Genomic DNA, 54,960 nt, shown 5'->3' with positions numbered 1-54,960 from the left:
GCAGTGAGAACCACTGATACCCAGTGAATATTCTCTGGCTACCTGCTGGAAGAAAATGTGAGTTTACTCTGTCGACACCAAGCATATGCCACCCTGAGAAGCGACAGCAGGCAGGGACGCCCTAAAGGCAACATTCAGCTCCTTCTCACCAAATTCTTTAACTCAAGGAAACCAGAAAGAAGAAACATCTGTTAGAAGCCAGGCACATGAATTGAAAGTAAGAAAATGACATTAGAGTCCTCTTCTGCACAGAACAGGTTATGCATCTTCCCTATAGTTAAAGGAGAATAAAGTATATGCTGATCCTAAACTTCTGCTAGAGGGCGAGTGGATCCTAGTTTCAGTTGGGTCAGCTGGCTGTCAGGATGGTCTGTCTGCTCGGAGAAGACGAGCTTTGGTCCTTGTGACAACTTGCTTAAGTGACAAATCAGAAATACTGACTTAAAAGAGAAGCCCAGATTCTGGTTAACGTCAGCTTCATGTAAATTAAGTGCTCAGTCAATTCAGTTGATGAGATCTGCTGGTTGGGCTTGGGACGTAATGGATTTCCCACTTCTAACTGGTTTCCAGGATTTTGGACTTGTTTATCGTATTCAGAGGACTTGACTCTGCCCACTTCTGTGTTTGGTGCTTTGTGGAGAACCTCAGTGACCTGGGTCACAGTCTGCATCACAAGATGTTCAGCACCCAACGGATGGAAGGGGAAATATAGAGGTGAAGGTCTGCTTCATCAGTCCTTCTGAAAATTCACCTATTGGTCTAAATATTCGGAATTTTACTTATCATAAGACAGGTGGACCAATGGAATAGAATAAAAGTTCAGAAATAGAATCAAATACATATGGAGAATTGGCACATGGTAAAGGGGAGAAGATGGACTTTTGATAAAAATATTCCAGGACAATTGGGTAGCCATTTGTGAAATGAAATGGAATCCTTAGCTCATCTTCTACACCAGAATAACCCCCAAAGGACCAGAGAGCTAAATATAAAAAAAAAGAAACGTAGGTTCTAGAGGAAAACATGGCGAAGCCTTGGATATCCTGGGAGAGAGAAAAGCCCTTTTACTGCAATTTACAATTCAGAAGAACAAATAAAGATCATCAAATTCAACCATTTAAAATGAAATATAGGATTGGCCCAGTGACATAGTGGTTAAGTTCACGTGCTCCACTTTGGTGACCTGGGGTTCATGGGTTCGGATTGCGGGCATAGACCTAGGCATTGCTCATCACGCCATGCTACGGCAGCATCCCACATACAAAATAGAGGAAGATTGGGACAGATGTTAGCTCAGGGCTGATCTTCCTCACCAAAAAATAAAATAAAATAAAATGAAATGAAATATACCCAATCAAAATCCCAGCAAGTTATTTTGTGGGTTTCAACAAACTGATCGTAAAGTTCATAAAGAGAGACAAAAGACCCAGAATTACCAACTCAATATTGAAGGAGAAGAACCAAGTCAGAGGGCTGACACTACCTGACTTCAAGACTTACTATAAACCTACAGTAATCAGGACGGTGTGGGATTGGTGAAAGAACAGACAAATAGATCAATGGAACAGAATAGAAAGCCCAGAAATAGATCCATACAAATATAGCCAAGTAGTCTTTGACAGAGGAGCAAAGACAACACAATGAAGCGAAAATAGTCTCTCCAACAAATGATGCTGGAACAACTGAACATCCACGTGCAAAAAATTGAGTCCAGACACAGACCTTATATCCTTTACTATCCTTTACAAAAAGTTAACTCAAAATGAATCATAGGCCTAAGTGTAAAACACAAAACTATAAAACTCCAAGAAGATAACATAGGAGAAAATCTAGATGACTTTGGATATGGTGATGACTTTTTATTTATTTATATTTTTTTGAGGAAGATTGGCCCTGAGCTAACATCCATGCCCATCTTCCTCTACGTTATACGGGACACTGCCACAGCATGGCTTGACAAGCGGTGCATCAGTGTATGCCCAGGATCCGAACCTGTGAACCCTGGGCCGCCAAAGTGGAGCGCACGCACTTAACCACTTGCGCCACCAGGCCAGCCCCGATGATGACTTTTTATATACAACACCGTAGACATGACCCATGAAAGAAATAACAGATAAGCTAGACTTCATTAAAATTAACAACTTCTGCTCTAGAAAAGACAGTGTCAAGAAAATGAGAAGACAAGCTACAGACTCAGATAAAATATTTGCAAAAGACATATCTGATAAAACTGTTATCCAAAATATACAAAAGAACTCTTTACACTCAACAATAAGAAAATGAACAACCCAAATAAAAAATGGACCAAATGTAGCGGTTAAGTGCACGTGCTCCGCTGCTGGCGGCCCGGGTTCAGATCCCAGGCGCGCACCGAGGCACCGCTTGTCAGGCCATGCTGTGGCGGCGTCCCATATAAAGTGGAGGAAGATGGGAACAGATGTTAGCCCAGGGCCAGTCTTCTTCAGCAAAAAGAAGAGGATTAGCATGGATGTTAGCTCAGGGCTGATCTTCCTCACCAAAGAAAAAGGACCAAAGATCTTAACAGATACCTCACCAAAGAAGATATACAGATGGGAAATAGCATGTGAAAAGATGCTCCACGTCATATGTTATCAGAGAAATGCAAGTTAAACCAACAATAAGATGCCACTACACACTTATTAGAATGGCCAAAATCTAGAACACTGACATCACCAAATGCTGATGAGGATGTGGAGCAACAGGAACTCTCATTCGTTGCTGGTGGGAATGCAAAATGGTGCAGCCACTTTGGAAGACAGCTTGGCAGTTTCTTACAAAACTAAATATACTCTTACCCTGTGATCCAGCAATCGCACTCCTTGGTATTTACCCAAATGATCTGAAAACTTATGTCCTCACAAAAACCTGCATACAAATGTTTACAGCAGCTTTATTCATAATGGCCAAAACTTGGAAGCACCAAGATGTCCTTCAGTAGGTGAATGGATAAATAAACTGGGGTCCATCCAGACAATGGAGTATGATTCAGGGTAAAAGGAAATGAGCTATCAAGTCACCAAAAGACATGAAGGAACCTTAAATGTGTATTACTCAGTGAAAGAAGCCAATCTGAAAAGGCTACATACTGTATGATTCCAACTCTGTGACATTCTGGAAAAGGCAAAACTATGGAGACAGTAAAAGGATCAGTGGTTGCCAGGGGTTGGGGGGAGGTGGGATGAATAAGTGGAGTGCAGAGGATTTTTAGGGAGTGAAACTATTCTGAATGATACTATAATGGTGGATACATGTCATTATACATTTGTTCAAACCCACAGAATGTACAACACCAAGATTGAACCCAATGTAAACTGTGGACTCTGGGTGATTATGGCGTGTCAGTGTGGGTTCATCAGTTGTAATGTACTATCTGGTGGGGATGTTGATAATGAGGGAGGCTGTGCATGTGTGGGGGCAGGGAGTTTATGGGAATTCTCAGTACCTTCTGCTCAGTTTTGCTGTGAAACTAAAACTGCTATAAAAATTAAAGTCTATTAAAAATGAAATATAAATATTTGCATGAATAAAACACCATGAACAAAATCAAAGACAAATAGCACAGTAGGGCAAGTGTTTACACCTATACCCCAAAGGGCTGGCCCCTATAGATTATGATGAGCATCTAGCAATCACAGTGAGAAAGCCCAACTATCTATGGAAAAAATGTGCAACCATCGGGGACAGTTCACAAGAACAGAAGGTCCACGGCTCTTACCATGTGCGAGGACGCCCAGCCTCACTTATGAGAGAAGAAGTGGGATCTGAGCTCCACCACGCATGGTTCCCACATCTAGGGTCAGCAGAGATCCAGAACTTTGCCAACACACCCTGAGGCATCTTGTTGTTTGTCTGTTTTTTAATTATTTTAATTTTTTATGGAGGTCACATTGGTTTATAACATTATGTAAATTTCAGGTGTACATTATTATTTATCAGTTTCTCTATAGACTGCGTCGTGTTCACCACCAGCAGTCTAGTTTCCATCCATCTCCATACATCTGTGTCCCTTACCCCTTTTGCTCTCCCCACCACTCCCTTCTCCTGTGGTAACCCATCTGTTCTTCATATCTACGTGTTTGTTTATCTTCCACATGAGTGAAATCATACCTTAATTGTCTTTCTCCATCTGACTTATTTTGCTTAGCATAGTACCCTCAAGGTCCATCCATGTTGTTGCAAATGGCACGATGTCATCTTTTTTATGGCTGAGTAGTATTCCGTGGTGTATATATACCACATCTTTATCCATTCATTCATTGATGGGCACTTGGGTTGCTTCCAAGTATTGTAAGGAAACAGGCGGGTCATGTGAAATGCTGCCGCCCCGGGAGGTGACAGTGACTGCAGCCACAAAAACGTGTCCATGCTTACCTAGGGAGATGGCAGAGCTGGGAGTCTGTCTTGGAGACTGAAAAACATCCAAGGCGCATGCTCCAGGTTATTCCCTGTGGTGTTATTTGTAGTGACAGAAGATTGGAAACGGCCCAAATGTCACGGTGCGGGAGACTCACTGAGTCAACTGAGACGTGCAAGATGCAGCTGTGAAAGAGAATACAAGAGTTCTCTCGTGCCGCTACACAGCTCTATCCCAGAGGCGTTGCTAAGGGAAGAGGGAAAAGGACGGCAGCATCTGAGCGTCGACCCAGCAGTGGGAATGCCGCTGCAGGGGAGGTCGCAGAGAGTCTAATCCACCGGTCCTCTAGAGGGCAAGGAGGCGGGGGGAAAGACGGCTCTGGTGAGCCCTGCTTTGTCTTCCCCATTAGGGTGGGAAGGCTTCCATGTATGCAGAATAACAGAATTACACCAGAAAAAAGAAACAGGCCAAGGCCAACACAGCTCTTGTCTGAGCGTCATCCTGGGGCTGCCCAGAGAATGCACAAACGGGGGCTGAGAACAACAGATGTATTCTCTCAAGTTCTGGAAGCCAGAAGTCAATGAGGATACCGCTAATGTGTGGAGGGGCGGGTTCCTTTGGAGGCTCTGAGGGAGAATGTTCCAGGCCTCTCTCCAGCTCTGGTGGCCCCGGCAATCCTGGGCGTCACTTGGTCGTGGCTGCATCACTCTAGACTTGGCCTGTGTCTTCACGTATCCTCTTCCTCTGCGTCTCTCCGCTTCTCACAAGGATGCTGGGTGTTGGATTCAGGGCCCAGCCCACTCCAGTGTGACCTCTTCTGCACCAGTTATGTCTGCAAAGGCCTTATTTCCATATAAGCCCACATGCTGATGTTCTGGGTGGACAGGCATTTGGGGGACACTATTTAGTGCAATACAGCTGTATGTGAAATCGTCAGGGACAGCCACACAAATGGGAGGATTATTGTGAGTGGCTGAACACAACACTCACACTGTGTAGCCTTAGTGGGATGTACTCAAAGGACACAAGAACATCTTTTGTTTTAATGTTTTTATGTTCTAACTTTTAATTTTGAAATGATTTCAGACTTATTAAAAAAAGCTGTAACCATGGGCCCTCTAGGACCAGTTCAACTGACCCCCATCTTATCAACAGAGTAACTAAGAGCTCTCTTTCAGGAACTGAGAGTCCCTCCTTGTCCAGTTCAGGCTGGTTGGACCACCAATCCATCAACTGGGCCTGTGCACATGCCTTATAAGTGGCCTTTTTGACGTCAAGGGGCTGACGACTCCACCCTCGGATCATGCTAACACCACCGTTTTGTGAACATGCGTCCTATGAAGAGGATGAAGCGTGACCACGCTTACGCAGATCATCCATTACCTCACCTCTCCTCACCTCCAATCGTCTATCCCCACACTTCAGACCACCCTGCCCTCATCCCATAAATTGTGCCCCAAGCCCTGGACTGGGGAGACAGATCTGAGGGCATATGCCTCTGTCTCCTTGCAGGTCGATCTCACAATAAAGCTGTTTTCTTTTCCCAAAAGCTGATGCTGTAATTATTGGCTTTTTTTAATGCACATCAGGTAGGAGAACTCCAATTTTGTGTGGTGACAAAGTTACAAAAATCATACAGAGAATCCCAGCCCACCCTGCAGCCAGCTTCCCCCAAAGCTAGGGTCTCCAGTACCATAGTGCCGTGTTCACACCAGGAAATCAACACCAATACAGCACTGTTAACTATCTGCAGCCTTATCTACACGTCTCCTTCTGGGCTGGGACCCAACTGAGGACACACACTGCATCTAGTTGTCACGTCTCCTGGGTCTCCTCCAATGGGACGCTTCCTCATGTTTGACATTCTTAGCCATTGCTAAGCCCCCACTCTTCAGCTTGGGCTTGTCTGCTGTTTCCTCATGGCAGCATTTAGGGTGTGCCCTTGGGCAGGATCCCCCAGAAGTGATGCTGGGCCCTTCTCGGGGCCCCTCATCGGGACGCGTGTTGTTGGCATGTCCACTATCTGTTGTATTATCCTAGATTGCCTGGGGGTGGGGTGTCGGCCAGGCTTCTCTGTTCTAAAGTTACTGCTTCTCCTTTTAAGTATCTTGTGGGGAGACGAAGCAAATATCCCACTTCTCGCCATAATTTGGCCTAATTTTAACATCCCTTCATCATTCTTACCTGAAACAGCGATTACTGTGGTGTTTGCCAAACGGCCATTCTGCTTCCATCATTCCGTCTGCATTTATTAACCAGAATTCTACTGAAAGGGTGAGAGTTCAGCTTTTCCTCCTGCTGATCTATCTATTTATGACTCGGGGGCGTTTGTTTTCTTAGGTAGCCCTGTGGACTGAATGTTTGTGTCCCCACAAATTCATAGGTTGAAGCCCTAACCCCCAGTGGGACGTATTAGGAAGTGGGGCCTCTGGGAGGTGAGTAGGTTTAGATGAGGTCATGTGGATGGGGCCCTGGAGGGGGTTAATGTCTCCCTCTCCCCCACGTGAGCTCACAGTGAGAAGGTCCATCTACAACCGGGAAGAGGGCTCTCACCAGAACCCGACCAGGCTGCCCCTGATCTCAGAGTCCCAGCTTCTAGAATGGAGAGAAATGTCTGTTGTGAAAGCCCCCAGTCTGTGGTGTTCTGCTGTGGCGCCTGGTGGATTATGATGACCCACTACAGTCAATATTTCATTACTCGGATTGTCCCAGATTTGGCATTTGGGAGCCCTTCAGGTAGGCTTGTGTCTTTCCCGCATGCTCCATCCTTCAGAACACATCCTCGCTTTGTGGCCCCACAAGATGCTCCAGGTTCACCCAGAGCTTCTCAGCCTCAGCTCTGGAATCAGCGGTTTCTCCAAGCAGCCGCGATGCCTCTGGCTGGAGAAGGACATTAGAAACCTTGATCTGGGCTCTGGGTGTGCTCATCGCCCACTGGGGTGTCACTGCATCTAGCTGTCTCAGCAAACAGAGCTAAGAACATATGCTGTGTGCACAGACATCCTGTCCAGTCCTATGCCCACCCGTCCAGCCACCTGCGTGCCTATGCACATGTTTACATTGGAACCACGAGTTCACGCTGACCCTCCATGCCGTCCACCATCCCCTCTGGCTTCTCTCTCTCCTTAGTGTTGCTCCTTTCTCCAGCAGTGAGACTCGCATTATCCAGAGGGCCTCATGCTCAGAAGGGCTTGGTTTAATGCTCTGTCATCCCTATCCTGAAATTCTTAACGCGTTTTGAACAACGGCCCTGCTTGCTCATTTTGCATAAGGCCCACAAATTATGCAGCTGGTTCTGATTATCTACATGTTTGCTTGCTTGCTCAATTCTAGAATAAATACGAAGTAATTTCAGGATTGCTATCTCGTATCTCTGCACAAAACAAATTTCCTAAGTAGGACACAGTCTCTTCACACAGTTCTGTTTGTCTTATAGCTCACAGTCAAAACACTGTCTTCCAGAGACCTGGGTTGGGCTGAGGTTGGGTGTCCCTCTGTCTCACCCTACCTGGGCTGACACAGCCTTGGCCCAGTGGACGGTCCGCCAGCCCGGCAGGGAGGGGCTGACGTTAGAGGGGGAGTGCAGGGCAGGAGAGGGAGGGGCTCGGTGGGGGCTCAGGCCAGGGGTCAGTAGCCCAGGGGCCAAGGAGATGGGAGTGCTGGCCTCCTTCTGGCTAGATGGGAACAGGAGCTGGGCTCCAGACAGGTGGCTGGGCCTGGTGTGTGTGCTGTATTTTATCTGCACCTGGTCATCCAGGGCATTCAGTTTTAATTAAACTAACCTCATGAAAGAGGCAGCAGCCTAGCATCTTTCCTGGGAAGAAACCAGATGGAAGGAACTGGATAGTGGGAGCACAGGCTGCCCCCAGCCCCCAGGGCAGAGTGGCCCCTCCCTGCCTGTGAGGAGCCCGTCAGCAGCCTCATCAGGGCTCAAAAGCAACCATCTGAATGGCCAGACACAGCCACCAGCCCTCGAGGGGCAGCTTCCTAGAGGCCCTCGTCTCCTGTGGCTAACGCAGCTCACCAGGGGCTCGACGCGGAACAGCAGCCTGTGAGGACACACACCGTCACCGTTGGCAGGGTCGGTAAAACCTTCATGGTCCTTTATTTCACTGTTAGCTCATTCTTTAAAAACTTACGTGTTAGGTGGTTTTGTCGTATCCTGGCACACCACAGTGGTGTAGTGCACACCTGCACTCTGTACACAGAGGACCCTTCCTCCAGGGCGGTGCTCAACGTTCCTCCAAATGGGGCACAGGACGCAGGTCGCAGGACGCAGGTTGGGGAGCCCCGCCAGGGAGGAGGTTGCTTGGGGGCTCGCTCTTGGTGGGAAGGGAGGCGCAGAGCACTGAGCCCAGACGCGGCCTCCGAGGGGGTGAGCGCCAGCTGTCACTGAGGTCTTGGCTCTCTGGCTGGGGTTCAGTGCCGGCCGGGTGGGAGGCCCCCGGTGGGAGCACACGGCCAGCACGTGCTGGGGCAGTGCTGAGGCTGCGTGTTTCCCTTGGTGCTTGAGCACAGCTCCCTGCGCCAGCTTCCCGGCCGCTCCACGGGCCCTGCACCCCTAATTGCTATGTGCTCTGGCTGAGTGATCACACTGGTTTCACCTTTGATGGACTCCTGTCTTCCTCCAGATTTCACCGCTGAGTGGTGGTTGTGCTTCCTTGTGTGTCCCCTTCTCTGGCTCGTTTTTATTCTCCATCCACTTGTGGGAAGGAGAAAGGGCCTCTGAGAAGGAGTTCCAGGCACTTTTCGGGCACCGCAAGGTGCACGTGAGCATGTGCATGCACACACCCTGCACACGGGCACACACACACACGTGCGCACACACCCATACACATGTGCGCACACACACATGCACTGGAACACGCACACCTAACCCACTCACCTAATGTGTAACAGGGCTTCCCAAGCATGACACTACTGACACTGGTGGGTAAGCCTCTTTACAGGGGCTGTCCTGTGCACTCCCGGATGTAAGAGCCGGGGGTGGTGGGCCAGCCCTCGGGTTCCGCGGAGGATCGGCTGTGGAATGCTGGCGCAGGTGCCCACACGGTAAGCACTCCTCAGTGTGGGAGGGTTTGGGATTCAGGCCCCACAGCGTTCTGACGTGCGGCGACTGCTCAGGAGGAGATGACAGACGTTGGCTTCAGATGCCTGGACGCGGCTGCTGGTGAGAGACATTGGGGCTGTGGAGAGGCCCAGGCGCAGCCCTTGTCCTGGGAGGGACATCAACGGTGCGGATCAAACGTATTGATCTGGTTCCTGGGGAGGCACTTGGTTCCCTTCATCTGACTCGCAGCCTCAGGCAGGAAACACAGTTCACTTCTCAGCCTGGGGCGAACGTAACTTGCATACATGTAACTGAAACGACTCTCACCCTTGTTACATGCAACACACAGTGGCGTTTTCTAGTTTATTTAAAAAAAAAGAGTCACTACCCACTGTGTTGATTTTTTTTTTCTTCTTTTGCTTGAGGAAGAACAGCCCTCAGCTAACATCTGTGCCAGTCTTCCTCTGTTTTGTATGTGGGACGCTGCCACAGCATGGATTGACGAGTGGTGTAGGTCCGTGCCTGGGAACTGAGCCTGTGAACCCTGGGCTGCTGAAGCAGAGCTCAAGAACTTAACCACTACACCACTGGGCCGGCCCTGTGTTGATCATTTCTTGATCCACTAATGGTCATGCCCTGCAGTTGGGAAACACTGCCCTCGACCCCTCCTGGTTGGAGGGAGGATGTGGTTGGTGTGTTTCAGGCAGGGGTCTGAGAGCAGGCAGGGAGGTTCTACTTCTGCATGCTGGCCACACCTCCCCATTTCAGTCCGCTGCTGCAGGGCCTTGGCACGTGCCAGCCCACTTCCTCTTCTCTCCCATTCCCCATGACCTCCTCACATCGTTGTGTTCACAGCTGAAGCATCTCTTCTGCATCCCAATGGCTTGGGTGAGGATCTGGGGCCCCTCGGCAAGGCGGCACCTGTGCATGTGCTGGTGTGGTCATTCGAGTCGAGTCGCCCTTGGGGGGCTGTGAACTCCTGGGCCGTGGCCAGGTCTGCCTGGGCTGTGTCTCTGCAGCGCCTCACAGGTGGGGCACTTGGTAGAGGTTGTGTGTTCACTGAAGGGGGGTGGTGTGTGAGTGTCCCGGGGCTGCCGTGACCACAGTTCTGGAGGCAGAAGTCTGAGATCAGCGTGGGCAGGGCTGGCTCCTCCTGAGGCTCTGGGAGAAGCCCCTCTCCAGCTCCTGTAGTCTGCTGGCGTCCTTGGCATCCTCGGCTTGTGGAAGCCTCACCCATATCTGCCTTTTTGTTCCCAGGGTGTTTCTCCATGAGTGTGTCTGTGTCCAAATTTCTCATTTGTATAAGGACACCAGTCCTACTGGATCAGGCCACCTCCTCCAGCATGACCTCATTTTACTAATCACATCTGCCAAGACCCCATTTCCAAATAAGTGCATGGTCACAGGTGCTGGGGGTTAGGACTTCAGCATACGAATGCAGGGGGGCGGAGGCGAGCAGACGCAGCCCTAACGGGAGTGAAGGAGAGCAGGTAGAGCCGAGGAACCCTGAGTACCCGTGTCCAGGCGGCCCGCCCTTCCTCTCCCTCTGGGCCTCCTGGCCGTGCCATCTTTCTTCAATCCCAACTCATCACACCCACGATGAGTCCTCCCCAGCCAAGGGCTCACGTGCACGTGGGGCCCAGCTGGCTCCCGAAACTGAACACAGGAAGGGCAGCGGGCCACCAGAGGGTCCCCTGGAGTGCACGGGCCCTCCTGCCACGGGGCCTCTCCTCTGAGGGACCTGGAGGCCTCCTGGTCTACCCTGAGCTGCGGGGGCTGTAAGCACCATTCCTGCCCTTGCGTCCCGGCCTGCTCAGCGGCTAGTCTCCCAGCCTGTCCACTGCTGCTGCTATGGTCATTGGAACCCATAATGCACTGCAACCTGTTGGGAAGGCTGGGGGACGAGGGCCCAGCCTGAAGCCCGAGTGTGACCCTCAGTTGGGCCTTCTAAGCTGGGGAGGGCTGGGGGGCATTGTGACTCCAGTCAGAAGCAGCCAGAAGGAAGCCAGTCCACACTGGAACTGAGTGTTGGGTCGGGGGCTCAGGGCACACAGTGGGCCCCCGGAGCCCTCCCTTCAGCAGGCGCCTCCCACGTTCCCATCCCAGAGAGTGCCCACATTTGGGAAGGCCATTTCCCTCCAGTAGAAGGAGTCCTGGCCGCTGCTGTGGACTATCTCACGAAAGGGGCAGAACTCTCCCGGCAGAGGCACATGCCCACCTCCCCAAAGCCCCGGCCTATGGTATCTCAGTGCCCAAGGATGCCTGCGGGGACTCGGGTGCCTCTGCCAAGCGAGCAGTGAGCGTGTCGGAGGGATCGTCATCCTGGGACACTGTCCCCAAAGTAACGGTGCTGTGGTTAGAAAGGGAAAGAATGGATCAGCGCGTCGTTCAGGTCCATGTGCATTTCCAACCAGAAAATCAGATAGAAGCCCAAAGAAACTGTTAATTGGATTAAAAAACAAGGTTTCTCTATGCTGGCAATAATCGGTAAGTGTAATAGAAAATGTTACCTCGTTACCTGGAATACCGTAAAGAGCCGATGGGAACGACATCACACCCACAGCCTCGTCACTGGGACCTCTTGGCACCTGACACTTCTATCACTTTCCGTATTTTAACTCGTTTAATCAGCTCCACAACCTCCGACCCAGGCGCAGTGAGCACCCTATTTACGGATGAGTAAACTGAGGCACGGGCAGTTTGGAACCTCACCCAGGAAGTGGCAAAGCCGGAATTATTGACACAGGCAGTGGGGCCCCAGCCCCGCCTCCTCCTCAAACCACGGATCTCTCCACCCCAGGAAGGGATACAGGGCACAGCAGGGCCTCCCAGCATTGGCACGATGAGATGAGCCCCAAAACCGCACAGAACATGTTTGCATGGCCGACATTTAATCTGCTGCCTCGAGGAGGGCTACAGGGCACTTTTTCCTTCTAAGCTTTTAAAATGATCATTTTGCAGTAGAACAGAACGTTTTAGAATTTTAGATTTAGTTTTTCTGTGTGAAAAAGGCTTAAAGGATACCAGAGCATTTAATAGCTGATGGGTTGTAATACTGTCTTTGAATACGTTTATTGAAAAGCCACTCCAGACATGAACCTCTGATCCAGACCCAGAATGAGCTCTTGGTGAGGCTAGACCAAGGGCTCTGCCGGCTGGAATGGGAGGCTGCGGTTGAGTGCGGTTTAAAACGGGACACTGTGTAAATATGTACACAATTCAAGTTTTAACCCAATAAAATGTTCTGTCTGATGGAACCCTTCATCTACACAACCCACAACTTTAAGGAAAGAGGAACATAGCTCCTGGAATAAGTAAAGTTATTTAAATTCTAGATAAATACGTTCAGTACATGAGTCAATACTGGCTTACTGTGTAAAGTTCAGTTCTATAAACATAGGCTTTTTGCATTCAATTTGGGAGAACGAGTTTTCCAAGCAAATAGCGTTTTCAGTATTTTCTTCATGCCATCTATTCACTTGGTGGGTGAAATCGGAGGACACTTGGGGCTGGAGTCCCTGAAGGACAGCCCGCCCCCCTGCCTTACTGAGGGGGGATGCTGCTGCTCGGGGCAGAATTTCCTAGTGTCACTGCGGTCCCTGCATTCATCTAAGCCCCTGAGACCATAAAGGGAGAGAGAAGAAAGTCTTTGCACCTGTTGGACGTGGGTGGACATGTGCAGCCCGGGTGCAATCGGAGAGTCTGAGAACCACGTCAGTTTGGAGCGGCATTCTCCCATCCCCCATCTCAAACGCAAACCTGTGTAACAAACTGTCCCGTGTTTCCAGGATGGCCTTACCAAGTGAAGGCACAAGAAAGGGACAGTATGACCCACTGGGCCCAGGTCCCCACTATCACAAGCCCCCAGGGCCCTCAGCACTGTGAGGGAATCTGCCTGAGACCCGGCGCCACAGGCAGTGAGCTCGCTGGTAGAGTGCATCTGGACCGCACGTAGTGTAGCCATGATGGAGTGGGATGTGGTGGGGGCGTTCCTGTTCGTCCTCGGCTTCCTGTGGGGCGGCTGGGACACAGTGCCATCACCCACCTGCCTCCCCTGCAGCTGGGGCAGTGCCCGTGGCCGAGGCTCTGGTGGCGGCTGTGGGAGGCACCGCTGGGGCCGGGGGCAGGGGGTGCGGGCAGTGGGGAGGGGCCGCCAGTCTTCTGCTGTGGTCATGGGCGGGCCAGAAGGGTTGCAGAGCTGTCCCCCAGGGTGGCTCCCCATGTCCCCTTCACAGCCTCCCAGCTGTTCCCGGGGGCCTCTGTGAGTGACCCTGTGTCCTCCTAGTCGGGTAGAGGTAACTGCCGCTGCTGCCACCAAGAACCCTGATTGATACAGTGGCCTATACTTAAATAAAGTCTAAATTTCTAGCATCTCAAAAAAAAAATCAGATGCAGTGTCCCGTGCTGGACTTGCGTTTCCAAGAGATTTGACAGTTCTCTAAAATTAGCAGCACCTGCTCTGATCTGCACTCATTTCCCTTACCTGTCCACACCTGGCTGGCCTACACTCATTTCGCTCACCTGGCCACACCTGGCCAGTCTACGCTCATTTCCCTTACCTGGCCACACCTGGGCTGGTCTCCATTCATTTCCCTTACCTGGCCACACCTGGGCTGGCTTGGACCCATTTCTGTTACCTGCCCACACCTGGCCAGGCTGCACTGGTGTCCGTGACCTGTGGTCCTGGCCCCCACTGGATTCTTGATTCCACTGCAGACAGCAGTGTGGGTTACACACTAAACTTGTGAGGTGTCTTGCCCAAGAAAACAGGGTAACTCAGCACCCCCAGTTTACTGGGACACTGGTGCCCTTCTGTTGTGTGCACATGGCAGCTGCCACCTTCTGCAGCCACCTGGGGACGTGCTGGGACAAGTGCAGTCTGCTCTCAAGTGCCCCTCTCTGCCACCTCCCCCTCGAACACAGGGGCACCTCCTCACACTTACCTCTCCTGGGCCTGCTGAACTCAGGGCCCCACCCACGGCCGGCCTGAGCTGCGAGGCAGAGTGGGGGCCCGCAGGGGCCTCAGATCAAGGTGACCAACCGTCCAGGGACATGCTGGGCAGACTGGGGTGGTCACTCACCCTACCCAGGGCAGGGCCACCAAGTCTTTGACTCTGACCTGCAAAGGCCTGTGTCTCCCTCCCTTCCTTCTCCTTTCCTCCCCCTCCCCTCTCTCTCTCTGTCTCTTTCTGTCTGTCTCTCTCCCTGTCTGTCTGTTTCTCACACACATGTACACACCTGAAACACACATTTCACAAAACAGAACTTGCTCTTCTCAAGTGCACTGACTGATATTTTCAATTTTGTGAAATTAAAAAAGAATTGATCCAGACTCAGGAGATTGGAGTACTGACACTTTGCACCCTGTGTTAACGACACCAGAGCTGCCGGGCGTGGCGCCATGCAGCGGTTCTCAGGTGTGGCTGCACGGATCACCCCGGAAGCTGTGAAGCGGGCCGGCCAGCTACCTAACAGGCTGGCAGGCAGGGAGATGGAGGCTGGTGAGCAACCATGGGCTTTGTTTTGTTTTCCCAGCTCCCAGTGAGCCTTCCCTATAGCCGGTTGACCCCGGCACCCGGCCCGGTTGGTTTGTGGGACCCTGATCTGCTGGGAGGCGCTGGCACCTCAGGCTTTGTCAGCTGTTTGTGACCTGGATCTTTGGGAAGAGGAGGGGAGCAGGCAGGTCCCCTGAGGTCAGGACGTGGCAGCATCTTCCACGGGGGCTACAGAACATGGGACTTGCTAATTGACTGTTTCAAACAAGGCGGCCCTTTCCTCCGCTGCCAGGAATCAGGAGATAGGTAACGGCCAGGAGCTCTGGCTGGTCAGCTGCATCTGCAGAGATTAAAGGGGATTGTGGAGTAAAAACAAGAAAAGCCAAATGCGGAGGAATCCGTTTACCCTTTAAATCACCGGTTTCACTGTTGCTGAACTTTTATGAAAATGCTTCTCTCGAAGGAAACATCACATGGCTTTTCTGGGCTTTAACACCCAGACTTTGCATCTAAAGGTCACTCGGCGAAGAGTGTAAATCCGATGGTAAAGTGCAGTGTGGATGGAGGGACTGAGACTCCACCAACAGAATGAAGGGGCACAGCAGGCTCTTTCCTCCCAGGGAGCTTGGATTCTGCGCTAGGTTAGTGCGAGAGGAAAACACTTCTGCAGGTGTTTTGAAATTAACAGTATTAAAGATCCTGACTCTCCTTGGGGAACAAGTGCCAAATACAGCATTCATGTGTCTAGCCCCACAGGGGGATTTGAGATTGGACCAGAATGACAGACTTTTAGATGTAATACAGCATCTTCCACCATATATGCTCCCATACATCCACCTACCTGTCCTTCCATTCCACCACCCCTCCATCTACCCACCCATCTGTCCATTCATCTAACCATCCATCCATCATTTTTCAGTCCATCCACCCACCCATCTATCCATTCATCTATCCCTCCATCTATCCACCCACCCATCCATGCACCCATTCATCCATCCATCCCTCCATCATCTATCCATCCATCCACCTACCCATTCATTCTTCTACTCCTCCCTACCTTCCTTCTCCCCTTCCTCTTTCTATCCATCCAACTACCCACCAATACACTTATCCATCAACCACCCATCCATCCATCCACCCACCCATCCATCTAAATACCCACCCATTAACTCAACTGTCTGTAAATATATATTAAATGTCACTTTCTACCATATAACAGGCCTATTCAAGACACTGGCAGAAGTGAATGAGACCAACTCACGCCCTGCTCCTAGGGGAGCTCGCAGCCAAGCTGGGAAGAGAGACAAGGAGCACTCTCCCTTCCATGCGACACCTGCTGGGGAGACCTTGGGAGAGTGAGGGTTCAAGGAGCACTGACCAGGGGCCAAACCTAGAAGCAGGGGTTGTAGCAGGCTTCCAGAGGTCATGTCAAGAGAAGCTGGAATGGTGTTGGGAGTCAGTGGTTGGAAAGTGAGGGGCAGGAGTGGAAAGGAGAGTGTTCCAGACAGAGGGAAAAAGTGGGAGGCAGACAGGGGGAAGAGAAGCCTGGAGAGGTGTCCGATTAGGCTGGAGCCCAGAGTGTGGTCTCAGGGACCTGAATTCCCACTCAAGGGGGACCCACTGTCCCTAATCTGGGCAGACTCACCACTCACTACCGGAGCTGCTGTTACGAAGTACCACAAACTGGGGGACGTAAAACAACAGAAATTTCCTCTCACAGTTCTGGAGGCAGAAGTCTGGAATTGAGGTGTCGGCAGGGCCGGTTCCCTCTGCAGGGCCCTGAGAGGGAGTCTGCTCCAGCCTCTCTCCTACCTTCTGGGGGTGACCAGTAACCCTGAGTGTGATTCCATTACCTCCAGTCTCTCCGTGGTCATCTCAAGGCCTTCTCCCCGGTGTGTCCCTGTCTCCAAATAAAATTCTCCTCCCTCTGTGTCTCTCCTCTTCTTAGAAGGTCACCAATCCTACGGATTAAGCCTACCCTACTCCAGTATGACCTCAGCTTAACCTAACTAGCTACATCCTATTAAATATATTTCCTGTTTGGGAATACCCAATCACATCCACCACAATGGCTAACATTTAGAGGATAACAACTTGTGTTGGTGAGCATGTGGGGCAACAGATACCCTAACACTCTTGATACCCTCACACTCTTGATACCCTCTAATGTGACACCAACACAGTAATAATGACCTATTCCAAATGAGGTCACATTCTGAGGTGCTGGGGGTTACGGCTTCACCATCTCTTTCTGGGGGACATAAATTAACCTATAATGCCACCCCATAGCCAAAGCCATATGCTAACAGGGCCTTCCTTGCTGAGCTGAAATGTACTCACCCCAACGCTGACCAGTTTTCCTGTTGTTTCTGGGTTTGTGTCACGAATGCTCCCACACGTGTGTCCTGACAGATGTGTGTGGACGTTCTGCCAGTTACGTGATTGGAGGTGGAATTGTTGCATGTGGGGATGTACATCTTAGGCTGGAACTGCTGAGAAGCAGAACTGAAAGGGGGCACGCTTGATTCAGTAGGGGGAGCTCTCAGGAGAAAAGGAGAAGGAAGTGCAGGAAACGGGGTGAGGAGGGAGGGCTAAGGATGGGGTGGTTTCAGGGGAAGTGGAGCCCAGCTGGACCCACAGGGAGCCCTGGGGTACAATCCACCTCAGACAGGGAGAGGGGCCTCATACTTGGACCAGTCAGTGATGGGCTATGGGCCACCCCAGGGGCCTGCATCCCAGGCATGTCTGGGTGAGGGGCCAGTCACAGGGCAGCCTCTGGGGTGGTCCAGGTGTGAGCTGTTGGCTGCACCCGCACAGGTGGGGAATGGCCACACCTGGTGGCAGAAGAAGCCCCATGTGACAGGGTGGGGCATCGGCAGCCTCTGTGGCCGGGTGTTCAACTTCACAGATAGCACTTTCCCAAGTCACTGTGTAACTAACTGTCCTACCTGAAGTGCATCAGAGTCCCCGGGTCCCACCTACTCACCCATACGGGGGTTAGACTTCTCAAATCCAGCTGGTGTGATGGGTGGGACATGGAAGCCCCTCAGGGTTTCCTTTTCATGTCCTTGATCACCAGCAAGCTTGGCATCTTTTCATAGGTTTATCAACAACATGGACGTGCCTCCTTTGCTACGTACCCATTCAAGATTCCTGTCCATTTTCCGACTGGATTGTCCCTCTTTTTTTTTTTTTTATTGTAGGAGTTCTTTGTATATTCAGGGTATAAGCCCTCTGTCACCTCCACATGTGGCACAGCTCTGCGCAGTGTGTGGCTGTCTGTGCAGCTGATGCTGAGGCAGGACCCCAGCCTGGATGCTTGGGGCCAGGACACCAAGGAAACTCTCCTCATAACTTCTTGGCTGTGGAGGCAAGAGCCTTCAGCAGTTCTAGAGTGGCCCGGCTCCAAGGAACCAGCTCCCTGGGACTGTCCAGAAAGGAGCTGAGCACCCAGGCTTCCCGCTCACCCACCATGAGGATCTCTGCTGATTGTCCTGGACCCAGTGTGAGAGCCTGTGAGTGTGCGCATGTGTGCACGTGCACACTCACATGTGATGTGTGCAGCACGCATGGTGTGTGCATGTGTCCACATGTGTGCTTGTATGTATGTGTGCATGCAGGGGTTCACGTGTGTATATGTGGAGTGTGTGTCCATATGACGTGTGCAGCATAAGTGTCTGTGTGTGTATGTGTGTGGCACGTGCAGCATGGCGTGTGTGTGCGTGCCCGCACACATGTGCCTGTGTCCCTGTGCATCCATGGATATGCAGGAAGGACAGCCCGGGCCCTGGGAGTTCTGGGGCGTCTCTCCCACTCCAAGGCATCTGGCCTCACAGCTCTCCCCACCCTGGCGTGAGACACCTGGAAGCTTCCATGTGGGGCTGGATGGAACCCCTGCCCTCGGTGTCCTTCAGGCTACGGCCAGGATCAGGCCATCATTTCACAAATTTCTCCCAGGAATCTGCAGGTGCCCATGCTGGAACAGAACAGACCAGGGTCCTGCCCGTGCTTGAGGAGGCCACGAACGGGGAGTCAAAGTGGACGATGCCTGCACTCGAGGCCCCTCGGTGACCTGGAGCAGAGGACACTTCATGTATGGTGGTCCTCTCAGCTCACTCCAGCCCCTCGGGGCAGGTTTGGTGTCCAACCTGAGGTCTATGGTGATGGCTCGTCCTCACCTCGGGCATCTGGAGGCTGACAGAGGGGGAAACTCCTGCGGGAGCTGGGAAGAGAAGGCCACAGCCAAGGGGCAGGCAGGGCCCCACGGAAGCAGCACTAGGAAGCACTGGCGGGTCGAGGTGTGGCCCACCAGCATGTGGCTGGGGAAGGGTGGAGCCAACAAGAGGACTGTGTGTGTGTCCCATGGCCTCTGGGAGAGTGAGACCCAAGGAAAGCGAGGATGTTCTCTGGGGATCTGGGGCAAGAATGAACATGCGGGCTGAGGGCAAGAAGGCCCTGCTAGGGTGTGCCAGCGGGATCCCCTGGCTGGAGGCAGGTCAGGGGGACCTGGGGAGTGACCAATGTCATATCACGGGGGTCACGGCCTGGTGGGAGGGACCAGTGTCCTATCATGGGGTTCACCGCCTGGCAGGAGTGACCAGTGTCCTATCACGGGGGTCAGGGCCTGGCAGGAGTGACCAGTGTCCTAACGCGGGGGTCACGGCCTGGCGGGAGTGACCAGTGTCCTAACGCGGGTGTCACCGTCTGGCAGGAGTGACCAGTGTCCTATCTTGGGGGTCACGGTCCGCCAGGAGTGACTGGCTGCCCAACCATGTGGATCATGGTTGGGGCACTGGCCTTTATTCCAAGCACAGTGATAAACCATGGAGGTCTCCTCTGGGCTGTGGCCTGAGCTGACCAGTGTCTAGAAGAACCCCTTTGGCCACTGAGTGGACAAGAGACTCTCAGGGACCAAAGGCAGGGAGCCACTCAGGACTCCGGTGGCAAGTCGTTCTCAGAAGAGGCGCTTGGGTTGAGCGGTGGTGGTCAGACCGCAGGGCTGCAGTCTGAACACTTAGGGAGCTTGCAGTGGAGCTGATTGGGCAGGTGAAGGTTTGAGAGAGGCAGGACGGGTGGTGCTGAGCCAGTGGGCATGAGGGGCACCTGCAGGCACGAGCCCTGGCGAGGGGCTGGGTGAACCCAGGGCTGTGCTCCCCTGGGGATGGGGAGGTGCCTGGTTAAGGAGAACTCGAGAGGGGATGGGAGCTGCGAGCCCACAGCAGCCGGCCCATGCAGGACGATGGGGTCGAGCAAAAAAGCATCCATGCAGACACGGCCATTTTCCCACATAGCTTTTATTGGTGATGACCCACGCAGAGGCTGACTATGGAGACTGACAGACAGACAACAGTGGTTTTCTACAGGAAGCACTCAATGCTCCTCGAGAGGAAAGGGCAGACCCGAGTCCTCTTGGCCACAACTGCAAACAACTCTGGTCAGCAAGCTAAAGCTTCCCCTGAGTGGCCAGTTCCAGGGGCCCCGGGCCGAGGTCCACTGGCAGGGACAGGTGAGCAGGCTCCACACGAGTCTTTCCCGGGAGCACGCGCAGCGTGACCTCCACGTGGCGGGCATGGAGCCGAGCCCCACGCACGTTCAACAGCGCGCCACGTCCAATTACCGACGGCCACTTTTCCCTTGGGGACAGATGCCAGCACACTGGGGACAGCAGCCCCTGGCCAACGGTCTTCACTTGGTATTGCTAACATTCTCGTCCACAAAACCCAGAACATCAGCAAACAGATTTTCAGAAACCAACCCTCCATTATGAGAATTAGTTTTGATTCACAGGTAAATATGATTTTAAAAAGCCATTCCCTAATACAGAAAGTGTTGTTATTGATGTGACGTGTGCCTGAGAGAAATAAAATTCCAGTGGGATCTTCTTCCCCAGGTCACAGCTCGAGGCCGCACCAGCGGGTCTTCAGGCTGCCTGCCTCGGGGGCTCTGCGTGGTCAGGGCCCACTGGGTGGGGATGCTGTCCTCCTCATAAGGAGCTCGCTTTCTCCTGCGGCCAGGGGTTCCACAGCGAGGTGACCACGAGCTGACCGGGATCCCGGGAACCAGGAGAGGCCACAGCCCCCACGCTTCCACGGAGCTTTGCCTGTCTCAGCTACAGGGAAATAAGCAGCACCCCCTCACTCACACCAGGACCCACCCTTGGCGGGCTGCGCACAGACCGCGCGTGTCATGTGGAGATGCGTGGCCCACTTTCTCATCTTTCACACGGTTTCTTCCATTTCATCTCCTGCACAATTAGACAAAATATGATACTTGGCTTTTTTAATACGAGCAAAATAAATGATCTAGGGAGCTATGCGAGTGCCGGGACTCTCAGCAGAGCACGTCTATGATTATCGTATCTCTCCCCAGCACACGAGGGCTGCCAGACCTGGCTCCCAGGCAGCCTCTGGGTGAGGCGAGTGGGAAGGGGGTGGCTCTACACGAATAGGATACGACTTGGATGCTTTCTACCTGTGGGCATGGGCACAGATCTACGTTAAGTTATCATACGACACAGGACGGACACACGTCCTCTCTCCGCGGCTCGAGAAGGTGTAAACAGTCAGAAGGCGAAGCCTTGTGTCTCCCGTGGAGCAAAAGTCAGAGCAGAAGCAGCCCTCCTTTCTCTTGAAACTAGAGTTTCCTTCTTGGTCTGCGTCTTTCCCACGGTGGGACGGCTGCCCTGTGGGTCGTCCTTCTCTACTCCCCTCTACACCACGAGCCAGTGGTGGAACTGAAATGAAATGGGGATTATTCAGAAAAGAGGAGCTACTGGGATGAAGGTGGCTCCTGGGCCAACGACCGGTTTATAGCCGTAGACGCCTCAGCAGAGCAGATGGCTGTGGACACACAGCCGGTAAGCTCATGGGCGCTGGCCCAGCCCTGCTCCCGGGGCACCTCAGATGAGGCCCATCTTACCCTTGTGTCAATGAGTCATTGCTGACGGGGACGTCAGATGGCACAACTGCAGCCAATGTGACATCAGCTTCCGGGAAGACAAACAGTGGACACCACAAACCTGGGGCTGGCCGCAGATGGCACTCCTGCCAGCTGGCATGTGATCTGCAGTGCTCCCTGGGGCCTCAGATTCCTGCAGTTCTGTCTTGCTTCATGTGACCCCAAGCGGGCGTGGGAGCAGCCTCGCATACCGCTCAGGACAGATGAGATCGACAGAAGGGCTATTTAGTCTTCCAGCAAATGTCATCCCTGTTATTATGCAGCTGTTAGTGCAGTCTACTCTTGAGCACAAGCAGTTCGATCACACTAAATGGCAAGAACCGTGTTTTTTAAACATTTCAAAACAAGAGCCTGCAGGGCTGGCTTCTGACACAGCCACACGGGGGACGGGAAGATGCTAAACTTGTGCTGGTCACAGCCCTCCAGGGCGACCTGTGGGGACGTCTCCAGCCCTGCTCAGGGCACACCCACACCACCAACCGGGTCTCCAGTGCAGGCTGAGCCGGGCGTGGTGTGGTGTGTGGTGAAGGGAGCCAGTGGGCAGGGCTGACCAGGGGAAAAGTCGATCAACTGAGACTGACCCAGGCTGACACAAATGTTAGGATTAGCAGATAAAGACATTAACACGGTGATTATAACTGTACTCTCTATGTTTAAACAGTTAAGTAGAGGCATGAAAGATATAAAAAGACCCAAATTGAGTTTCTAGAGAAGAAAACTGCGATGTGTGAGATGATAAAAATGCTGGTGGGGTTAGCAGCAGATTAAACATTGCAGGGGAAAAAAATTAGTGAGCAACAACAAAAAGCAACAGAAAACATATAAAATAAAACACACAGAGGAAAGAGAATTGAAGTGGCCTAATACATGTGTAATTGCAGCCCTTGAAGGGGGTAGGCCAGAAAAAATGTTGAAGGAATGATAGCCAAAAAAGTTCCTAATTTGATGAAAACTATAAATCCACAGTTCCAAAGGCTCAATGAAATCTGGGACTAGGAAGCACGGAGAGAAGGATGATGTGCTGTAATGTACGCAGTGCAAAAAACAAACCCAAGAGTCAATCAGCATGATGCCCTTTTCATAAAGTTAAAAACAACTGAAACTGAACTATCTACATTTTAGGAATGTAGAAATATCTATAGATGCACAAAACCATGTAGTAAAAAGGACAAAGGAAAGACCCAACCAGATAAAGGTTGCTTACTTCAGGTACGGATGGGAGGGGGCAGACAGGGAGGTGGATGTGAGGTACTATCAATGTGCAGTTTCTATGTGGTGGTTCACAGGGTTTATTTTGTTATGTAGATAAACCACTAAGAAGCAGCCATCTGTGGACTGATGACAAACGTATGTTGCACAGCTGTGCACCTGAGACATAAAATTAAAAAAATAAACATCTGAAAGAGTTTGAGACCTGGAGGACCCAGGGCAAGCCTCACACACCACAGCCCCAGAGGGAAACAGAGGGAGGCAAGAAGCAAGATTAGAAGGTGTGGCTGCAAAGTTCCCAGAACTGACAACAGCCATGGATCCACAGACCCCAGACCCACATGGTCACAAGCCTAATCTAGTGGACAGAAAAACTGTGTATCAACAGTGGAGGATACACACCCATCCAAAGTTGATCAGATACTCAGTACACTTCACAGAATATGTAGCATAGATGTCTGAGCACAAGGAATTATTTAGAAATTAATAACAAAAAGATGAATTAAACGTCCTCATATATCTGGGAATTTAAAAGCAGACTTCTAAGCAACTCACAGGTTGAAGAGGTCACAAGGAAAACTAAAATATGCTTACGCTAAATGATAAGGAAAATATTATGTTAAGAGTTGTGGAATGCAACCAACAGGGTATTTTGAGGGAAATTCATAGCCTTGAATGCTTATATTAGAAAAGAAGAAAGGTTGAAAATTAATGGCCCAAGGTCTAAATTAAGAAATTAGCAAAAGTATGAGTAACCCAAGGAAAGTAGGAGGAAGAAATAATAAAGATAGGAGCTAAGATGGGTGAGGCAGAGACTAGAGTGCCTGCAGCAAGTCCTTCAATCTGCATAACAGGAAGTTCTCTGTCCCAATACGCCTCCCCACCCACCCCTGCCTAAAACTGTGCCCCTCAGACGGTTTTTAAGCCAACATGTCCGAGTCCTGGAAGGGTTAGGCAGTCCAGCATTCATGGCTGACATTAGTGCTGACTGGCCCCTCGCCTGAGGTGAGGCCATCTCACTGGGTGATGGAAGAGGGAGCACCTGCTCAGGTCACCTCCCGCCACTGACCAGCTGTGTGACTGTGGGGCGTTCCTTAGCCTCTCTGTGCATGAGGGGTCCCCTCTTGGTAGAGAGAGTGACAAGGTTCCTCCTAGAATTGTGGGAGTTGAGATGGGTCACGTGCTTACTCTGTGTTCTCAACAACATCAGGACTACTTTCCACATGCTCTGTAGTGCATAGTAAACACGCTTGAAACTCACACTCAGATGGCTCCCAGGTGTAAAGCGAAGGGGAAGAGTAAATCCTGCCGCAGGCCTGGTGTGACGCCCACTCTCTCCCCTGAAACCCACCCCCAACTCCCTGCCCCGCCCGACAGTTCGCAGCAGCCTGAGTGACCCTCTCACGTGCCATCAGATCCAACAGGCAGGTGGCTTAGCCAAGTGCGGCCGGGGGAGCTGTCCAGGTGCTGAAGTGCCTCGCCTGGAGGGCAGGACCGCCCTTCTCGCAGTGTCTGCTCAGAAGCCACCTCCTCTGAGGGCCCCATCCCAGGTCATGCCTCCCCTCTCTGCTTTCTCTTTTTCCCCAGCATCCATCTCAGCCTGATATGTTTCGCCCACTGCCTGCCCTTTCTCATACAGTGTTCTCAGGGGATCCCCGCAGCACCTAGGACCAGCCAGCAGGCGGGCGTGCACGTAGAGTGTTTGCTGAATGAGTGAATGCAGCCTTGTAGCTTTCCGAGGGCTGTGGTGCAAGGATAAGGCTTGATCTCCGATCCTTCCGGATTCTGCCCGAGGGGGCAGAGGGGAGACCATCACTCACCGTGAACTGTCGCACCTCCCCACTTTCCACCAGCTCGCGCTCCTTCTCGGGCGTGATGGCGTAGGCCAGTTTCTAGAAGAGAGGAGAGAGCTTGGGCGCCGGCACACGCTCAGTGAGGTGGTCGACACGCGGTCAGACGCGGCAGCCGACAGCCCCCAGTCCTCTGGGACCCAGGAGCAGAGTCCAGCCCAACTGCATATAAGCAATAGAGTAGAGAAAGGCTTGTGTCTACGTCAAGCTTGCAGTGGGCTCTGGCTGAAGTGAACAGCACGCACCCCGCCCTCCCCCCCCCCACACACACACACATTCAGCCGGGGGAAGCTGGCCTTCCTTCCTCTCAGCTGATGCCCCGGGGACTGGATGAAGAGCAGAGTGGTGCTCCTCACAGATCCCTCGGGCTGCGTCTCAGCAGCTAGCACTGCCTGACTTTCTGGGGCCAGGTTTCCACTCAGGTGTCGTGGCCCCAGGGGACACTCCCACAGGTCGCTGCAGCCCCACCTGTCTCAGCTACTGAGATCACATGTGGGTGATGTTCAGAGTTTGGCCGGCAGGAGGTAAGGCCCGCTGGGCTGCAGGCCCTCTCTCCTGCAGCCTGACACAGAGGGGTCCCCACAGGGACAGCCTGGCTGCCCACTCTTCCCCTGGGCTAGGCCCTGCAGGCCAGTGAGGGGGGACGTGAGAGGGGTCTCCACCCCATGGTGCCATCTGGCTTTGCTGGGGGCCACAGGGGCCCAGGGCTTCCTCCCTCCCCTGGCAAGAGGCACGGGCAGTCCGAGGGCCCGATGACCCTGGCCATATGCTGTGCCTGCCTACTCCAGGCCTGGTCTGACTGCTGAGGGCCCTGCTGAGTGCCAGCCAGTGAGGGGCACCTGCCTCGGCCTCCAAGCCCAAGGGAGGCCGCGTGGCCTCAGGAGGAATACTTTGACCAGCCGAGGAGCAGCACAGGGCTTCACTGCCCACTGTTCCCAAAAAGGATGGCAGAATGCGAGCACAGAGCAGCTTCTGAGAACTGCTGGCGGCAGCTCTGAGCAAGCGTGTGGGGTGTTCCTTCCAAGGAGGCCCCTGTCCCTTGTCTCTTCCAGGAATCCCAGCGCCAGGATGTGAAGTGGTGAGAGCCCTGTGACCAGTTCCTGCCCCCTCATTCACAGGTGATGCTGGAGCTGCCTGACTGCAAGGCCCCAGGGTAACCCCTCAACCCACACGAGGCTCCCGCCTGGCAGCTCCTGCTGTCCCTCTCGGCCTCACGTGGACTCGGCCCCAGGAGAGGGCAGGGGTCACCCCTGATTCCACCCCCATCCTTAGACCACTGCCCTTCCCACCTTTACCCCACACTGTACAGCACGCATGCACACACATGGCACACACACAGGCACAGACACAGGCAGGTACACACACACATGCACACGTGAGCACGCACACACACATAGACACACATACACATATAGACACAAACACAGACACACACACAGATATACACATGTAGACACGCACACAGGCACAGCCCCCCTTCCTCCCGAACCAGCCCATGGCCGGTCAGCCTCTCATCTCTCCATCGTGGTCACTGTCCCTCCAGCCCCCTCCTGCTGGTCAGAGATGAACAGGCAGGAGCAGACCTGGGACGTGGACACCCACCTGACCTTGGTGGCCTCATAAGTGGGTAAAAGGGCAGAGTGAGGCTGCCCTGTCCAAATACGCACCTCCCGCAGGGAGCCGGGCAAGCTGCAGAACTTGTAGGCCGCGTAGATGGGCACCATGGACATGGAGGACACGGCGATGGCCCAGCCCAGCACGTTGGCCCACTCGGGGAAGACGTAGGCTCCATAGTGTGGGGGCCTGAATGTCACGATGCTGACCACGACCACGAACTGGAACAGAGGGACAGAGGTCAGGCGGTGGCTCCTGGTTGGAGGGCTCAGGGCGAAGTGGGGGACTGAGCGAGCGTATTGTGGTAGAGGGTCTCCCAGGCACACCAGCTCAGGGATCCCAGGACTTGCAGACGAAGCAAGCTCGGGCAGCAGGCGGCTGCTGCCCTGCAGATCCCGGGGGCGGTCACAGGACGGTGCTGGTGAGGGCACATCCTGTCAGGTCTTAGATTTGATTGGCAGGAATTCGGTCAACTGTCCTTTGAAAACCTTACACCTTGTCACATCCGGGAGACCTGAGCGAGTAGTGAATGGAGCGCAGGACACCTGGCTTGTCTAGTCACACGCCTGACAACCTCCACTCTCCGAGCAGCAAGACAAACACGTCAGACAGGCCTCCAGTTGCCGGGTGGGGAGTGATCAGCGGCTTCTGGGTGTCTGGGCGCAGCTCAGCGAGAAACCCTGCTTGTCAGGAGCCACACGCCTCCTTTCCGTCTCCCTCTCTCACTGGTGAGGCCCTTGGGTGGGCCCAGGAAGGGGTCTGCCTGAGCCGCCTGCCCGGTCCAGCCACGCCCTGCTGACCGCCCAGCCGGGTGTCAGGGAGGCACTCAGCTCTATGCGTGGCTCATGGGCGCTCCACTCAGACCTGGACAGCCTGTGAACGGCCGGCTGCAGTCACCTGTCCAGACCAGGCAGGACAGTTTTGGCTTCGTGAGCCATTGGGTCTCTACTGTCGTGTGGTGGCAGCACGGACAGTCCATAAATGAATTGGCAAGGCCATGTCCTAACAGAACAGGTGCTGGCGGCCTTGGCCGTGTGCCTGAGCTTGCAGACGATAAAAGCCAGCAGCCACTGGACGTGCTGGCGGTGCCACGCCTGGGGAGGCCCTGAGGGCAGCGCTGTGACAGAATCTAAGTCACTCCTGTCCCTGGAATTTGAGTACTTGTTGCCCCGGAAGGTCTAAATTGTTTTTCAGTCCTTAAGGCAGAAGTCAGTCGACGACCTCAATCGTCTCCAGCCTCCCCTCCAAGGCAGAGGTGTGGCCGATATGGGACGCACACGGGCCTTGATGGGGTGGGGGGGTCACCCTGGACCCCAGGTGAGGTTTCTCAGTGGGTCTCATTGGGGGTGCTTCAGGAGACTAGAGAGGATTTTAGGGGCCAGGCTGTGACCCGCCAACTCCAGACCCTGGTCTCCAGGCAGCACAGATCCCCTCCCGCAGCCTGAGGGGCATCCATGTCGCTCACGTGAAAACCCACTTGTGGCCACGGCTGGACCTCGGGGCCGGCATGGGAGCCGGGCGGGGAGGGACCCGCCATGCCGGGGCCCTTACCAGGAGGAAGCAGGGGCTGACAAACTTCCAGCACAGCCGCCAGTAGAGGCTGGGCCGCGTCCCGGTCATCTGCTTGATGTCGTCGCTGAACTGCCGCACGCCTGAGGGGAAGCAGTGAGCAGGCAGTCAGGGCGGCACACTCTAGACCTGGGCCCCACCAGCCTCCTCGCTGACTCCCAGCACCCGCCTCAGCAGACCTCACGCTCCAGCTGCACGCTGGCGCCCAGCCTCCTGCAGCGGTGTCCAGACGCAGTCCAGACCGCCCAGTGTCCTCCTGACCACGGGGTCCCCATGCACGTCCCCTGTGGTGACACTCAGTGCTGTCTGCTCCTCACCCCTGATGATCACTAAGGGAGACCCCGGGGGCCCTGGTGACTCTCCTGCCCGCTCTCTGCCCTCCTCCCACCCGGGGGTCCCATGGCTGTCCCTGCCTCCCCTCTGCAACCATTATTTTTTTTCACTTAAAAAATTGTGGCAAAATATATATAACATAAAATTCACCATCTTAACTGTGTTTAAGTGTATAGTTGAGTGGCATTAAGTACATTCACACTGTTGTGCAACTATCATCACCATCCATCTCCAGAACTTTTCCATCTTCCCAAACTGGAACTATGTCCCCATTAAACACCAAATCCTCATTCCACACCATGCCCCCCAGCCCCCGGCACCCACCATCTACTTTCTGTCTATGAATCTGACTACTCTAGGGACCTCCTATGACTGGAATCATAGAGTATTTGTCCTTTAGTGCCTGGCTTAGTTTACTTAGAATTACGTCCTTGGTGTTCATCCATGGTGTAGCCTGTGTCAGAATTTCCTTTCTTTTTAAGGCTGACATATTCCATTATATGGAAACAAGCATTATTTTTCAAGGAAAACTATTTCTAGAAGCTTAATGAACTGGTATTTTATCCAGGAGATCTTAGGAGTGATTTCTCCTGCCGTGAATCTGGCCTGGCCTCTGTCGTAAGCCCACAGCTGGTCTGCTGAGCCTTGGGTAGGTCATGTGCATGTCACATGTGGGGACACATTAGAAAGACACCTCCATTGAGAATTCCCTCTTCACACTCCAACTCCATCACCAGAGCCCTGGACACGGAGATGGACGCGGGGGGTAAAGTGGAATGGAGGAGGGTGAACCCCAAGGCCAGCAAAGAGAGGAGCATCCGTGGGGGCCCCTCGTCCCCTCTGGACCCGGCTGCATGAGCAGGTGCTGGGTCAGCGGCTCTAAGACCCACGGGAACCTCGGTACACTGGAAGGCTGGCGTATTCTGTTGCCATCTCACTAGAAATGCAGATTTTGTTTCATTTAGATGAGAGGGGATGAATTGCTGTTTGGAGAAATAACGGGCTTTGAGGAGTGTGAACACACTGCAGGGCTGGCTTCTCTCCAGCTTCCACCAGCAGCGAGGCAGCGGCCACGGGATGTGTTTGAGGTGCTTCCTCTCTGTCTCTGAGGCTTTATTTTGGGGGTAGGGGGAAGAGATGACAATTTAAAATGACTGACAAATATTGATTCCAGGGGTCATGGGGGCCAGGAAGGCACAAAGATTTCGACATCTCCCTTTTCTGTAGAAAGAACATAATGGAAAAAATGTTCTTAGAATATGAACTATTTTTCAGGTTAAGCTTCTCAAAGCCAGAGTGTTTTTTAAGGTTATAATTTCCATGGTTCTGAGGCAGAAAATATGACCCCCTTGTATGACACTAGGGGTACTATGAAATTGGGGTTTGTGCAACACCACACACCGTTAGCTTTGGGCTGGATCACGCACATTTATAGATCCTGTTATACGAGCTTTGACTGTAATTCCCTAAGGAAACCTGGTCAGGTGAGTTGACTCGGCACTATGACCTCATTTTACAGAAAGGAAAACTGAGAGAAGCGGGGGTGGGAAACTTGTCTGGTTAGCACACTGGGAGAGGGTAAAGCCTCCTCCAGCACAAGTTTCCTGTTGCTGTCAAAACTACACTTGGACACCCCAGGGAGCAGGGTCAACATCCTGGGAGGGCCGGAGGTCGCGGCTGCAGGTTGGGGCCAAGTTAATACTCATCATCCCCTGGTCAGCTGAGCATAGAGACCTCACCTCCACCAGCAGTTAGAGTCCCAAAGTCCCAGGAACCATTCTCTCTCAAGAACCAATTAGGACGTCTGCACAGCACAATTATGTGGCCACATTGCATGCCTCTGACCACAGTAAGGATTTTGGGTGCCATCCAGGCTGTCTTTGTTGATCCAATTGAACAGACAGTTGCCGAGCCTTGCGTCCTCGTGATGCTGTGGTAACCACAATTTAAGCTTCTGGGTGCTAACATGCATCTCTTTTCAAGTCAGCTTTGCCAGAAAGGAAGCAGCACAGCAACAAAGCAAGAGCACGCCAGGCCGGCAGGCCACAAAGACGGCACAGTGGCCAGGTCTTCCGCCCGGTGAAGTGCACCAGCCCTGGAGCAAGGCTCTGTCCTTACCGTAGAACCAGGCCACCCCAATGGCCTCGATGAGCACTCCAAAGAGGATGGACGTGCCGGCCGCAAAGTGGTCCAGCAGTGTGAAGACGTAGATGCCGCCCTGGAAGAAAGGGGAGCACCTGCTGGACTGGGGGTGCCCCGGCGTGGCACACCTCACCCACAAAAGCCTCACCCACAGAACCACTTTTTGCAAAATACAAACCTGGCCTGTGGATTCAATTTACAGATATGTTCTCTTTGACTCCTATAAAGTCTGATTTGAGTCACTAAAATTCAATCCACGTGCAGCTTCCTGGGGACACGTCTATTACGCAAAAATAAAAACGACCTCTCCTCTCCTTTCCCAGGTCATCCAGCACAACAACCAAATGCCAAACCTGGCAGAGCCACAGGGGGAGGGGAGGTGACCCGGCCCCTGCACCCCATGGACAGGACCCCTCCTCGCCCTCCAGCCCCACAAATGCAACAGGCAGGCGGCTTAGCAAAGGGCGCTCCCAGGGGAGCTGTCCAGGTGCTGAAGTAACTCCACACCATGGCTACTCCGTGTGACCAAGGCTACTCTGAGTGTGAGCACAGCTACCCAAGTATGATTTCAAGTCATGGGTGATGTTTTTTTCGGGGGGGGGGGGACATGCAGCTCTTAGAAATGCTTCGGTTCTGTGTGCCTGCCAGCACCAAGCAGGCTGCCCAGCACCAAATGCTAATGAGACACCGTCAGGGGAAGCTGAGTGAGACACATACGTTGGTGACGCAGAACAGGGAGAGGAGGAAGGTCGCCAGGACGATGAAGAGAGTGAAGAGCTCCCGGTGCCGGTGCAGCAACTGGAACTCGTCGATGAGCCCAGTGATCACCGACTCCATCCCGCCCATCTGCAGCCAACACAGAGCAGGGATGTGCTGTGGGGCGGGCGCTGCACCACGCCTGGGCACGATTTATGTGTAACTCAACAGATGTACACCCGGGGGATGGACACAGAGTAGGGAGCTGCGTGGTGTCCAGGTGCAGAATGCCCTAAGACAAGACAGCCCTGGAGAGGGCTTCTCTCGTGACATGGCCATTGGAGAGGGAGGTCCTGGGGATGGACACTCTATCCACTGGCGAGTATTTGCACGGCCACTCTGCAGTCCTCGGGGGTGAAGCACTGCGTGGCTGAATAACCCTCTCCACTGCATCACCACGATGTCCAGCTCTGCTGGACTCTTCTAAGAAAATGTCCCTCCACAAACACAGCTTAATTTTGTCCCCAGGGAGGACCTGGCCTGGCCACTGGCTGTGTCCTCACTGACAAAGCCTTCCCGACTCTGAGCATTGTACTGGTGGGGGGTTGCCCAAGCAGCCAGCCAGTTTGGGGACCCTCTTTGCCCTGCTCTGTCGCAAAAACTTCCTCCAGGAAGTGCTGTTCATGGGATTCATCCCTGCCAGATGTGCGGTCCAAGGGCTGTGGTCTGCCCAGTGGGCTGGTGACCAGGCTGGTCAGGAGATGGAGGTGGAGGGCTACGGTGCACGACAAATGTTCACACATGGGCGGGGAGACTCGCGGTTCTCTGCACTTTCCAGGAAGCTCAGGTGAGCAAGACACCCACGGCCCACCGTGAGGTCTTGGCTGTTGGTCCTGAGCAGGCAGTGGAGAAGGAGGAGCCAGAGGACGGCCGGCAGGACCAGAGCCGGCTGAGGGCCCACCCTCCGCCTCTCTAGTGCACATGCACACCCACATGCACACTTACATGCACATCCGCACACACAGCCACATGCACATGCAGGGCCACACACACGACGTTCAGTGGGCAGGCCTGGGTGCGGCTGGTGCCTTCTGCTGCCCTGCCCTGCAAGTGTATCCATTCTCTTGGGGGCTATGGGGTCAAGGAAAAGGATGAGCCAGGAAGGGCCTGCCATGACCCTGTGTGGTCCCGTCTCCCCCTTTCCTGCACTGCCCTCTTGTTGCCGGCCCTGCTGCGTGTGTTTAGGACCTGGGATTGCTCGGACAGAGGGAACAGATGGTGCCCCAGTGAAAGAAGAGAGGTGAGGTGGTCCAAACACCCCATCCCAGGACGGGTCTCAGGTGATTGTGGGACCCCTCCCTCCCACCCACGGTAAATGAGCCTGCAGTCATGGGCGGGGCCCCAGGGGTATGCGAGGTGCTGAGGTGACTTACGGCGCTGTCGATCCCCAGGGTGAGCAGCATGACAAAGAAAACCACAGCCCAGGCCGAGGACAGCGGGAGTGTGGCCAGCGCCTCCGGGTAGATGATGAAGATCAGCCCGGGCCCTGAAAACAGACCCTGCGGTTGGCCCACCTTGTTGCTACACACTTATCCCCCACCCCCCCAGAGGCCACAGCCTCTTCATGGGCCTCCTGCAATGGGACGACACAAAATCTTTCCATCGCCTTCTTTCCTGTTCTGCCCCTATGAATTCAGTGGACACGAGGCCCAGGACTCCAGAGGATGGAAGCCCACAAGAGTCAGGGGCCTCTGTTCCACCCCCACCACCCCATGGCCCTGTTCCTCCAAATCGCCCGTGTGTTCCCCGGCTAGGGGGGCGCTGGGAGAGGAAAAAGGAGAGCAAACCAGCGTAGGGGAGGGGCCCAGAGGAGGGCGGGAGGGGCACACACACGTGTTCACCCACTCCCACTCACCGTGGTTCACTTAGCAATTGTCACAGATAGTCTCCTGTGCCAGCGAATTTCTCTAAGTATCTAAGTATGGTCTTTAAAAACCACGTAATAGGGGCCGGCCCTGTGGCTTAGCGGTTAAGTGTGCGTGCTCCGCTACCGGCGGCCCGGGTTCGGATCCCGGGTGCACACCGAGGCACCGCTTCTCTGGCCATGCTGAGGCCGTGTCCCACATACAGCAACTAGAAGGACGTGCAACTGTTACATACAACTATGTACTGGGGCTTTGAGGGGGAAGAAAAAAAAAAGGAGGAGGATTGGCAATAGATGTTAGCTCAGAGCCGGTCTTCTTCAGCAAAAAGAGGATTAGCATGGATGTTAGCTCAGGGCTGATCTTCCTCACACACACACACACAAAAAAACCACGTAATAAATACGGAGATACTGCAATTGAGTGAACGTTTTCCAACATGTTGCTGGAAAGGGGCGTGTTTCTGCTCCCGTACGAGCAACCCTCTGACCATCCCCTTTGAAACATTCCCTGCTGGGCCAGGGACAGGCACATTTGGGGCACCCCACCTGCCCCAGGTGGGGGAGAGGAAGGCCGTGGGCTTGGAGGGAGCTGGGGGAGGGGAGCCTTGCGGGACTCAACCAAGACTCCGTGCAGTACGGCCTCAAATGATGCCAAAGTAGAAAACATTCCCCCAGGAAATCAGTAATTGACTGTTTTCACGATTGACTTTACAAGATGTGCATCCTTAGCTCCCTGGCATGGCCCCTGAGCCTCTGCTTACAGAGATGCAACTTACAACTTCTCTGATTCTCCCAGGCCACAGCAGAGCCCGTGTCAGGCACCAGCCCAAAGGAACAGGGCACATACAGATCTTTCTAGAGAATCGGACAAAGGCCAGAGGCAGGGTCCACCTCCAAAGTCTCTCAGGGGGCCTGTTCCCAGGCCTGGGCCCCCTGCAATTCCCGATGCCCTGATGGAAGGGGCACGGTTTCCAGTGGGGGGCAGGGGCAGCTCATCTGCAGCGCCGTGAGGTCTAAATGCATGGACCCGAGGAGACACACGTCAGCTGGTTGAAGGTAATGTCAACACCCCTGCCTTTCACTTCGTGCCTCAGTTAACATTTCACCCTGTTTTCCTGAGAATTAGAGCCATAAATGACATTTACTTTGCCTGTCATAGAAATGCATAGAAGACATTCGGCGTTACTTTCAGAGGTTAATGGAGGTTTTTGCAAGTGATTGCTATTTATCATAATAAAGGGCAAAGAGAGCGGTGAAAATGCATAAATGCACCATGAGTAAATTTCACTGCTCCCTATGTATTTGCATCATGCTCCCTTTCTCTCACCTTTATTGGATTTTTTTTCCTGGAGGAAAGAATATGGACTTAGGAAACACACTCACTGAGATTTCATCCCAGCCCCTGCTTTCCCACCGCAATCTTGGGGGTTCCCCGGACCTCTGCTTTCTACTTTCAAAGTGGGAGTCCCAATGCTTGACCCCAAGAATTGGATGGGATATTGAGGGCTGACCCAGGTGGAGAGCTCAGGGCACAGGCGGGCCTGGCCCACTGCTCCCCTCCTCCCCCAATTTGCACACCCGCCCCCACTCAGGAGTAGAAAGACCCAGGAGGAGACGAGTCAGTGACCCTGCAGGGGCTTTTATGAGTCTCAGGAGCAGCGTCCAGGAGACGATGGGCCCTCCTGAACGAAGTGAGGCTTTCACTTCACATTCCAGGCGTGAGCCGCCCCTGAGCCGGGGGACAGTCTCCAGGGGGAGACTCCGCATTGCTCACCCCAGAACAATCCTGAAGGTGGGCGAGGGGTTGCAGTGATCTCAGGAGACCCTGGGGTTCTGGACTGGCCCAGTTTGAGGCTGCCTATGAGACGACTTTCTGCTCACATACTAGAACCAAGCAACCCCCAGATGCCCAGGGGGCTTCGGCAATCAGAGCCCCCTCAGCACCCCATCCCTGCCTGGCCTCCCGGCTCTCTCCTGCCTGGCACACGTCCTGGGGCCAAGGCCTGCGCCTGGTGTCACCTGAACCCACGCCCTCCACCCACCCCCCTCCCACCCTCCAACTTCCCGCTGCACAGAGCGGGTTGGCCAGGGAGCAGGTTGGGAACACGGGTCTCTGTTGCCACCGTGTCCCAGAGACCTCAGAGATTTCTCTAGTTATTACCCAGATCCCATCTAAATGTGTCATGGTCACTGGGTGTTTGGAGGGAAAAGCTTTGGAACAGATTAACTGTGCATGGCGAGTGACAATGTCCACCCCAGAGACTGGGAACCAGACCCTCGACCTGCAGCCCGAGTGGCCTCTGCCAGGAGCACGCAGCCAATGGGCAAATGCGCCACTGGCCATGTGGTCCCAGTGAGAAGGGTCCAAAAGGGAAGGAGCAGGGAGGCTGCAGGAGGTGTGGTGGGCCTGCGGCCGCCCCCCGGTTACTTGGTTCTCCCGTTGGTTCTCTGCGCTCGAACCTGTGCCACTGCTCAAGTTGGCAACCCTCAGGAACAGCACTCAAGGCCTTGTGCGCATCCGTTCCTCTCAGGGTGCAGGGAAAACACTTAGAGAACTGGGAGGCCAGAGCCACGTGCGGGCGAGGCGTGGGGCCCTGGGCCTACCCTCAGGGGACTCACCGTCCTTGGCCACTTCCCCGATGGGCACGCTGTGCTTCTGGGCCAGGTGCCCCAGGAAGGAGAAGACCACGAAGCCAGAGGAGAAACTGGTCAGGGCATTGACCGAAGTGGTGATGACGGCGTCTCTGGAGGAACAAGACACCCCGCCCAGCACCGGCGCTGGAGCAGCCGCGACTGCCAGCTGTTATCCTCCATTCCCCGCACCTGAGGGGCTAGCGGGCTTGGGGGGGCTGCTTTCGCAGATGGACATGCGGCCCCTTCTGCAGCCGCACAGAGCTGTCCTCAGGCTGGCGCCCTCACCGGGACAGACCCTCCCACCAGGGTCCTCCCGGCTGAGCGGCTCTGGGCCTGTCCAGCCTTTGGCCTGGGCGGGCCCTAGGGTGACCAAGTGTCCATGTTTGTCCAGGGACCAAGAGGCTTCTGGGACTTGCAACTCAGTGCTGAAGGTGAGATGGTCTCCACCAGCAATGGTGGGGTTCAGGTGGGGCAGAACAGACGACAGGGGGTCCCCACCCACGCTCAGCGGGGGCTGCCGGCAGGGCTTATCGACGCCTCCCGGGGATCTTGTTAAAACGCAGGTGCTGTTGGGTGGGTCTGTGGTCCCATGTGCTGCGTTCCTGTGTGCTCCTGGGGCACAGGCCCACTCTGAGGCCAGAAAGAGTGGGGAGAAGGGAGGGTGTGAGGTCAGCCCTCCTGGGGCTGAGCAGAAGGACGTGGGCTTTGTCCACAGAGTGCCCAGACCAGGTGGGCCCAGGGTGGGCTCCGGCAGGGGCTGTCTCGGGACCCGCCGTCCAGAGTCCACCCCCGTGTGGGGCCTCCCCGTCTGTCCAGTGGTCCGTCTGGCCACTTTGCTGTGAACACTGTCTTTGTGTTTTTACTCCATTTTTATCCTTGTGATGAGGAAGAAAATAAACACAAGCTCGTAAAGGTCAAAAGAAGTAGGTCCCAGATGAAATTCTGTTCCTGTTTTAGGAGGATTTCGGGTCCAGCACACGGCTGCAGGCCACTCAGGTCATCCTGGGCCGGGTGGCACTGGCTGATGCCCTCAGGGCCGGGGGTACACAGTGCTGCCACTTTTCTGCCTGTCCTGGTGCTGGGTCACCTGGCCACCTTGGCACAAGGTCTGGGATGCTCTCTGGGGCCCAGGCTCCCACAGCGCAGGCTGGGAGGGGACACAGGCAGGCACTGCCTCGTGGGGGACGTCTCAGGGCAAAGCCTGACCCTGAGCACTGGGAGGATGAGGCTGCCGGGGCCTGGTGGGGATGGAGGAAGGGGCCCGAGGGAGAGGCCCTCAGGGGGGTCTGGCTGCAGGTCAATCTAGGAGGCTTCCTCCCAGAGAGGTGACAAATGTCTCCCCGTGCTTCAGTGTGCCCCTTAAAGCGAGAATCAACATTCTGCCTGCAGCTTCCCCAGTTTACTTTCCTCTTAAAAAGCCATTCTGGCTGAGAGGTTTCACTCGCACCACTTATTTCCCCCCTCCATCCAGGGACAGGTGACTTCCAGGAGTCAATGCCCATCAGCCCTGCCCCCACCTGATTCTGCAGACCCTCTGATGGCATCGGGGGCCCGGGACTTACCTATAGCAGTTGTTGGTGAATTTATTGTAACTGGAGAAGGCGATGAGCACCCCAAACCCAATGCCCAGTGAAAAGCAGATCTGGATGGCAGCATCGATCCACACCTGCACAGCGCCGGGAGGGAGACCGAGAGCCACTATTAGAGACGATTGTGGGAGCACATTCAACCCGCGAGCTGAGCTGTCACAAAGCAATCATCCAAACGACCACCACAGCTCCTCATCCTCCCTTGACCTCTCTCGATGGTGTCTATAGCTGAGATGCCACGGGCTCTGTGGAACAGAGTTGCCTTTAAACTCAACATCATTATCAATGAGCAAATGGCATCGAAAATATGACCACTGGCAAATGCTGTCTCAGGGGATAAGGCCTTCCCGTGTCGCCGGCCTGAAGGAGCATGTAAAGGGGCCGTGTCTCTGTGCGTTATTTTCCATTTCCTGTGGAACAGCAGGACCTTGTTCCACACAACCAGAGCTGATCGGGTCCATACTCTTGTGACAGCGTTAGTTTATTAAATGCTAAGTAATGTTGATACCTTGACTAGACATGTGCCACTAATATCCACTTTATGTCTTTCCCACAGCATTTACAGACACACGTGCACACCATTAGCACACAGCGGCACACGTGGAAAGGCCCGTGAAGCCCAACCGTGGCTCAGACACTGGTGTGTGCTCGCTCGATGCAGCACAGATGGTGTACCGGGGGCAGCTTACACACAGGGAAAGTGAAGGTATGTGGCCGAGAATTGGACCAATATGGTCCAGTATTTTAAAAGTGAAACACAGCCTGCTCGAGTCGGGGTGATGTGGAGACCACTGGGTGAAGTGGGCACCCGCCTCGCCCCTGCACAGCCTTGGGTGGGGGGGTGGGGGAGCAGCTCAAACCCACCCTGGAGGAATCACTCTGGAGGAGCTGGCATCCCACCAACAGCCACTTCCACTTCTGGGCCTCATTTCCCTGCAACGTTGCAGCCTCTTCTCTCTCTCTCTCTCTGGACCCCTCTCCCAGGGCCTGGCCAAGCCTCCTCCCTTCAGGCAGCTGTCTCCAAATATTTTAACCCAGGATGATTTCTTCCGTTGCTGAAGAAATCTGCAGCCCGACTCTCGACTCAAGTTTTTGATATGGTGCGATTTAGATCTCGCTCTTGTGCCGTGGGCACCGAGAGTGTTTCACCTTCGAGGTCTGGCTTCCTGAGGAAGGAACCCAGGTTCACGCAACCCTGACATGCCTCAGCCTTGCTCAGATGATGAACACGGAGCTAGAGCTCAGGGCTGCGTTCCAGGTGAGTGCCAACACTCTCTGCCACAGGCTGGGCAGTCTTGTCGGTGCTTATCCGAGGAACCCAAGTGGGTTCCTCCAGGAAGTGGGATGGCCCAGGGGAGGAGGCCAATTGGCAACAGGCTTCCACTCTATCCCTGCAGAGACCGAGCAGGTGACCTGCTCCCCTAACTTCCTTATTCTGGTCCTCGCAGCTCCTCGCTATGCCCACATGTCCCCCTTCTCAACCAGATGGCAAACTCTGCTGGGCGGGGACAGGTGTGCAGGTTGTCCTGCAGAGCTTGGCACACAGCAGAGCAACCTCCACCTGCTGGATTTACAGGGCGAGTGAGAAATTCCAGCCGAGCTGCTGCCTTTGGGATTTCCTGCCCCAGAACACAGGCGCCCCATGGCACGGAGCCTGCGGGGCCACAAGTGAAGGGCATACTCACGGATGCCTCACAGAGCCGATGGAAATCAACGCTCAGGTAGGCTCGGATGCCGTCAATGGCTCCAGGAAGAGTGATTCCTCGTAGGAGCAGGGCGAAGAGGACCACATACGGCATGGTGGCTGTGATCCACACAACCTGGGGAGAGGACAACTGTCACTGGGCTGCATCAGCCACCTGTTGGCAGGGAGTGCACCCCGGGTCACCCTGATGGTTTGTGCTAAGAGAGAGGTGGCCTCTGGTTGGGAAGCCCAATGTCCTAACATTCACAGGACACCAGCTCAGCAAATGCTCACTAGATAGAGACTGTTAAATGCCTCCTCTCCTGTGCATCTTTCCCAGGAATTAAAATAGGATGAACAATTGGCAAGGAAGGAACATTCCTTTTCTGCCTCTAGGTTGTCGCAGTGGGCAGGAGTGGCTGAATTTCTGAGTGAGATGCGAGCAAATTTGCACTGATTGTGCAAATGTGCACCTGGATTATGTGCAGAAGATGGACTCTGGGCTGTGGGAGGAGGGAGGGAAGGGCCCCTGTCATTATTGAAAGGTCCCGGTGTTGGCACATCACTGCGGGTATTATCAAGTGTGTCGGACACATTTGGACAAAATTGCTTCAGGTGCCCAGATAATAACCAAAATATTTTCAGTGGCACAAAATAATTTATGTTGTGCTTGTCTTCACGCTGAAAACACTCTGCTGTGGGTGCTTCCCTGACACCACTCCTCAACCACAGCAAAGTGCTGACTTCCCAACCAAACCTCGGCCCACCTGTCCACTCCTCAACCATGGCCACCTGTCTGCTCTCCAACCATGGTCCACCTTTCTACTCCCCAACCATGGCCCATCTGTCCACTCCTCAACCCAACAATGGCCACCTGTCCACTCCCCAACCATGGTCCACCTGTCTACTCCCCAACCATGGCCCATCTGTCCATTCCTTAACCCAACCTGTCCACTCTCTAATATAACCAAGGCCCCCCTGTCCACTCCCCAAACCAACCACAGCCCACTTGTCCACTCTCCAATCAGCCACCTGTCCACTCCTCAAGCATGGCTCACCTGTCCACTCCCCAACCTACCACAGCCCACTTGTCCACTCTCCAACTATGGCCCATCTGTCCACTCCTCAACCCAACCATGGCCACCTGTCCACTCTTCAACCATGGCCACCTGTCCACTCCTCAACCATGGCCACCTGTCGACTCCCCAAGCAGGCCACCTGTCCACTCCTCAACCCAACCATGGCCACCTGTCTACTCTCTAATCTAACCATGGCCCCCCTATCCACTCCCAAACCCAACCACAGCCCATCTGTCCACTCTCCAACCATGGCCACCTGCCTACTCCCCAACAATGGTCACCTGTCCACTCCCCAATCCAACCACAACCCCCCTAATCACTCCTAAACTCAACCACGGCCCCCTGTTCATTCGCCAACCACAGCCACATGTCCACTCCCCAGGTGGCGAGGCCTGTAGCCTCACCTTCCCAGAAGTCTTCACTCCCTTCCACAAGCTGAAGTACAGGAGGATGATGACCAGGACCAGGCAGAACGTGAGCTGCCACCGGGGAGGGCCCAAGTCATCAATGCCACGGCTCTCGTGGAGGTGCAACACGCCGCGCCTGGAGAGGGAGGGAGATGGGGGTTCTGGAAGGGCTGGACAGCTGGAACCGGACAGCTGAGCTTGCCCAGAGACCGCTCTCCCCAGCTTGGCACAGCAGAAAGCACCCAGTCTGACAGGACCAGACTCCCCGCCGAAAAGGCAGGCCCACAGCTGAGACGCAGGGTCTACCCTTCAGGAGAGTGGAGAAGACGGGCCGCAGCATGCTGGGAGCCCACAGAAGCCCAGCCTGGCCCCTCACCCTCAGCACCCTGTGTTTTGGAGCCGGGGGAGGGAACGGGCACCTTGGGTCTTTGAAGGAAAGGAGCTGCAGAAACCAGAGGAAGGTGCTGGGCGATGTGGTGCACACTGTTGCCCATGGGACCAGCCAGGGCCCCTTTGCAGGGATGAGGCTGAGCGGACTTGGAGCAACAAAGCAGGACACGCAGGCGCCTGCGCTGTTCCCAAGGGTGACAGCTGCCGACACTCGCTCACGCAGCTCCTGCCGCTTCCAGGAGGACCCGCAGGTAACAGACTCGGATGATTCTGCTCCAGGCATGCTCAAGAGCCCGTCTTGTGGAGGGAATCCATCATTAGGGCAGAATACGAGGCCATGTGGAAAGGAGACAGAACTAATGGCCGGTGGGGCACTCCCTGCGGGCCAGCCAGGGGTCCCGGGCGTGTTTCCACACAGGTCTCATTAGATCCTCGTGACCACCTGTGGGAAAGGCATGTGCCGTCTTGTCCACCTGCACCTGCCGCCTCACCCTCGCAGTCGGGGCTCTGAGCCAATGCCAACTCCACGGCTGGGCTGCTGCCTCGGGAAGTGGAGGAGCCACGTTAGGAAAGGAGCCGTCACTGCCCACATCTGCTGAGGTCCCAGGGAAATGATCCTGATGCCCGTGGGAGAACATGGCTGACCCCAGCTTTCCAGAGCTTTCCACCAGCCACAGGCATCACGGGGCTGCATTGGAGGAATTTGGGTCTTCAAACTCCAGAATCACAGTCTTGTGGTAGAGGAGGCCGTGACGGGTGCAGAGAACCCACCTCAGCACTCCCGACTCACTCAGCGCAGCCTCATGCAAACTGTCGCCATCAGTCTCTCTTTTTCACGGAGCTCAAGGCCCCTGCTGAAGAGAAGGGAGCCTCCTCGTGCTGTCAGCCGTATGCACAGTGTGAGGTCACCACTGGGATACTGCTAAGCCTGCTAGGTCCCACCTGCCCTGCTGGGTCCTGCCCTCCCCGAGCCTGCCTCCCTGGGTCCTGTCGCGCCTCGGGGCCTGCCCTTGTTTTTAAGCTCACTGTTTTTCACCTCAAGACAAGTTTTGCAAAACCTACTTGTTATTAAAACCTGAATTATTTTACTTTTATTGGTTGGATTTCATTTGGCTAGGTTGTAACTGAACTCATTTTTACATATAAACAGCAATAGAATGTAGCTAACTAGGCAGGTAAGATTGTAGCCACAAAAAAGGAACATCACAGTCAACGTGAAATTTTGGAGTTGACGGGAATGGCTGCTCATCTCTGAGACAAATGCCACATTTTAAAAGAAGCCACCTCAGTCAGGACGGGGAAGCCAGCCTCGGGTGCCCGGGCCCAGGGGCAGGTGGACCTGGGGAAGGGTCTGCCAGAACCTGCACACACTCACACCATTGCAGCCTCCCAGGTCCACCCACCCTGCCGGCCAGCCGGGTGGCCCTGTTCACGTCCATGAATTCGTACGTCTCCATAACTACAGTGTGCGACTCAACTCAGGGTGACAGCCCAGTTCAGAATCTTTCAGGGCGGGGACAGCCTCGTGGCAGAGCGTGGCTCCTCACGGTGAGTATTTCTCTTGCACCTGTCTGGATTCCGAGAAGGGGAAACGGCGCACCCCCAGGGACTGTGACCACCCTTCCAGGCTGGACTGGACCACACGGTGACGAAGGAGGGGACGGCAGGAGCTGACCCAGGTCCCAAAAAGATTCGGAGAAGACCAGATTGGAGGAGAGGGACAGGCCTGCAGGTGGTGGGGGTCAAGCAGTGTGGGCTGAGCAGGGCCAGGCAAGGCGAGGCAGGAGCAGCACACCAGACTGGCTGCTGGCCATGGGGATGGAGGAGGGACTGTGAAAGCACTAACGCTGTGTTTGTAAGAAGAAAAGAGCAGCTCAGGAAGAGCAGACGGTCAGTGAACCTGGGAGACAAGGTCTGTTTCCTGCGGATGGAGGTTGAGCGATGCTCAGAGCAGCATCTTTTCTGGAGAGAGCTCGGCCTCAGCTACATGCAGAGGAAGGGCAGGGGAAGGGTGAACGAGATCGCTGAGCCCCCAGGGCCCAGGCCCCAGCACTTTCCTTCAATGCAGCCTCTGGTGTCTCTGGCCAGCCTCCTCCCAACCCAAACTGCTGCTGGGAGCAGGACGGAGCAGCCACAGGCCGGTTCAGTTTCCCATTCCTGCCAAAGACTCACTCCACAATAGCTTTGCTGAGCCACTAGAAGTGTGATTCAGATATACGCACCACAGAAACCTAAAGGAACAGAATTTGGGCACAGGACAAGAAAGGGACCGGTCCTCTCCACACCCTTGTGGGGTGGCGGGGTGGGGTGGCTGATGCAGTACCCAGCCCTGCGTCCTTCACTTCCCTAGGCAGACGTGGCAAGTGGAGTGTCACCAACCCAGAGGAGCGGACCCCCCGCTTACTCAAAGTACTCGGCGGCGGGTGTGGTCCTGAAGCTGTCGTTGAGGCCCGAGCTGTTGCTGGGGCGGGTGTCTGAGCAGCTGGGGCTGTTCCAGGTGTTGTTGCAGTGGACCCACGGCAGCTCTGTGGTGAAGGAGGAGAAGAAGTAGTGCAGCGCCCAGGCGATGATGACGTTGTAGAAGAAGCCGACGTAGAGCGAGACGAGGATGACCGCGAAGCCCACGCCTAGGGCAGGTGAGAGCACAGAGCCACCCTCAGCAAGCTGCCCCTTCCCACGTTCCCTTACAGGCGGCATCTCCAACCCCGTGCTGGCTGTTGGCTGCCACCCTAAAACCAGGCAACGTCTCTAAACACACAGGGGAAGACGTGAAAGGGCAGATGCCAGATGATGCTGTGGCCACAGAGAAGGGCTGCACCCTTCCACAACCATCTGTGGCCATCTACATCCACCCAGAGACAGGTAGGGTCATCTAGGGCCTTCTTGGTACAACCAGGTCACCCACAGACATATAGATAACTGAGGGCCATCTATGGATACCCACTACCACTCACAGCCACACAGGATCAACTAGGGTCATCCAGGCTCACTCAAGGTCACCTAGAGCCACTCTGGGTCAGCCGGGGCAACCCAACCCAGGGTTTCCAGGGCGACTGGCCATGCAAAACCATCAGAATCATCCATAGTCACCCATGGCCACCCAGGGCCACCCAGGGCCCTCTAAGGGCACCCAAGGATACATAGCACCACAAAGAGTCAAGAAAGGCCACCCTCAAACCATTAAGGGTCATGAAGGGATGTCCAGGCCCACCCATGCCAACAGAGCCGTAGAAGGTCATCCAGGGTCACCCAGGAATACGCAGTGTCTCTCAGAGCCATCCAGGGACACCTAGAGCCATTGATAGTCACTGAAGGACAACTCCATGGCCATCCACAGCCACTGAGGCTCATCCAAGATCATCAAGGGCATCCAAGACCATCCATGCTCTCTAGGGCTACCTAGACCCATCCAGGGCCATTCAGGGCCTCCCATAGCTACTCATGACTCTCTCTAGACTACCCAGGGTCAACAGAATCATCTGGGTTCATTCATAGCTACCTGGAGCCACCCAACGTCACCCAGGACCATTCATGACCATCCAAGGTCTCCTAGGGTCATACATGACCATCCAAGACCTCCTGGTGTTTCCCAAGGCCATCCAAGACCATCAAGGGCCACCCAGAGCCATATATGACCATCCAGGGTCTCCTAGGGCCACTCAGGCCCATGCATGACTATCCAGGGTCTTCCAGGGCCATACATGACCATCCAGGGCCTCCTAGGGTCACCCAGGGCCATCTAAGACTATCAAGGACCACCCAGTGCCATGTATGACAAGCCAGGGTATCTCAGGGTCACTCAGGGCCATTACTGACCATCCAGGGCCACACAGCGTCATACACAACCATCCAGAGCCTACTAGGGCCACCCAGGGCCTTTCAGAGTGCCCTTCCCAGGATCACAAAACCTGGGATTTGGGACGAGTCATTGAGGGACTCCTGGCTCCTGCTAAACTGGAGCAGAACAGAGTGGTGAGCAGTCTTTGGAGCTAAGTCATCCTGACTATAGTGGGCAGATGGGTCCGGCAGTTAGAAGACCTCTTACTGTTGGTCAAGGAGCTCCTCCTTATCCCACGCTAGACAAGCACTGTCACATTCTTGCTACCGTGGTTCACTTTATTAAGCTCCATGCAGAGTTCTTTTGTTTCAACATTCCTTCTCAGCTTTGTTGATTGGATTAGTTTGGGCTATAACTTTAACGTACTTCATTAAAACCTGGTTAGATGCTGTGCCCTGTCTTGCCTGCTTGTGGCCTGGAGTGGAGCATGCCTTTAAGGTGACTTCTGCAGGGAGTGGCTTGGGTTGTTTTTTATGGGTATCACCCTTAGGAGAAGCTATTTTCATGCTCAGGGCACTTCATTAAAATTCTCTCCCTACCCTGAAAACAAAAAGAGAGGCACTAGAATTTATGTATGTATATGTATGAAGCAGATCCAGTATCAGGAGTGGCCTAAAAGAGGACAGTCCCTGGCGTGAAATCCCTCTTGGAAAACGTGCTTAGTAGCAGTGGTGATAGAACCAAAACTGTTTCCTTTAGAAGGCCTTCTCCAGTGTGGAATTGGTCAATATCAAATAATTCTTTATTGCAGTTCTGCTCACTGAGTTCCTTAGGAGAGAGCCTGGGTTGTGATTGACAGTGAACTCACCCAGGCAGCCATGTTGTCATGAAGCCGTGTTGTCAGGAAGCTGTGCTGTTGGGAAACCATGTTCTCACGGGACGTGAGAGCGTGCATGTGGGGCTGGACAAGGAGCAGATTCCTGAACACGCACGTCCACATGACCTTCCCTCCAGGTTCTGACACGTCCATGGGAGTGTGGAGAAATGCCCGCGTCTACACCCTCCACTCCTCTACAGTGGGGCCGACGTTCATCCCCATGGAGTCAGGTTTCCTGTCTTAACCCAAACTTGTCAGGATCAAGTAGCGCTTTGAAATCCCCGGAAATCGTTTACTGACGTTTTATAAACTGTAACACACACCCCTTGGGGTCATCATTCTTTCTCTCTCCCGCAGGCCCTCCCCAAACCCTGCCTCTCTTGGGCACCCCGGAAAGAGGCGGATTTCTTTGACTCAGCACCAGACTCCTCGGTGGGAGGTGGGGGCCCGGGGTCGTGTCCCGTAAGAACCTGACACACTGAGACGTGAAGGGCGATTCTCGGACATCCAGAGACTCGGACTTTGCATCACCTGGTCTGCTCGCGGTGGAGGCATCCTTCCTCAACGTGTGCCCAGGACAGTCACTTGAGGGTGGGCATGCTTAATTTCTGACTTGGCACTTTAATGCTGTATAAATACTGACCAGAATGTGAGTTCATCTCAGCCATGACCGCGTGACACGTTCGTGCTGCCCAGCAGAGCCGGGGAGAACACGATGGACTCATCTCTGTCTTGAACTGTTAGTCTGGGTTCACTGCCCTGGACAGATCAACACTGTGCCAGCCAACAGACGCTGAAATGTCCAACTCGACAGGCGCATTTGTTGCTAAGAGGTGCCTGGCTTCCGCCGGGAAACGATGATGGCGTGAGGTGAGCTTCAGGCAACACATTTAAGCTTTGACTTCTGTGTGCAAACCCGCAAAGGGGACGCCGGCACCCGGCTCCTGAACTCAGAGTTGTCCCTCCATGGCTCTGAAGATGCGTGTGGGGAGCCGTGGGCAGGGAGGTCTCTCTGTAGCTCCATTCTAGGGTGGGCCTGTGAGTCAGTTAGCCTAGGAAAAAACTGCTAACATCTTAAGATTCACCAAGCAGGCCATCAAGAAGGAAGAGCAGACAGCGCCTGGCAGGAGCCCTCACGCCTGGCCAGTTAGCGCTTCCACTGCTGCGAGGGCCACGTCCTCCCCTCGGAGACGACCTCGGCAGCTGTGAGACATTCTCACCCCTGAGGCAGGATCAGTTGCTGACTCTGAGCATAAGCCCACTGACCCATCCACAGCGCGTCCTGGGAGACAACTGGGCTTCTGCTCTCCTCAAGCACGCCAACTTTGCAAGAACTTCTGAGAAAATCCAAAGAATGATCTTTTAATGGCCATTTTCTTAATGAAGCCAGTTGTCTAAAGCAGGCGCCTCCTTGTGTCTCTTTGAGGAAGGTCCTGGAATTCTCCCTGGGCCACCAGCTCCTGGGACATGGCCTTGGCCCAGTGGGCAGGCGGGACCAGAGGCTAGGCTGGGCAGTCAGACAGGTCTGGGGTTGAATCCTGCCCTGCCCCTGATGGGGCAACGGGGCGAGTTACTCAGTCCCTCCTGTCCTCAGTGCTGCACCTCTGAGACGAGACAGTGCACGGTGGGCTTCACCAGGGCTCCCTGAGGATGGAGTGAGGTGACCGTGGAAGGGTTAGTCACCAGGCACGCCCTGGGGTCAGCACGAGGTCTTTGCCTCATGGCACCAGGGCAGCCTGGAAGCCTCAATGGATAACTAGATAGTTAGATAGATGGTAAATAGATGGTTAGGTAGGTAGACAGATGATAGATAGGTGGATGATAGATGGTTGATAGATACACGATACATAGATAGACAGATAGATAATAGATAGTTATGATAGATGATAGACAGATACGTAGATGATAAATGATTGATAGACGATAGATGGTTGATTGATACATGATAAATAGATGATAGAGGATCGCTAGATAGATGGATAGATAGATGGATGATTAGATAGACAGATAGATAGATAGATAGTGTTATGGGTTGAATTGTGTCCCTCCAAAATTCATTTGTTGAAGTTCTAACCCTCAGTACCTCAGAACGTGACTTCATTTGGAGACAGTCTTTACAGAGGTAATCAAGTTAAAATGAGGTCATTAGAGTGGGCCCTAGTCCGATATGACAGATTTCCCTATAAAAAGGGAAATTTGGATATAGAGACACACAGAGAGGGAAGACGGTGTGAAGACACAGGGAGAAGATGGTCATCTATAAGCCAAGGAGAGAGGCCTGGAACAGATTCTTCCTCACAGCCCTCAGAAGGAACCAACCTCACCAACACCTTGATCTTAGACTTCTAGCCTCCAGAACTGAGACAATAAATGTCTATTATTTAAGCCACTCAGTCTGTGGTACTTTGTACAGCAGCCTTAACAAACTAATACAAATGGATGGATGGATAGATAGATAGACAGATGATAGGTAGATAGATAGAGGATAGACAGATTAATAGATAGGTAGATATGGATGATAGATGATGGATATATGATAGATAGATGATAGATAAGTAGGTAGATAAATAGATAGCTAGATATGGATGATAGGTAGGTAGATAGATAGATGATAGGTAGATAGATAGATGATAGTAGATAGATGATTGATTGATAGATAGATATAGATAGGTGGATATGGATGATAGATGATGGACAGATGATAGATGATAGATGGATAGATAAGTAGGTAGATAGATAGATATGGATGATAGATAGCTAGACAGATGATAGAGAGATGAACGGTAGATACATAGATAGATGATGAATTGATAGATAGATAGATGATAGGTAGATAGATAGGTAGATAGATAGACAGATATGGATGATAGACAGATAGGTAGATAGAGAGATAAATGATGGATAGACAGATGATACACTACAGATGGGTAGATGGGTGTTTTATCTTATCTGCCTTTAACACCTTGACAAAATAGCACCACTAGGGAATTGCAGGATGGCCTCACCTGGGAGCAAGAGGATACACTCTGGAATCCTTGGTCATTACAGATCTGTAAGGCAGCACCACAGTTAAAATGGTGTGTCCACGCGCATAGTTATCTAGCAAAGCAGAACGGGATGCACATGACTGGTCCAGAGCTGCCGCCCTGGCCTACGTCCCTCCAGGGTGCATGGAGGCGCCCAGTTACCTTTCAGGATGGGGCAAATCTTCCAGACGCCGGCGGCGCCCTCCCTGTTGAACTGCCCGAGGGCCAGCTCCATGTAGAAAAGCGGCATGCCCGCGATGACCATGAAGAGCAGGTACGGTACCAGGAAGGCGCCTGTGGACGACAGCACACTCAGCCTGTGCCGCGGAGGGGCCGCCTGCCGTCTCTGCAGCTGACCAGGCACGTCACCCCCATCTCTGCTTCTCTCTGGAGCTCCCCGCATGGACACCCTCCAAAGAGAAGTCACAGGCTGGGCTGGGTGCGCCCCTACCTCCATGCCTGGCCCCACTGTCACCAGCGCCCTGACACATCCCTACTGGAGCCCCCCCTCCCCGAGTTATGCAGTCACGGAGAGTAGAGCAGACAGGCCCTGCCTGTGCTGCCGCTTTGCTCCTGGCTGTGGCCCCTGCCCGCCTGCCCTGAGGGCCTGGCCTCTGCCCCTCTTGCTCCTCTGTGGAAACGCCCCTCTTGAGTTCTGAATCCTCTGGGATCTGTGCTCCCAACTCCAGCCCTATGAGGGTTGCGTTCTGTCCTTCACAGCCTGCCTCCCTTCGGGGCCACGCTGAGGCTCTGCTGTCAGGTGCTGCCCAAGGGGCCAGAGTCCCTCCAGGGTAGCGCCTTGCTCCTCCTGGAGCTGTGCCCCACCCCGGCACAAAGTTCAAGGCCCCACGGGCTCTGCCTCCCAAAGCCCACCTGCTCTGCCTCAAATAAGGGGGAGCCCTAAAACGGCTCTGCTCCTGGGATGGGGGGCAGGCAGGGAGACCCCACAGCTCCATCTGTCTTTGGGCAACTTATTGTACCTGCTTAGGCCTCGTGACGGGCAAGGCAACACCAACCTACTCAGGGGCAGTGGGAAGGCCCTCCCCAAGACTCTTCCAAAGCCCTCCACGTATGCAGGGCAGTGACCAGGGAGTGGGGAGGCCCAGAGCCCTCCACATGTGCAGCAGTGACCAGTGAGTCAAGGAGGTCCAGAGCCCTTCACGTGTGCAGTATAGTGACCAGTGAGTTAGGGAGGCCGGCAGGGGAAGTGGAGGCGTCTGGAGGGCTCATGGGAAATGAGCACCAACTTAACTGGCTTCTCAACCTGAATTGTTTGGGTGACCCTGCCCCTCATCTTAGCTTTCTGCCCTGGGTCCAGGGACAGCCGTGGTCCTAGGTCTGGTCGAGTTCAGGGAGCAAGGGGAACGCGGCAGGCAGAAGGGCACATTTCCAGGGCATCGTCCACCACTCCAGGTTCAAGGGCCTCCACACACTTTGTAAACATCATTTAAGTTGACCAAAGATACCCTCTCTTTGAGTCTTTGAGCATTTTCTTTCCACAGTGAAAATCACCTTTGGGGACAGGAGGCCGAGCCATGGCGCCTCCAACCACCAGCTCTTGGTTTCTGCTGCCCTGGCCTCAGTGTCCTCCGCTGTGAGGTGCAGACATGGAAGGACACCACTCTGAGCTCTGCTCCTATGGTTTTGTGACACCCACCTGGGGAAGCCTGCCCCCGCTAATGCTAAGTTGGGAGCCCCACCTCACACGAAAGACAGTGTTATCTTGCCAGTGCGAGCGTTTCTCAAAAGCGCCTCCAGCTGCTGCGGGCTCCAGCCCAGCAGGGGCGCCGGGAGCGGGGGCTGGGTCCAGACTCACCCCCGCCGTTTTTGTAGCACAGGTAAGGGAAGCGCCAGACATTGGCCAGGTCCACCGCGAAGCCGACCACCGAGAGGAGGAAGTCGACCTTCTTGCTCCAGGTCTCCCGCTCTTGCGCCTCCACGGGGGTCTGGGGGGGGTTGATGAGGGTGGAGTTCGTGAGCTGCACCCCATTTTGCTCCTTGACCAGGACGAGCTCCACTGCCTTCAGGCCCATGGTGTTGGGCTCCTTAGCTGGGGCCACCATGGAGGACATCAGTCCCACGGAGCATTTGCTCCTGTTCATGGTTAGACTGGACTCCAGGAATTCTGTGCTTCTTCCCTCCTGGTCTTCAGCCAGCATGAAAAATAAACACACACAAGCATGCAATGATTTAGGAGCAGAACTGCAGATGCACCCAGTGGCAAGACCAGCAATCTCAGGCACTTACATTCGTTTCCTTGGGGTGGAACAAATACATTCCAAGCACCTAAGATGACACAGCCAGGGCTGAGGACAGTCAGAGATGAGCTAGTTCTCCTCGTGGGAGCTGGGGGAGAGGAGCCAGGAAACCCCAGGACAGAGGCTGCTTTGCTCCCTCTTTCCCCACCACCCATCTCCGTCCCTATCAAAGTGCAATACTGTGTAATCTCTAACTTTGCTTTCAATAATAATGCAAGATGTCACCTCCGCCCTCCCCACCATTCCCAGGGAGTCATTTCACAATCTTCAAATAGCATCCAGTAGTAAGTCGTTATAACAGTGCATATGTGTTCTTTATACTCAACAATAAAAGTAAGGAGCAAATTTTCTATAACCAAAATCAGCCACAGTAATTCAAAGTTTAAATATAATGATCACAACAGTTTCCTCAAGGAGTGCCTGCATGGCCCACACCACCTGTTGCCTTGTGACTCACGGGACCCACCTGGGAGAGTCAGTCGGGGACAAGAGCACCCCGCCAGGACCTACCGAAGGGGCAGACTAGCCCCCACACTCAGCAACTTTACCAGGGAAATTGTCAAATCACTGTCCTAACCCCAGGGGGAACATAATCAAGAACAGAAGAAATCACACACCGTCACAGCCAAGAGCAGCTTCAAATATGACTTCTGGCATTTGGATCCATCAGCATTGTTTCAAATGTACACACACACATGCGTACACTCACACACGCACACACACACACACAGGCTGAAGCAGAAGGGAGCAGGATGGCAGCTGTAATGGGATAATTCTCCTCTTCATGCAAGTTTGAACAAAAACTCACAACATAAGTTATTTTATGCACCACTGCTCTGTGGCCCTTTCACCTCCGGGTGACAAACTCATCACCACATTCCTGAGATGTGCGAAAACCACCAGGAAGAGGTGGCCAAAGGGGTGGCCGTGGCTTCGGAGCAGGCCACTGCCTGGCCTGCAGTGGGGTCCAGCTGGAGTGGGCTGGAGTTGTAGAGACAGCCTGTCCCAGCCATCTTGCTCTGACTACCGCCCTTGCCAGCCCATTGGGGACGCCTGCCCCGGAAGCCCACCCTCAGTATCGGGGCTGAGCAGATCCCACTCCTGAAACCCGCCTCAGAGACCAGATTTGGGTAAAGAAAGCAAAACGTGGCCTCTTAGAAAGCGTCTTTCCTCACTGAGCCCGGAAGGAGGAACAGAGCTGGCTGATAAACTACCCTTCGCGCCCGTCCTTCCCCGCGGTCGGCTTGGACGCACAGAGGCCCGCAGCTCCGCGCCCCCGCTCAGATCTTAGAGATTAAAGACGAACCCTGCGAGATGAAGCGTTGATCGAGAAAACCACCCGGATCGGATCTGGGGTCCGCTTCGCCCAGGTCCGCCTCCCTCTGCGTCGCGTCTGGTTCAACACGGAGGATTCAGCCATAAGCTCGCACGCCCCCCTGGTGCCGGCGCGGCAGGGACTCCGGGGACGGCCGCCCCACGCCCGCGAGCCTGAGGCAGGGCCGGGCCAGGGCCACCGGGGCGCGCATCAGCCCCGCGTCCCCGTCTCGTGCACACATCTCTTAGCACCGACAGCCTTAAGGTCTCGCATGCCACTGTTGCAGCGCGCTGTGCAGCCCCGACTGTTGATGAGTTTTGGAGACTCCGCCGTCCCCGGGACGCGGCGCCCCCTGACGGTGACCGCCCCTACCCGGCGCCCCTCAGCCGCAGCCTTTGGGGTCCGCGGAGGGAGCGATGCGCCCCGAGGCTGCGCGGGGAGGTGCCCACGGCGGTGCCCCTGTCTTACCTGCCCGCCCGGCCTCGGCTCTGCGCTGGGGCCCCGCCGCCCAGTGTGCGCGAAAGCTCGGCTCGGGTCCTGCTGCGCTGGGCGGTCGCGGCCTCTGGGCTCTTATCTTGTCGCTGGGCCCGCCCTGCTCCTCCCCGCCTGCAGTGTCCGGGGTGCCCGCCCGCCCTGGCTCCGCCTCCTCGTCGCCCCGGGTGGGCGGAGGACTAGCCCCGGCCGCGCCCCTGCACCCCGCCCCCGGGACCCAGACAGCGGGGAGAAGGCGGTGGCCACCAGTCTGCGGCCAGCAAAGCGCTCTGCCCGAGGTCTTGTGCGTCCTGGAGCCTTGGACGCGTGGGAGCGGTGACATCTCTGGGTCCCAGGCGTCGCAGGACCAAGACGGTCAGAGTCCTGGCGGGAACGGTCTAAGTCTCCTTCCTATCCTCATCCGCATCACCCAGGGCTGCCCCGAGCACCCGTATCTGCCTTCTGGGCTCCCGCCGCCCACCCATGGCTTGGCCCGGCGCAGCCGGGGAGGAGCATGCTGGCGGGGAGGGAGCCGGGCGGCGGGCGCGCGGGAACCCCCTGCCCCGCAGCTGCACCGATCCTTGCCCACGGCTACCCCGCTCCACCGACTCCGTCCCTACATCGCGCTGTACCGACTCCTCCCCTTCGGCGGCCCTTCCCGAGGCCGGTGCCCTTGGGACATCTCTCCCCGGCCCCAGTCCTGCGCGGAGCTGGGATGGCCGGCAGGGCGGTGATTCATGGTCGGGCGGTGATGTCCGGTCCGCATCCCCTGCCCCTGGGGTGACCGGCCGGCTCAGGACCTTGCCCGGGGCCCTCCCTCCTCGGGCACCGCGCTCCGGCCTCTGAGCCCCGAGGTACCAGATCGTCGGCCAAGTCCAGGCTGCGGAGACGCGAGTCCCTCTGTGGCCTGAGCGCCGCCCCCGCGCAGGACTGGGTGTCCGGGCGGCGTCGGTGCGAGGAGCGGATCGTCGCTGCGCTTTGTCCGCATCGAGCGCGCATCGGTTGGAACCAGGGGCTCGGATCCCGCTCGCTCGGAAACGATCTCGGCAGACAGGCCTGGAAAGCCACGGCGGTCGGGACTGAACGGACTCTTAATCTTTGCCGAGATGACGCCGGCAAGATTTTACATTCACGATGCGGAGAAATGGAGTCCCCAGGCCACGGAGCAAGGCCCGGGACCGGCAGGTGTGGAATGGCGTCGGGGCGAGTGGCTGGCCCTGGCTCTGGGCATCGCCGCCTGCCCGTGATCAAACCCCGGTGGCTCACCTGCCCGTGTGTCCTCTGATTTCCCCGCGGTGCCTTCGCTGTGGTGCGGTGTCCACACCAGGCCCTGAGCTCTCCACTCTGTCTGGGTGCATGTCCCTGCTCAGCAGTGTCACAGAAGCAGTGTCCCTTTGTCAGGGGACCTCAGAGCACCCTGGCTCCTCAGCACCATTTCTTCCACTTGCTGGGGTCTCAATCCTGGGGACCAGCCTCATTGCCTTTCCCACAACCTCTTGACCACCCGGCCAGGGCCAAGGACAGTGCTGGTAGCCAGTGAGGGCAGTGGCACTTGCTCTTTTAGGCTGAATCAGAACCCAGCAGGGAGAACCCAGGACTCAGTGTCTCCACAGCTCCGGCTGCTGTAATGAAAATACCACAGACCAAGAGGCTTATGAACAAGGAAATGTATTCCTCACAGTTCTGGAGGCTGGACGTCCAAGATCAAGGTGCCAGCAGAGCCGACATCTGGTGAGGAGCTGCTTCTCACCCCTGTGTCCTCGCCTGGCAGGAGGGGTGGGAGTCTCTGGAGCCTCCTTTATCTCCTGAGGGCACCAGTCCCATGGGCGAGGGCCCCGCCCTTGTCACCCAGTCACCTCCCAAGGCCCACCCCCTAACCTCCTAGTACCACAGCGCTCGGGGTTGGGAGTCAGCGGAGGAATTTGGGGGGACACAATTCGGTTCATAGCACTCAGAGAGGTGACAGGGATTTCAGAAGATGGTGACGTGCCACCTCGGATCTGTAACACACCAGTGGCCATCACACAAGGGCTGTCTCTCCCCACAGATTTTCAACGACACAGGTCTCAAGAAAAAGGAGTAATCTGATGCTGGGGCCTGAGTGAACAGGGTCAAAGACACACAGGCCACCAACGAAAGGTTGTCCTTTACATAAGGGAGCACAGGGAGAACCACTGAGTTCAGATTTGTATATTATACGTTAAACACCACACTAAACAAAGACATTCGGGAAGGCAA

The 54,960-nt window shown here is 54.6% G+C and overlaps 1 protein-coding gene across 1 annotated transcript; it reads right to left on the bottom strand.

The window, feature by feature from the left end:
- Positions 1 to 20,903: 20,903 nt before the first annotated feature.
- On the bottom strand, positions 20,904 to 50,790 carry SLC6A3 (solute carrier family 6 member 3). The gene is made up of 14 exons (XM_058563515.1): positions 50,495 to 50,790; positions 48,841 to 48,972; positions 43,402 to 43,624; positions 40,605 to 40,743; positions 39,123 to 39,257; positions 37,411 to 37,514; positions 35,834 to 35,958; positions 32,724 to 32,836; positions 31,312 to 31,440; positions 30,571 to 30,670; positions 28,102 to 28,202; positions 26,604 to 26,771; positions 24,907 to 24,978; positions 20,904 to 21,029 (listed from the first exon to the last, which is right to left on the bottom strand). Exons 1-14 carry the CDS (start codon positions 50,778 to 50,780, stop codon positions 20,904 to 20,906), a joined length of 1,953 nt encoding a protein of 650 aa, XP_058419498.1. The 5' UTR covers positions 50,781 to 50,790.
- Positions 50,791 to 54,960: the final 4,170 nt, after the last annotated feature.

The sequence above is a fragment of the Diceros bicornis genome, chromosome 20 (genome assembly GCF_020826845.1).
Source record: "Diceros bicornis minor isolate mBicDic1 chromosome 20, mDicBic1.mat.cur, whole genome shotgun sequence".
In the NCBI taxonomy this organism is placed as follows: Eukaryota; Metazoa; Chordata; class Mammalia; order Perissodactyla; family Rhinocerotidae; genus Diceros; species Diceros bicornis.
Note: the sequence above shows the minus strand (reverse complement) of the source record. Positions and strands in the feature narration are given on the sequence as shown.

What these genes read in the sequence shown, in the direction of transcription:
- SLC6A3 (XM_058563515.1), bottom strand. Translation starts at nt 50,780, where the DNA reads ATGAACAGGAGCAAATGCTCCGTGGGACTGATGTCCTCCATGGTGGCC. An exon ending in GAGTGAAGACTTCTGGGAAG is followed by an intron (nt 39,258 to 40,604) that starts GTGAGGCTACAG and finishes TCCTCTCCCCAG; the next exon opens with GTTGTGTGGATCACAGCCAC. An exon ending in TTCACCAACAACTGCTATAG is followed by an intron (nt 35,959 to 37,410) that starts GTAAGTCCCGGG and finishes TTGTTCCTCCAG; the next exon opens with AGACGCCGTCATCACCACTT.